This window comes from Nicotiana sylvestris, chromosome 5 (genome assembly GCF_000393655.2).
Source record: "Nicotiana sylvestris chromosome 5, ASM39365v2, whole genome shotgun sequence".
Classification (NCBI taxonomy): Eukaryota; Viridiplantae; Streptophyta; class Magnoliopsida; order Solanales; family Solanaceae; genus Nicotiana; species Nicotiana sylvestris.
The window spans coordinates 54,842,649-54,914,737 of record NC_091061.1 but is presented as its reverse complement, the minus strand read 5'-3'; the positions used below and the strand labels follow the sequence as shown (position 1 = coordinate 54,914,737).

General features: G+C 36.6%; 3 protein-coding genes and 1 pseudogene across 3 annotated transcripts; 1 reads left to right on the top strand and 3 right to left on the bottom strand.

The window, feature by feature from the left end:
- Positions 1-33,927: 33,927 nt before the first annotated feature.
- LOC138868677 (uncharacterized) lies at positions 33,928-34,839 on the bottom strand. The gene is made up of 2 exons (XM_070146243.1): positions 34,585-34,839; positions 33,928-34,515 (listed from the first exon to the last, which is right to left on the bottom strand). Exons 1-2 carry the CDS (start codon positions 34,837-34,839, stop codon positions 33,928-33,930), a joined length of 843 nt encoding a protein of 280 aa, XP_070002344.1.
- Positions 34,840-38,957: 4,118 nt separating this feature from the next.
- LOC104235931 (choline-phosphate cytidylyltransferase 2-like) lies at positions 38,958-43,302 on the top strand. Its single transcript, XM_009789765.2, has 8 exons — positions 38,958-39,222; positions 39,930-40,043; positions 40,712-40,807; positions 41,353-41,395; positions 41,502-41,657; positions 41,780-41,860; positions 42,570-42,680; positions 42,765-43,302. The coding sequence occupies exons 1-8, from the start codon at positions 39,059-39,061 to the stop codon at positions 42,963-42,965; spliced, it is 966 nt and encodes a 321-aa protein (XP_009788067.1). The 5' UTR covers positions 38,958-39,058; the 3' UTR covers positions 42,966-43,302.
- A 73-nt stretch (positions 43,303-43,375) lies between these two features.
- Positions 43,376-45,273, bottom strand: LOC104235932 (putative UDP-glucose flavonoid 3-O-glucosyltransferase 3). The gene has a single exon (XM_009789766.2). It carries the CDS (start codon positions 45,163-45,165, stop codon positions 43,756-43,758), a length of 1,410 nt encoding a protein of 469 aa, XP_009788068.1. The 5' UTR covers positions 45,166-45,273; the 3' UTR covers positions 43,376-43,755.
- Positions 45,274-59,102: 13,829 nt separating this feature from the next.
- Positions 59,103-63,753, bottom strand: LOC104231027 (putative UDP-glucose flavonoid 3-O-glucosyltransferase 3; annotated as a pseudogene).
- Between the last annotated feature and the right edge of the window lie 8,336 nt (positions 63,754-72,089).

Sequence of the window (72,089 nt, the reverse complement as noted above, 5' to 3'; positions counted from 1 at the left end):
ACATTACAAGCCATACTCCTATTTAGTTCTTAATTTGAGATAGCACATTTACCTCCTAAGGCACTTAGTCGCTAAAAGAAGTAAGGTTAGAGATTGGGGAGTAGCTTTTGAGTGGAACCATGGAAGGGCACGTTGGTGCACTAAGGTTGAAATTAAAAGTCATGAGCCGATGAACTTTAATGTATGGAGTGTGTGAAGAAAAGAAAAAAAAGAGAAAGGAAAAGAAAAATTGCAAGAAAAGAGAAAAAATATGATAGTTCAAATATTGTAGAAAAAATACACACCTCCAATTCTTAATAATTTGTGCTAGTGAAATTATAGAAGTGCTTAATTGAAAAGAGGGCTATGATGTATATGGCAAGTGAATTGGTTGAGAAAAATATGTGCTTGAATCATGAATGTGTGCATTAAAGTGCTTAGGAGGGTTAGCCACTATTTCTAAATGTATCATACCCGTCCCTTAGCCTATATTACAACCTTAAAGTCCTAATTGATCATAGATTTGGCTAGCTTAAATTAGTAAAGATATACACTACGGGCAAGCTTATGGTACAACCACGAGATGCATATGAATTCTTTGTGAGAGTGAGCGAATTTTGTTCAATTGTGTGATGTCCTTAATCTATATTCAAAAGTATATTTGAATGTGTGGGCTAATCTATCTTCACTCTTTGTTTGTTGGTGAGGGCACATGATCTCATGAATAATTGGTAATGTTGTAAACTTTCTTGTTGGGTGAGTACATGAATTGAGGATGCTTAGTGGTTACAAGTCGGCTTTTGAGGTTGGGTGGTGACAAATAGGTTGTTGGAATTGATTGAATTGAAATGTTATACTTGGACATGCTTAAACGGGAAGAATGTGAAATTTTGTGTGTTCATGCTTTTGTGCCGGTATTGAAAATAGTCAAGGGTATAGTGTGTGGTTAAAATTTAAGGTGCTCCTCTGTAATTGATACTTGTATGTAGTTGGGGGTTTATTAGACTGTCCAATTGCTCGAGGACGAGCAAGAGTCTAAGTGTGGGGTGTTGATGTTTAGCTTAAAGCATATATATTTCTATGTATATCGCCTCATATTTTACTTTTGCTTCGTGAATTTGGGATGTTAAATGCTGTAATTTATGTTAATTTGAAGTGTTTTTATGTGTAGGATTGATTCGGAAGAAATTGGGGACGAAACACACAAGATTTAAGCCAAAAACGAACAAAACCGGACGAATTGAGCATTTGGGTGCCACAGGCAGCGCCTGGCACCACCTGTGGTGCTGGAGGTAGAATGGAAGTTTGAGGCAGCGCCCTAGTGGGTGCCTGGCACTACCCAGGGTGCCGATGACGTGATTTTGTTTAATTTCGCCCGGGACAAGGTTATTTCGGCTCTAAACCTACCCAACACATATAAAAGCAAGACTAAACCTATTTTTGGAGGGGAGGACGCCATTTTGGTGATATATAACATACTTTGAAAGAGAATTCACGTGGAAGAACACACACCACGCTTGGAGAAGGCTTCTAACTAGTTTTTCTTCTCTTTTCTTCCTTTAATTTTATAGTGTCTTAGTTCTAGAGTTTTGGGTACTACATGAACGTTGTAGTTTGAAGCTTGAATATTTCTTATTATTTTATCATATTGGTTTATTTATTCAATCTTGTGCTTAATTATTTGAGTGCTTGATCACCAATTGAATACTATCTATGAATCTAGGATTGAACTCGGGAGAGGGAATTCTAGATTGCATATAAGATTGAGTAGAGTGAGATCTTAACTCTGAGGGGGAGCGGATTTGCGGTTAGAATAGGAATATACCTAATCGCCTTGCTTGATTATTATACAGGAATTATAAATGCGTTTTTGTTAATCCTAATTGCATAGGAATATAGGTGTTGTACTTCGGGAGAAGGCTACGAGCAATATTAACCCTGTCAACCAATAAACTAGATAAATTAATTAGACGATTTAAGTGAAAAACTCAACGGGATTGTTAGCTAACCCATGGCTCTAAAATATTCACTCACATTGAATTCGTCTTTATAATTGGTCAACTTGTTTTCTTAAATCTCTTAATTTGTTACTCTAGATTAATTTTAGTTAAATATTCATACTTTAGAATTCGCTTGAATAGATTAATTGTTTGGGTTAAATTTAGTTGATAGTTAATCACAAGTCCCTGTGGGTACGATATCTAGACTTATAATCCTATATTACTTGTCGACCACGTATACTTGCGTGTGCGTTTGGGAGCAACAATGTGCCTCATTAAAACCTTACTAGAAAAAATCCTGTGGGAAAAAATCCAATGAAGGAAAAAGAGTACACATATTTAGTAATACGCATTGCTGGCTGCCTCATTAAAAACCTTATACGAAAAACCCTGTGGGAAAAACCTTAGTAAGGGAAAAAGAGTACACGCGCATTTTACTCCCCCTGAAGAAAACCTTATTTCAAATATTTGAGTCTCCGCATTCCAATCTTGTATACCATATTCTCAATAGTTGAAGTGGGTAAAGATAATCTGCTGGATTGTCACTTCAACTAATTTGATGCACATCAATGTCACAATTTTCCTGAAGATTATATGTGTAGAATAATTCTGGTGAAATGTTCTTCGTTCAATCTCCTTTTTTAAATCCTCCCTTTAATTGGGCTATGCATGCAACATTGTCTTCGTATAATATGGTGGGTCTTTTATCACATTCCAACCCACATGTTTCTCGAATGAATCACTGATCTCAATCATATGCACTCTCTGCTTGCCGGTTTGAGATCGAGCTTTATGGGGATCGGATAAATAACTTGCATCTGCATAACCAATACGATCTGCGCCACTTTTGTTAGCATTAGCAAGATAAATAAGTGCACCATCCACACCGAGATAGAGTATTTCAGGACCAAGGAGTTCCTCATCCTCTTCTAGAGGTTGGAACAGATCCTTATTCACTTCAAGTGATTGAATATCCATTGGTGTACTTAATGGGTACACTTTGTCCATGTAAAAGCATTTTTAAGGCCCTTTTGGAGCTCTACTAGAGTTCCAATAAGATTTATGTCATCAACATAAATAATAAGTATAATAAATTTTGATGACATTTTCTTTATAAAAATATATGTACAAATAATATCATTTATCTAACCTTCTTTCAGCAAATTTTCACTGAGGCGATTATACCACATGCGTCAAGATTGCTTTAAACCGTACAAAGATCTTTGTAATTTGATCGAGTATATTTTTCGAGACTTTGAATTATATGCTTCAAGCATTTTAAATCCTTCAGAGATCTTCATATAGACTTAATCAAATGAGTCATATAGGTTATTCCTTGCATTTAAATGGCATGACATCTCCAAGTGCCTGGACTACAGGTCTGATCCTCACAATCTTTTACAATATTGTACACTATATTGTATCAAATATATTGTCGATGTTGATACCCAATTTTTCCCTATGTATTTTTATATACAAAATACTTTCAAAATAGCATGTACATACATATATAAGCATGCCCAAGAGTTTTGGTATTTTTTTTCTAATTCATAAGATTTTAAAATCAATTTATTGTCTATTTTAGCAGTATAAAGACCAATAATTACTTCCAAAATCATCAATTTTGGTGAATAATTTATTTTATTCCCATATTTATACTAAAATATAGCTAAGGTGATTGTTGTATATTTTTTACAAATTTATTTGGTATTTAAAAGACTAAATTGCATATAATTGCAATTATAGCCTACTTTAAGATTAATAGCATTTTATAATTGTAAAATTGGGTCCAGTATTTTTAAATCAATATTTATATACTATTAATTGTTTCAGTACTTTTAATTTGCTTTTTAAAATCATCTTCACTTTTTTTTATAAAATAAAAAGGGAAATTGGCTATTTAATATTTAGCCCCATTTTTATTTCAATAACAACCCCATTACATTTCAATTGTAGCCCTTAATTTGACTCAATTAAACCAGCCCAATTCCATTTGGACCCAACCCACGACCCAATTCCAAATGACCCGCCCGGTTCCTACTATTGATCTAGGTCGTTGATCATTTTGATCAACGGCCATAAACCACCCTTACATTTTTTAACCCCAAACGAATACCCTAAACCCTCATTTCCCATCTATTAGCTGCCTTTGAAACCTCTCGTCTCTCAAACTCTCTGAAACCCTAGCATCCTTCTGCCCCTCTTCAACCACCACTCCACCGGAATCCATGGCTTCTCAGGCCATGGATGGTTGGTACTCACTCCCCTCCATCAGTAAACCATGGTTGTTCGAAGCTTCGAGACCTGACCTCGATGGTTCACCTTCAGATCCTTCTCAGATCTGTAGATCTATGGCTTTTCCAGCCATTACTCCGCCATATTCAAGCACTATTAGCCTTTTCGACTCAAGATCTGACTTTCCTCAAGACCTTTCTCATTTCTAGGTTTTGCTCTAAAACCCTAAGCTGTCCGAGGTTAGACTCTTCTTCTGAGTAACCTGACGATTCCTTTCGTTTGATTGGTATGCTTTATATATGTGAAATTTCTCTTTCAAAAGGTTTTTACCAACTGATTGATTGATTCTGAAATCCTTTTAATAAGGCTGACGAATTATCACTGATTTTTCTTTGATTGAACCTCCTTTACCTTTCTTGACTTGGTTCATTCGAATTGAACCTGTAATTTTGGTTTCATGGCTGTTTGATTGATTCCCTTGCCATTGGCACAAACCGTGTATCGTTGGTGGTTTTCCTTAAATAACTTCTATGTATTTACCCCTTTTGTGCTACTTTGAAAGGTTTTAATTAAAATTTATTTCCTTAACTGGCTTTTACCCGTTGGAATCAGAATCCCTTAACCAAAGGGAGATCAATTTCAATGATATTTTTTTCCTTTCTTACTTGTTTCTCTGCACTATAAAAGGGACTACCCTTCTGCACTTTTAAGAGCACTTCGAGTTCAATACCTCGAACTTTTAGATTAATACTTTCAACTTACTTACACACTTTATTGCTTTGAGTTCAATACTCTTACAACATTCTGCTCTTTTCTGGGATCTCTTGGAACTTTTGCTTGCAACCTGGCGTTTTTAAGACTACTTTTACTTGTTTGTTTTCTCTGAAACTGGTATGTTCTAATTTAGCTTTCCTGCCTCACCCCTATGTGTTTATTTACAGTTTTCTGCAATTCTGTTTACTTTGTTGTTCATGATTAATGTTAACTATGTGTGTTCTTTCCTTGCATCTATTTTCTGTTATGAATCCCTACCCCTATTCCCTTCTATGTGTTTGAGTTAAGGTTCATGGCCTGGAAGTATCCAAATTACTGCCCAGGTCCAAACCTAATCCTCAATGGATCCTAACTCCCAATTTTGGCTGACAGGCTGGTCGGGGGTGTTCCAGCACTCTTAAATTGCTGGGGCATGACCACCAGCCTGCCATGGCCTTCCCTAATCCCCCTCTATGCACATACACTTACTCTTAGATTCTAAGTTTTGTCCCCCTCTTATGAGCCATGCTTTGGGACCCTGAGCTCCCTCTGAATTTGGACATTTGAGGGCTAACTCTTCCACACTACACTATAATCTAATTCTGCAATGTGTTTGGGGTGTAAGCACTGCCCTGAGTCCCTTTGAGTCTCTCGAGAACTTTGACACATCCCAAATAAGAGAAAGACTTCTTGAAAAATGGATCCTGGAAGTTGGTTTATCTCATATTGTTAGACCATGAGTCCGAATTAGGCTGTTTGGTTGCAGTTGGAAGTTCTGATATACTTTTTTTTATTCATTCGGGTCTATAATAATTTGTAATAACTATGGGGTTCTAGTGAAAAAAGGGAGGGTCATTTATGTATGCATATGGGTAGACAACATGCTCATAGGGATTACTATTTACAAATTCTGCATTTATGCATATCATATAGTACTTCTGCCTATAAGTCGTCTCATTATTACATTAGAAACTATGTCTATAAGTTTCTGCATATAGAAATCATGTATAAGTTTCTGCACTTAGGCATTTAGAAATCATGCCTATAAGTTACGCATTACACGTAAAAATCTTGCCTATAAGTTGTTCCATTACTGCATTAGAAACCAGCCTATAAGTTTCTGCATATAGAAATCATGACTATAGTTTTGTTTTTGCATTTCTGCATATTCATCTGTCGTTAGGCAAACAATCATAGGTTTAATAATAATAAACTTCATTCTAGATACCATGCCTATAGGGCTCCTGCACTTACATAATCATTTTAAAATCAATAACGTTTAGAAATCATGCCTATAGGAGCAGCCGTCTGAATCTGATTCGTCTATTTTATCTATAAGTCTAAAATTAGTAGCAATGTTTGTTTAATATCTGCAGAATTTAATTGGTTCTAAAATCAGTAACCCTTCTTTAAAATCAGTATACTTCCACCTAGGTAAGCAGTAGGTAATTATTTAACTGTGTCAGTTTTAATAAATTGCAACCAGACAAGGCCTAATTCAGACTCCTCATCTGAGAAATATGTGATGAATCAGCATGTCCTAACACTTTAAATTTAATTCATACTATAACCAGTATTTGAAGTCATGCTAAATAATTTGCTCCTTTAAGTGAGGAGGCCTGTTTGAGCCCTTAAACTGCTATTTGTTTCCCCCTACTTGCTTATGTGTTTTGTTTGTCGCATTAGAATTTTGTCCTTTTAAAACTCTGAAAAGCCCCAACCTCCCTCCCTTTAGGACTAGTAGTTCCAAATGCCTCCGGGACTGATAGGATCGGTACGGGTAATAGCATGCAATAAGTAACGACACTATTCTGCGTTTAATACCTTAACGGCTGGGAAAGGGTAGATATGGACATGATGACCGGAGCACTAATACCATGTGCGACCCCTATTCTGAGGAGTGATTGCCCGGTATTGCATTGATGTGATCCATATTATTTGTAAACCTAGGACCCCTTCCCCTTTACTTGTTATCCCTTTTTTAACTGTCCAGACTATTTGCTTAAGATTTTTGTTTTATTTATCTTTCTTCAAAATTTCAATTCACTTGCAACATTATGTGTAAATCCCCTTCTATTTGAGACCTTTATTTGCTTACTTGTTAGTTAAAGTCACAATTGTAACATGGTCGGGAACCACACTAGTGGATCTTGGAGGGTGCCTAACACCTTCCCCTCGAGATAATTTTTAGCCCTTCCCCGAACTCTGGTTTTCCAACTTGAACTCTTCTTTAGTGTCCTAATGCACTTTAATCATTAGGTGGTGACTCTTCAACCCAAAAAACCCAATTCCCAAGAGAGAACGAGTTGTCCTCCCAAATGTCATGAACCCGATTTCGCTTTTAGAAAAAGGGGGCGCGACAGTCGACGATCATTTTGTGTCAGTTCCGAAGCGACATAACTTGTGGAGATCTCATCACTTTCTTTATTTTCAGGTACCTGAACTTTTTCGGGAGTTTCATGAAATGTTATGTCGTGGGCTCTTCTAGAGCTTATTTCCTCCTCATTATGATCATTTTGATCATTAGCTCCTACTATTTTTCAAGGATTGTTACCTTTGGAACCGATTGGTCTACCACGCTTCATGCGTACAGTAAACTCTATCCTTCAGGGACTTTAATTTTAATAGGAGCATTTGCAGCTGAAATATGATATTTAATTTTGGATCAGCAAATGCTTCTGGCATTCGACTTGAATTATCTTCTAAGTGAGGATCATGATAATTCGATTCATATAGCATATTTTTCAACTGTTTATTCCATCCCCCAAATGTTAGAAAAACTAACATATATCCCCAATCATCTTTGGGAAACATATCTTTGTGTATTATGGTAGAGAAATTAATCATATACCACGCAACAAAAGATAGTAAAAATATTTGGTTTCTGATCCTAAACCAATTGTGAAGGGAGGACTTATCATATATTGTTGATCTGATGCATACAAGTGCTGCTATATGCAATTTAGAAAATCTTAGACCAACACATGAAGCTTTGTTCTCATAAGCAATGGTTTAGCCATTAATAGGAGGTATTCAATGCTAAACCAGCTTGGATATAAACCAGCATTATCAAGATGAACTGTCTTGATTTCATAATCTGAAAATTATGCTCTTAATCGAGAAAAGCAATTCCAAATGCCAAACTGCAGGTTGACAATAATTACACATGTAACCATCTCATATATGCACCTATAAGTGGTTCACATGATAGGTGAACGAGCCCATATTCACCTTTTATATATTTCAGAATTCAGGGGCCTTAGTCCCAACTTTAGCCGGTATAATATTATGAGAACAAGCAGCACAAGAGAATTCTTGAAGAATTTCTAGTTCTTCAGTATATGTTTATTAGAATTCTCAAATATCTCATTTAAAAATGGCAAATGAAAACTTCAAGTCTATCATGGCATGTGCTATCTCTTAGTAAACTTCTAATTTACTATAGCATAACTTTTGCATTAGTAAACTTCTGATTTACTATGATACATGATGTAGTATAAATTGAAGAATAAGATGGGTAACTTCTCACATACATATTATTTTATCCCCTATGATTGTGGAAACATAAAGATTTTTAATCTTCCAATCATTTGTAGTATCAATATGATAGCCACATGTATTAGTAAACTTCAGGTTTACTACCACATATGTTTTGAGCATAATCATATAATATGAATGACATATTTTTATATAAACTCTTCAAGAGCCTTCATTTATTATCCACAATTTAATATTTATCGGACACTACTGGTGTCATGTGTCTTTTAGGAAAACAGTTAGCTCTTCAGGAGTTGTTGATATATTTTGTACTAACAAATATTGTTCAGACACTTTTGGTATCATGAGAGAATGTAAAACAATTGTTTAAGCACACGAAAACTCTTCTTCATAATATTTTTCCACTTCAGGAGGCAATTTCAACTGTGTTACTTCTTCAGGAGCAAATTTAAAATACGAAATATTGAGTATATATTCTCTCAATTATATTAACTCTTCTGGAGGTGAATTGTAATGTATTCACATCAAGAGCGCGTTCATATTTACCCGACTTATTAGTATTGTCACATTCACTTCAGGGAATGGATTAATATTATCAAAAGTTCTCATCCTTCAGGAAATCGAACATAATTATCTGAATGCGCATTAATCACATCAAATTGTGATGCCTCAACCTCTTTTAAAATATTTACTACTTCAGGAGCAAATCGAGGCGTGCATTTAATATAGAGAATATTTATGTAGCTTATCTTCAATTGTAACCATAGAAAGCCTAAATTATCACTTCTGGTGATCATAGGCATATACCACTTCTGGTAGTTAACAAAATATAATTACAATGAGATATACGAAATATAACCACTTCTTGTGGTTGTATATTTCTTGCAAACTCTGCTAGAGTTTAAGTTGATCTAATAATGTTATCCATATTCTTCAAAATGACATAAACAAGATATATTATAGTAAACATCATTATCAAATCATAATTTTTCTTTATGTACAACAATTACATAACCATACTATCTATTACAAATAACAAAAATTAAAATATTTACATTTCTACAGATTCACCACCGATTACATGACTTGTTTCTCCTTCTGGGAGTGCAAAGTAATCAGCTACATCCAAATGCATGAAGTCTAAATTATCTTCAGAAATAAAATTTGCTTCAGCATTTTTCTCTGTCTTCTTCAGGGAGGCTTGATAAAGCTCAACCAGGTGCTTTGGCGTACGACAAGTACGTGACCAGTGCCCTTTTCCTCCACATCTATAGCATGCATTTTCTGCATTTGGTGCTTGCACCGCTTCATGCTTTTGTTCCTTCCTTTTCCACTGCTGGTGGCGAGGAAGGTTCTTTGGTGCATTATTATTACCATGATTAGAGTTTCTTCCCCAACCACGGCCATGACCACGACTGGGGCCACGAACCCTTCCACATCTAGCTTGGTGGAAGTTCGTCTCATTCACTTTGGGGAATGGACAAGAACTAGTAGGCCGGCTTTCATGGTTTTTTATTAATAACCCATTATATTGCTCGGCTATAAGAAGATGTGAGATAAGTTCAGAATACTTTTTAAATCTCATCTCTCGATATTGCTGCTGCAAGAGCATAGTAGAGGCATGAAAAGTGGTGAAACTTTTCTCCAACATATCATGATCAGTAATATTATCACCACATAATTTCAATTGGGAAATAATTCTGAACATATAAGAATTATACTCACTGATAGATTTAAAATCTTGTAGCCTTAGATGAGTCCAATCATATCGTGCCTATGGAAGAACGACCATCTTCAGGTGGTCATATCTATCTTTCAAATTATTCCACAGTATGACTGGATCTTTAATAGTGAGATATTCCATTTTCAGGCCCTTATCAAGGTGATGGCATAGGAATATCATTCCTTTGGCACGGTCTTGGTTTGATGCCTGATTTTTATCCTTGATGGTGTCTGCCAGACCCATCGCATAAAGATGAATTTCAGCATCAAGCACCCAAGACATGTAGCTTTTGACCGATATATCCAGGACTACAAATTCAAGTTTAGAAAGATTTGACATTATATAGAAAAATAAAGTTCGCACCTAAGATACTTTCAAAGTATTTGCTCGAGATGGCAGAGTCTTGTGCTGATAACGTGTTATAAAATAAATACTGTAAAGTGTCACGACCCCGGTTCGCCCTCCGTGAACCATCATGACGGCACCTAGTCTTTACGACTAGGTAAGCCTAAAATGCGGAATATAAACCAAATTTGCGGAAGAAAAATAATTTAAAACAGAAATAGAGTAATAAAACAACATTTAAAAGTGTCGTTCGGTATGCACAATATTAACTCTTAAAACCAATACATTTTCCCAAAACCCGGAAACCCATGAATCACAAGCTAAGAGATACATAAGAAGCTCTAAATCCAGAAATGTCTAACCAAAAGGGAAATACTGAAGGGCTATACTATTACAGAAAGATAGAAAGGGACTCCTCGGTCTGCGGATGCGGCAGATACCTCGAAGTCTCTACAGAAGCGCCTCGCCTCAAGGATGATAAGACAAAGTGAAAGTACCTGGATCTGCACATGAATAACATGCGCAGAAGGGGCATGAGTACACCACAGCGGTACTCAGTAAGTGTCAAGCCTAACCTCGGTCGGGTAGTGACGAGGAAGGTCAGGGCCCTACTGAGGTTAAATATAATATAAGGTCTAACAATGTAGAATAAGACAGTATAGTTAAGTGCAACAGTAAGAAATAACATAGAATAGAAAGAACAACAACAACTAGAACAGAGACAAAATAATCACGGAAAGGAAATTCAACTCAACACAGAGATAACAACCGGGGTACCTTCCAGGATACCTGTTACAACCCATGTTTTTGTACCTGAAAGTACGTCGTGAGTCAATTTATGTAAGCTCAAAAAGAATGAAATCCTTTTACAAGGACAAGAAAAGTTTGCCGAAGTGTTAAGCAAGTTAAGATGAATATGAGACTTGTTAATCATAATTTAAATGAGTTTAAAGCCATGATATGACTATATATGATGTTTGTATATGAAGTATAAAGTTTGAGAAAACAAATCGGATTTAAGCAGCGGAAAAACCGACTAAGGGTTTACCTTGTAATGAAGCTCTTTGAGTAATACATTTCGTGTGCTATATGAGGTCTTTTTGGTACATATTATATACCAAATTGAAGGTCTTGGAATGTAGTTTCCAAATCTCTTAACCATTTACTCATATGACACCTGGATAAAAAGTTATAAGCATTGGAAGACGAGCTAATTATAAGGTGCCAAGTAGCACATTTTGACTTTTCAACAAAATGGAGATTATCTCCTTTATCTCATGTCTTTCTGCATATTTACAGAGAGCACGACCAAATAAGGCCCCTAACATCACCCTTAAGCTCTCTACAAGGGTTTCAAACAATACCATCATCGCGGGCACGAAATCAAGAAGCAATAACACTAGAACGATCCCCACAGTGTAAGTATTGCTATATTGCCTCTCTTTTTCTTTGTAGTTTGACTTTTGGAAGGTATTTTGAAGTTGATAAAAATGTCTAATTTCAGGTTTCAAGATCTTAAACATCAAGGAAGATTGATTAATTTATTTCATAATAGTTAGAACTCACGGGACGGTGATCGGAAGCCGTGAGTTCGAGTTATTTGATTTGTAATGGACTGTTTTGTGGGCTGTTTCGTGTAGCTTTTGGGCTGTATATTTTCTGCTATTTAATGGAGTTATTGGAAGATAAATTGTGTGGAGAAACACCACCTAACGGCTAAATGATGGATTAGTCATTCTTTGTAATATTTTCGGGGCGTTGGACACTACTATAGTCGTCGTTTTTTGTATGAATTGATTGGGGTGTGTTGGGCTGTTGTAATCTAAATATAACATGGATTTCGACTTGCATCTACTGTATCAGGTAATTATATTGTGTTCCTATAGGCGCTTACGGTTATCTTGGCATTGGTTAAGTTAAATGGATGAACTAGACATGAACTAGTGTATAAAGTTGCTAATTAAGAATAATTGGAGTTGTGGATCATTTTCTTTGTTATGGATATAAGGTATAAGGCTGAAATTATTGATGAATGACTTCATTATCATGTTAATGATACTATTAAGTTAAAATAAAAAGTCTATAAGGGATGATATGGGGTATACGAATTCCAATTGGAGCCTATCGCTCGTCGTAAAATAGTTATGACTTGTTGTTGTTTTATGGTGTCTTGTTATTGATAATTATGTATTGCTGGATTTCTTTGGTAATTTTTGTTGGTATATGGTATTGGAGGAGGCTCTTGTTTTAGGGGAGATTCTGCCCGAATATATATAAACGAACTACAAGTTTAAGTTGCAGACTTAGCCTTTATTCAACACTGATTTTGAATCTCCTTATGCAATGGTAGATTGAGTTGAGTTGTTTGAAGAGTAACTTGGGAGGTATTAAGGACTCACCATGGTTAAGGTATGTTAAGGTACTTCCCTATTTCTTTTGGCATGATCTAAAGTTAAAAGAATACTCTATTTCATAACAGATCTACTCCTAGAAACTAAGGTTGCCCATGTTGTTCTTTCCTTATAAAGTTATTCTAAGCAAGTATGTATGATCCTTGAATTCTATAGAAGCTCATATTGATGGTATGATGTCCATAATGTTAATCGAAGGTGCAACAACCTTAAGTCACTCCAAAAGGTTTAGAACGTGATTCCATGAGTCTAGCATGCATTATATATAGCATCTATTTTACTCTACCGAGCCACGCTATAGTAGGTCGGGTACGACACCTATTGTACAACCACTGATCAGTTGGATTTAGCGAGCTCCATATGGCCGGGTACGATTCTACCGAGCCTTATGATGGCCGAGTATGTTTTTACAGAGTCCTCTTTGAGGCCGGGTACGATGTGATGATGATGATGATGCCTACATAGGCGTATGTTTTTAAAAGTTTATGTATATATATGTATTATGCATTTCATTTCAGTAGCCCCCAGAGGCATGCAGATGTTACAAATTGTATCTCCTCTATCTCTCTTTATATTACTTTTCTTGTTTAAGCTTTCCTGCCTTACATACTCGGTACTTTATTTGTACTGACGTCCTTTTTGCCTGGGGACGCTGCGTTTCATGCCCGCAAGTCCCAATTAATAGGTTGACATTCCTCTGAGTAGGCTATCAGCTCAGTGGAGGTGTTGGTGCACTCCATTTGCTCCGGAGTTGCCTATTTGGTCAGTATGCTTTGGATATGTATTGATTGGTATGGCGGGGCCCTGTTCCGATCCTTTATAATTTTATGTACTCTTAGAGGCTTGTAGACAGATGTCAGGTTTATGGATACTTGTATGTCCTTGTTGGCCTATGTGTTGAGTTTACAAATGGTCATGTCAGCCTTATAGGCCCGTATGTCACATGTATAAGTTTGTATATCATGTTGGGTCGTCATATGTTGAGTATTCCCTTATGTTTTATTCTTGTTATCTCATGACGGGTTTCTGGCTCATTTACTCAAGTTAGTTAATAAGAAAGATATGTTATGTTGGTACTTGGTTGAGTAAGGCACCGGGTGCCCATCACGGCCCTTCAGTTTGGGTCGTGATAGAAGTGGTATCAGAGCCAGGTTCTGTCCTAGGGAGTCTACAAGTCGTGTCTAGTAGAGTCTTGTTTATGGGTGTATTGTGCACCACACTTATAAGCATGAGGCTACAGGGCATTTAGGACTGTCACTCTTTCGTCTTGCTCTAGATCGTATTGTAGATCTCAATTATAAGAATTCAAATTTCTAAATTCTATTATATTCGTAATACAACGATACCTCATCCAAATAAACAGTTGGTATGAGATTGAATGTGGTTGTGGAAGAATTGAGTCAGAGGAACCCGATTTTGCATCATGCTTATGATAAGCAAATGTGGGGTCTTCAGCAGATCATGTGTGTTCTAAGATGTGTAAGTTTCTTGATAAGGAGCCCTAAGGAAATGTGGGGTCTTCAGCAAATCATGTGTGTTCTAAGATGTGTAAGCTTCTTGATAAGGAGCCCTAAGGAAATGTGGGGTCTTCAGCAGATCATGTGTGTTCTAAGATGTGTAAGCTTCTTGATAAGGAGCCCTAAGGAAAGAATATCTATCCACTCGTATGGTAAAAAGGAATAAGTGAATCAGAAAGTAGACACAAGTTTCAGCAAGTAAAACAAGCAAGATGACGAAGGGTATGAGGTACCTAGTTAATGAAGATTATCAGTATTTACAATTCAGGTAGAGAAATGTAAGTATTGGTGTTACCTTCAATGTTAACGGTGATATATACAATTGACCACACCCATCTCAGTTGTGCCCTATGGGAGCTAACAAATATAGTTTAAAAGAAGAAAGTGATATCAAGATTCAATTCGGGTTAGAGTAACCAAAAATTATGGATGGATTGTTATCATTAACTAATGTATCTGAATGATAGTGCAAATGTGGTAATAGATGTCCTTGTGAGACACCTAGATGGTGAACTTTAGAATAGTACAATCAGATATGAATACTGGAATATTCAGAAATTTCAGAAGATAGGCAGTGGGATCCTAGAAGGGACAAATATTTACCTTAGTATGTCTCTAGCCCCGAGTAAAAAAAGGGAGAACGTTAGGCATTCCGAAGATCCAGTGAGATGAAGCAAGGGGAGCTAAAAGGGAAAGAATATTTTATCAGAGTTTTCAGAATAAAGTGATAGATAAAGATATTATCCGGAGAATAAGAAGAGAGTAAATGAAGCATCCTGAGTAAGATGTAATATATGGGTGATAACATTAAATCAAAATATGACACGATGACAGAGTCTATAGTCAAGTGAAGGAAAAATACAAGAGGTGACGGCCTTGAGGCAATAAAAAAGTATAAGCCATAAAGTCATATCCTTATTTCGAGAAATAAGTTGGTGTCTTCAACGTGATTACCAGGAGGAAAGGTTAGACCTCAGAGTAATAAAAATCAGTATGGGTTGGTGAACAAGATAAACTGAACATGAATTAGGGACTGAAGGATTTTATAATGGTTGATATCATGAGAATTTCAGAGATAACATTCCGACAATAATAGAATGGACAAAAAAAATAATAACCTTTAAGGTTCATTCAGGAAGATGCTTCCCTAAAGCAAGCACGTGGAGCAGAGTTAAGCTTAAGGGAGTAAGTGTTCCAGTTACACTAAGTGTCACCCTTGTGCTTAATAAATTCAATTATCCCCGGTATAGAGAGGTTACCGCAAGGCGAGTAAGATGTTAGTGAAGATGTGAAAAAAATGGCAAGATGAAGAGGTAACTATGGAATAGTAAAGGAGGAATGTCGTAAAAGGGTAAAAGGAATGAGATAGCATCTAGTCAGATCCTATAGATATGATATGACTCCAGAACATTATGCAAGCATGACACCGAAGAGAAGCAGTAAGGGTTGCGCACCCGATGATATTGATAAATAAGTGCAAATAAACACTTGATACATAAGGAGCCAATACGAGAGGTAACTTAAGACAAAGTAAATAACTAAAGAGAGATTACACAGAATATAGATATGGGAATGGACCAACGAGTAGTTTGTAGTTGATTCAAGAAGAGCCAAGTTATGGCTATATAAGAGGTTATAAGCAAATCAGCAGATCATGCAAGATAAACGTAGTGAATCCTAATCTAGTAAATTCAGTCTCACAGATATGATGTCATAACCTTGAGAAATATTCAGATAGGAGTTGGGTTACTAAAGGTACCATATAAGTGTTACGGAAATAATGGAGAGTTCCACTAAGGAGACAATCAAAAATCTGAGTTTAGAAGTAACCCTACGAGCATAAGGGCACGAAGGTATGTAACTAATAATGTTTGTAGGCGAGTAAGAACATCGAAAAATCCTTCGGGTATACAGTATAACAAGATCATAACTTTACAAGATCCAGAAGGTCTCCTTAAGTACTACAAAGAAAGACTAGCTGAGGAAATAAGGAAGAAGGCTTCAACTTAAGCATAACGATATAAAGAAGAAAAGGTCTTGTAACAACAGTCTCACTACAATATGGTATACACTCCATAAGAAAGTGGCACCTATCGTGACTAATGAACGGGAAGTCAAAAGTGATATTTGAGATCATATGAGTTATAGGAAATTCAAGTATTGGTGGGCAATAAGATAAGCCAAGTATTTATGCAACAAGTAGCATAACGACCAGGAAAAGTGATTGCTTACATTTAAAGAACGCTGAGAAGGCACGAAAGGCATTATTCAATCAATGATCCAGAGTTAATTACGTTGTGAATGCACTTAAGACTTCAGAGTTATATCCATGCAACATATATGTTGACATTCATACAGCTATAGGAGACTTTGGTATAAGTTAAAAGAAAAAATTAAGTCCACGCCACCTATAAAAGCTTGAATTGTTATAAGATTATATCATGGATACTACATAGAGTCCATGAAAGGCTAATGTAATAGCTAATACCCTAAGCTGGAGATTGGAAGATAGCCTAAGCTTAATTAAAGGTTGAGAAGCAAGAGGAAGCTCGAAAGTTACATCATGAGTCCATTTGTTAGACCCAGATGATTATAGAAATCATGACTCAAACCATATCAGGAGCACTTTTAATAGCAGAGGTATGAGAGATATAGTACAATAATCATATTCTATAAAATCTCTACGATAAAGCAATTAATAGAGTACCAGCCTCATAAGACGTTAATACAAAGCTCCCACCAGATTGTGTATGCACTAGGGTTGCAAGTATTATAGTAGAGCTTTAAGGTATGGATGTGAATTCCATCAATGTAGAAGGGAGGTTATGAAATCGATAGAAGATACGGTGCGAGATTTAAAGGTAAGTATGGTAAATGTGAGTGAGAAGGTGACAATAATAGTCAAGGTCTAATGATTAAACCCGTCAAAACAAGAGAGTTGATGCTTTCCATGAGCTATAGAAAGCTCGGTACACTCTGAATGAACTCAGAGGAGTCTAAGAACAGGAGCAATTAGAAGAGATGGAATACTGCCCTGGTAGTAGAATAAGAGTGTAATTGTGATAGTTAAGAGAATGACGTTTGGGCCTTCGATTGAGTAATGATTTAAAGAAAAGGGATTTCATAGATGGCACGGTATTAGAATGCCCCCGTAAGATGAATACGTTGGGATGTTATGAAAATGTAGTTATTAAAGTATAGTATCGTCCATAGGTGCATCAAGAAAATCACTTCAGATGTTCCCCGATGAGACGTGAGCCTTAGTGACAATGTATTACATCCAAGGCGATGGTTGGAGTTAGTGAAAGACTATGCTGTTTATATTTTATATCATCCAGGGAAGGCGAATGTAGTAGTCAACAACCTCAATCGTAGATCTATATATAGCCTATCATATTTACAGGCATAGAAGAGTGAGATAGCTTGTGAGATTCATCTGCTATCTAATCTTGGAATTCGATTACTAGATGCAGGTGGTACCAGAGTTACTACTTAGGACATGGAAGCCTCCTCTTTAGTAACTGAAGTGAAGGAATTCCAGTATGAAGATCATGTGCTAGATCATTATAGAGATACAACCCATCAAAAGGAGAAGACACTATTTGAGATTACAGGAGATGGATTCCTCAGATATCGAGGTCGATTATATGTTCCTAATGTGGCAGGGTGAGATGGAGTCCTCAAATATTAAGGTCGATTATATGTTCCTAATGTGGCAGGGTTGCGTCGGCAGGTTATGGGACAAGCAATGAGAAAGTAACCTAGAGTTGTGTAGCACACCTCGGTAACAATACCAAGGCTATAAAATGAAATATAGCAATAGTCATACATTCAGCAAAGTACCAAGCGAAGAGATTAAGTATACCTATATATGCCCAGAGGGACATCATGTCATAGTTCTATAAATGTATTCACAAAGTGAAGCTAAGAGATTGGCAAAAAGCTGGAAGAAAAAAAGGAGAGAAGAGTCGTGCATAAAAGGACATAGTCATATAGGGTACATCATAGAAGGTAATCGAAGTTACGAGATTAGAATAACTCCGGTCATAATTCGCGAGGTGAGAATAGGCCTAAAGGGGGGAATGCCCTGGTTTTTAAATTTATTCACAGAACAATTACATAGATGACAAAGGACAATATTAAACTATTCATAAGAGCCATATGGTATGAGAATGAGAAGCGCATCAGTCAACATTCGAGGATGAATGTTCCAAAGGGGGGAATAATGTTACAACCCATGTTTTTGTACCTGAAAGTACGTCGTGAGTCAATTGATGTAAGCTCAAAAAGGATGAAATCCTTCTACAAGGACAAAAAAGGTTTGCCGAAGTGTTAAGCAAGTAAAAATGAATATGAGACTTGTTAATCATGATTTAAATGAGTTTAAAACCATTATATGACTATATATGATGTTTATATATGAAGTATAAAGTTTGAGAAAAAAACGGATTTAAGTTGCGGAAAAACTGACTAAGGATTTGCCTTGTAATGAAGCTTTTTGAGTAATAAATTTTGTGTGTTATATGAGGTCTTTTTGGGAAATATTATATACCAAATTGAAGGTCTTGGAATGTAGTTTCCAACACTCTTAACCATTTGCTCATATGAAACAGATAAAAAGTTATAAGCGTTGGAAGATGAGCCAATTATAGGGTGTCAAGTAGCACCTTTTGACTTTTCAACAAAATGGAGATTATCTCATTTATCTCGTCTCTTTCTGCATATTTCCAGAGAGCACGACCAAATAAGACTCCTAATATCACCCTTAAGCTCTCTACAAGGGTTCAAACAATACCATCGCGGGCACGAAATCAAGACGCAATAACACTAGAACGATCCCCACAGCGTAAGTATTGCTATATTGCCTCACTTTTTCTTTGTAGTTTGAGTTTTGGAAGGTATTTTGAAGTTAATAAAAATGCCTAATTTCTGGTTTCAAGATCTTAAACATCAAGGAAGATTGATTAATTTATTTCATAATAGTTAGAACTCACGAGGCGGTGATCGGAAGCCGTGAGTTCGAGTTATTTGATTTGTAATGGACTGTTTTGTGGGCTGTTTCATGTAGCTTTTGGGCTGTATATTTTTCTGTTATTTAATGGAGTTTTTGGAAGATAAATTGTGCGGAGAAACACCACCTAACGGCGAAATGATGGATTAGTCATTCTTTGTAATATTTTCGGGGCGTTGGACACTACTATAGTCTTAATTTTTGGTATGAATTGATTGGGGTATGTTGGGTTGTTGTAATCTAAATATAACATGGATTTCGACTTGTATCTATTGTAGCAGATAATTATATTGTGTTCCAATAGGCGCTTACGGTTATCTTGGCATTGGTTAAGTTAAATGGATGAACTACACATGAACTAGTGTATAAAATTGCTAATTAAGAATAATTGGAGTTGTGGATCATTTTCTTTGTTATGGATATATGGTATAAGACTGAAATTATTGATGAATGACTTCATTATCATGTTAATGATACTATTAAGTTAAAATAAAAAGTCTATAAGGGATGATATGGGGTATACGAATTTCAATTGGAGCTTATCGCTCGTCGTAAAATAGTTATGACTTGTTGTTGTTTTATGGTGTCTTGTTATTGATAATTATGTGTTGCTGGATTTCTTTGGTAATTGTTGTTGGTATATGGTATTGGAGGAGGCTCTTGTTTTAGGGGAGATGCTGCCCGAATTTATATAAACGAACTACAAGTTTAAGTTGCAGACTTAGCCTTTATTCAACACTGATTTTGAATCTCCTTATGCAATGGTAGATTGAGTTGAGTTGTTTGAAGAGTAGCTTGGGAGGTATTAAGGACTCACCATGGTTAAGGTATGTTAAGGCACTTCCCTCTTTCTTTTGGGATGATCTAAAGTGAAATGAATACTCTATTTCATAACGGATCTACTCCTAGAAACTAAGGTTTCCCATATTGTTCTTTCCTTATAAAGTTATTCTAAGCAAGTATGTATGATCCTTGAATCCTATAGAAGCTCATATTGATGGTATGATGTCCATAATGTTAATCGAAGGTGCAACAACCTTAAGTCACTCCAAAAGGTTTAGAACGTGATTTCATGAGTCTAGCATGCATTATATATAGCATCTATTTTACTCTACCAAGCCGCGCTATAGTAGGCCTGGTACGACACCTATTGTGCAACCACTGATCAGTTGGATTTATCGAGCTCCATATGGCCAGGTATGATTCTACTGAGCCTTATGATGGCCTGGTATGTTTTTACCGAGTCCTCTTTGAGGTCGGGTACGATGTGATGATGATGATGATGCCTACAGAGGCGTATGTTTTTAAAAGTTTATGTATATATATGTATTATGCATTTCATTTCAGTAGCCCCCAGAGGCACGCAGATGTTACAGGTTGTATCTCCTCTATCTCTCTTTATATTACTGTTCTTGTTTATGTTTTCCTGCCTTACATACTCGGTACTTTATTTGTACTGACGTCCCTTTTGCCTGGGGACGCTGCATTTCATGCCCGCAGGTCCCAATTGATAGGTTGACATTCCTCCGATTAGGCTATCAGCTCAATGGAGGTGTTGGTGCACTCCACTTGCTCCGGAGTTGCCTATTTGGTCAGTATGCTTTGGATATGTATTGATTGGTATGGCGGGGCCCTGTTCCGACCCTTTATGATTTTATGTACTCTTAGAGGCTTGTAGACAGATGTCAGGTTTATGGATACTTGTGTGTCCTTGTTGGCCTATGTGTTGAGTTTACAAATGGTCATGTCGGCCTTATAGGCCCGTATGTCACATGTATAAGTTTGTATATCATGTTGGGCCGTCATATGTTGAGTATTCCCTTACATTTTATTCTTGTTATCTCATGACGGGTTTCTGGCTCATTTACTCAAGATAGTATAATAAGAAAGATATGTTATGTTGGTACTCGGTTGAGTAAGGCATCGGGTACCCGTCACGGCCCTTCAGTTTGGGTCGTGACAATACCGTCCTGTAGTCCCAATTACATCCATCCAGTGGATCTCCCGGGATACCGTCCCATAGTCCAACTATCAGTGCGCGGGGATCTACCGGAATCCTGATCCGTAGTCCCAAATATAAATACCTAGTACTGGGAGAATCTACTGGGTGCAGTCACGTAGTTCCATATGACTATGCAGGAGGGATCTACCGGAATCCCACATCCGTAGTCCCAAATAAACAGATAAGGGGGAGCTACCGGAATCCCACATCCGTAGTCCCAAATAAACAGACAAGTGGGAACTACCGGAATCCCACATCCGTAGTCCCAAATAAACAGACAAGGGGAGCTACCAGAATCCCACATCCGTAGTCCCAAATGTAATTACACAGCAGCATCAAGAAAAGATTCAGAAATGTCGATTTCATATCAAGGCAAACAAGTAATTCTAGCCTAGCATACTGCACGGAATTCAGGTAAAGTGGTTTGAGGAAATAAGGCAATTAGAATACTTAGACATGCTTTCCTAAGCTAACAACAGGCTTTAAATGCAGGTAATATAAACAGAAAAAGAAACATACTAGTAATTACTTAATAAAAATCGGATTTTCAACAATTAGCACAAGTACGCACTCGTCACCTCACGTACAAGGCATTTCAATTACCAAATATACCAAATCCTAAGGGGAAGGTCCCTCACACAAGGTTAGGCAAGCCACTTACCTCGAACCGGCTCAAAATCAACCCGAGACCACGTTCTTGCCACGAGTACTCGACTCCAAATGGCCCAAATCTATTCAATTCAATTGCATAATGTAAATCATACTTCTAATAACTGATTCTACTATTAAATTCTAAGCTAATACGTGAAATTAGGTAAAATGACCAAAATGCCGCTTGGGCTCACGTCTCGAAATCGGGTAAAATTTACATTTCTAGAATCCTCACACTCTCACGAGTCTAACCATACCAAAATTATCCCAATCCAATGTCAAATCTCCAATCAAAACTCAAATTCTTGATCTAAGAACTTTCCCCCAATTTTCATATAAATTTCGAAATTAAATGATGAATTCATGTTTAGATTAATGAGTTACAAGCAAAAAAGAGTAAGGAATCGTTACCCAATTGATATCTCTGAAAATCCCTCAAAATCTCACTCAAATCCGAGCTCCCAAACTCTAGTTTTGATAAAAATGGCCAAACCCTTGACTTTGAAATTTTATATCTGCCCAGGTAAATCCTTCTTCGCGAACGCGGAAGGACCCTCGCGTTCGCGAAGCACAACTTCGCTTGGCCCAGATTTCCTTCATCGCGAACGCGATGCCCTTGTCGCGAACGCGATAGCAAACTTCTTCCTCCTACGCGAACGCGGGACCCTCTTCACGAACGCGTAGGCATACGACCTCTCATCTTCGTGAATGCGGGACCCTCATCGCGAACGCGAAGCGTTAAGCTTCCACCAGCCCAAGCTCCTCTTCGCGAATGTGAAGAAGGAAACCAGAACTCGAGACCTGCTGCATTTTCTACAATCCTCTAAGTCCAAAAATGACCCGTTGAGCATCCGAAACACACCCGAGGCCCCGGGACCTCAACCAAACCTGCCAACCAATCCTAAAACATCATTCAAACGTGTTCCAACCTTCAGAATGCTCAAAACAACATCAAAACACCTATTTTTCATCGGATTCAAGCCTAAGAAATTTCAAAAACTCTAAAAATTCGCTTTTGATCAAAAAGTCTATCAAACCTCGTCCGAATGATCTGAAATTTTACACACACGTCATATTAAACACTATGAAACTACTCCAACTTCCGGAATTCCATTCCGACCCTCAGATCAAAATCTCACTATCGAACCAGAAACTTTAAAAATTCAACTTTCGGCATTTCAAGCCTAAATTAGCTACGGACATCCAAAATACAATCCGAACATGCCCCTAAGCCCAAAATCACCCAACGGAGCTAACGGAACCATCAGATTTTCATTCCGATGTCGTCTTCATATTGTTCCGACTACGGTCAACTTTCTAACACTTAAGCTCTCATTTAGGGACTAGGTGTCCCAAAACTCTCCGAAATTCAAAATCGAACATCCCGGCAAATCAAAATAGCAGAAATAAACTCGGGAAAAATAGTTAATAGGGGATCAGGGCGTTAATTCTTAAGACGACCGGTCGGGTCGTCACATAAAGTAAAAACAAGTATAGAGAGAAACTGATATACTATTCGAATTCAAACTGATGTACATAATGAACTGAAATCTCTTCTATTTATAGAAGAAAGGAAGCTGTTGTGTAAACTGCTACTATACTAGATATGGATAATCGTCTACTGAGAGTAATGTTTATCCATAACGGAGTACTGAAAGGATAAGCTCATTGTACCAAGTATAGATAATCTTCTACTGGAGGTAATGTTTATCCATAACGGAGTACTGAAAGGATAAGCTCATTGTACCCGGTATAGATAATCTTCTACTGGGGTAATGTTTATCCATAACGGACTACTGAAAGGATAAGCTCATTGTACCCGGTATGAGTAATCTTCTATCGGGGGTAATGTTTATCTATAACGGAGTATCGAAAGGATAAACTTTTTATATCAGGTATGGATAATCTTCTACTGGGAGTAATATTTATTCATAACAGAGTATCGAAAGGATAAGCTTATTATACCCGTTATGGATAATCTTCTACCAGAGATAATGTTTATCCATAACCGGGTACCGAAGTGATAAGCTTCTTCAGGAGGTTTATTTCCAATAGAGTACTAAATAGATAAACATATTTACAGCGGAGTCCCATATGGATAAGCTTCTTCAGGAAGCTTATTTACAACGGGGTACTAAAATGAACATCCATAATATAATATATTCATAACAATAAGCCTTTTTTAAAATATATAATCTGAAATAAATTATATATATATTTATATGACTATAAACCATTTAATTAAGACAAAAATATTTTAATAAATTATTATTAAATATAAAAAATATCGTTCTTTTTTAAATTCACTATAACAAAGAAAGTCCAATGAATGAAGAGAAAAATACCAACAAAAAAAGTTATCCTATTTAGCTTTTTAGGCACCCAGTCCGAGATTGCAAATTGGGTTGCACTTGCCACATGCGATTGTTGAGAATGAAAGAGCTTATGAGATGTCATTTTTCTTTTTGGTAAATGCTTATGAGATGTCATTGAGATTACTGAAAGTCCGTACAGTTCAAATAATTAATTAGTCTAAGTATAACAACTTGACAAGCAGTCACTAACCTTGGATTTACAAGATTATCTCATTCTCCTTTAGATTTTGAGTTAATTCTTGGGCGATCATTCAAATTATCAAAAAAATAAGTGAAGCTTTAAATAATTTTACTAATACAAGAGAAATGTAAAAAACTTTAGTGAATCATTTTTAAAACTTAGATGACCATCAAAGGAATTTACTCCTAAATTCTTAAATTTTAATATGAAATCATTCAAACCAATATATTTGAAGCAAAAGAAGAAGCAAAGAAAAAGCAATAAAGAATAAATATTTAGGAATAATAATTTTGATTTAACGTAAGAATTATTTAAAAATTAGTGATAATGTAGAGATCATTATGCACAAGTTGCGTACTGTAAAAGAGATTTGCCTTCAAACAGTCTTATACATTATGTTGCTAAAACACATTTTACATGTTGTGTGCAGATACTACACAATATGAAATTTAATACTGTCAAAACAATGGATTATTTGTGCATAGATATGTAATGTGACAAATCAAACTTACATTATAAAACGCTGTTTTATAGTTTAGTGTTATCGGAATATCAGTAGGATTTAGAAATCTAGTACATAATGTTGGATTGAACTTTTACTGAAGATGACAACAGATATCTTAATGCTTTTCCAAGCATTGAAGAGGTCAAAGATACCATTTTCAATGAGTCCAGATAGCACTGCTGGTCCAGATGGTTTTAATGACAAATTCTACCAAAATTGCTGGAACACAATAAAAAAGATGTGTTTGAATTTGTTATGACATTCTTCAAAGGGTCCAACTTGACCAAGTATTACTCTCGTACTTGCTTAGTGTTAATTCCCAAAGTTGAATCCCCCTCCACCTTCTCTGAGATGAGGCCGATCAGGTTGTCCAATTTTTCTAGTAAGATCACTAAGATCTTGTCTAGTAGATTAAATCCTTTATTTCCTAGACTAATCTCAGACAACCAGAGTGATTTTGTTACAGGCAGGCTGATAACTAAAAATGTCATGTTAGCCCAGGAGATAGTTCAAGGAGTGACAAAGGAGAACGAGGGAAGTAATATGATCATCAAATTAAACATGGCAAAAGCTTAAGATAGGATGTCTATCGCTGATGTTTTAGAAAAATTTGGCCTCTCACATGAGTGGATTGATTTGATTAAGAGACTGGTTTCAGGAGTATGGTACTCTGTTATTGTTAATGGCTGTTTTCTCTTCCTCTCAGGGTTTGAAACAAGGAGACCCCCTCTCTCCTTCTCTCTTCATATTGGGAGCAGAGGTACTATCCCGAATGCTTAACTCTCTATATCAGTGTCAGGATTTCACCCCTTTTACGATGAATTCAAGAGGCTCCCTAGTTAACCACTTGGCTTATGCTGATGACATCATGCATGATATTTACCGGTAGTAATAACAATTCAGTGAGATTAATCATGAAACAAATTAATAGATATAAAAAAGCTTCTTGCCAAAAGGTGAATAATGATAAGTTTTTTCATTACTGATCCAAAGGCGTCACCATCTAGGATCAATAGAATGAGATGTGTCAATGATTCATGGATAAGAATTTCCCTTTTATCTACTTGGGATGTCCTATATATCTATATAGGAAGAAAAAAGATTGAATATGTTGATAGTATGGTTGACAAGATTATTAAAAGATTAAATGGATGGCAAGGTAAAATGCTTTCTGTCGGAGGAAGAATGATTCTTATCAAACATGTCCTACAGTCCATGCCTATCTATATCATATCTGCTGTGAACCCTCCTAAAGGGACCCTTACTTCAATTGAAAAATATTTTGCAATTTTTTTCTGGGGCTCCTCTGGTGACAAAAGGAACTTTCACTAGAGGTCTTGGAAAAAGCTTTGTTACCCCAAGAAAGAAGGTGGTATTGGGATTAGAAGTATGATAGAAATCAGTGACGCCTTGGCAATGAAAAGGTTATGGAGGTTTAGGACTATTCCCTTACTATGGTCACGATTCCTTAAAGCCAAGTACTGTAGTAGATGTCACCGTGTGGGAAGAAAGAGTGCATCTAACATATCTCATATATGGAGATACAAGCTTCATATCAGGAATAAGACTGAAGTTAGTTATGCTTTGCAGAATCCATAATGGAGATTGCAGCTTCTGGTGGGATAAAGGGGCTTTGCCCAATCTTTCTTAACTAGGGAATAAATCTGGAAAGACCAAGGTTAGGGAGTACATGTGAAATGGAACCTGAGATTACACCAAACTAAACCAAGTGTAAGTGCCGACTGCAGCATATTAGCACAATGGAGATTGACAATCAATTATTATGCAATTTGGACTCCCAATGATGATGGTGTATTTTCCAACAAAACATCTTGGAATTCTATAAGAGCCTCTGCTCAGAGAAACAGTTTCAATAGCAAGGTTTGACATTCTAATCTTTCTTTTAAAATCTCCTTTTTGTCTTGGAGGAATTATTCTTGGAAAACTCCCCTTTGATGATGTTGTTATTAAAATCTGCTTTTCAAATGTAATTTTTGTAATATACCTCAATGTGAATCCATTCAGCATGTCTTTGTGAAAATCCAAACAACAGAGTATATTTGAAAGTATTACGGAGGTCCCCTAGGAATAAGACATAACAATGTGCATATTAGAGGGGTTCTGCATAATTGGTGGAGTGAAAATACTAGTAATATTGTGCACAAAACTCTTTTGCATATTGCTCCTATAATAATATGTTGGAAAATTTGGAAAGCTTGTTGTGCTTGCAAGTATAGAGATCAAAAGAATTTCAAGTTGTAAAAATTTGGAAAGCTTGTTAGCTTCCCTACATGCTGCTGGAATGACTCTTGGCTACACATCTGCGAAGTAGTACACAAACTAAGACCTATCCCTATCTACACTCAAGTATTCTGGAAAAAATTGAACTTGGCTGGGTCAAGTTAAGCACAGATGGAAGTTATTTTCTAGAGAACGGTAAGGTTGGTCGGGGAAGAGTTGTCAGGATTCAGGAATGACAATGGCGATCTTATCATAGCATTTTCTATAGCATCTAAATGCAGTAGTACCAACTTGAGTGAGGCATTAGCAGCTAGTTTTGGAGTCCAATGGTGTATTCATAAAGCTAATACCAATTTGGCTTTGGAACTAGACTCAAAGATAGTTACTAAAATGATTCAAGAGAAGCACACCAACAACGACAAGCTTAAAGGAGTGATTTAAGATATTGCACATAACATGAACCTTGCCAACACAACCATAACTCACTGTTTCAGGGAAGTTAATCAAGTTGCGGACTTCTTGGCAAAGTTGGCAGCTACTTCCGAGAAAGACTCCTTCTACTACACTTTTCAGGATCTTCCTAAATATGCTAAAGCTCCTTTTCAACTGGATAAGTGTCAACTTCCAAGCATTAGGACTAGATATGATAAGGCCAATTTCTTTGTAAGTTAAGAAGTGGTAGAGATGGAATAGGATCTGATATAATCTACCTACTCTATTCTTTTGAAGAATGGATTGGTTTCCCATTCTTGTGTTGTATTTTGAGGTAAGGTCTAGCCCCCTCTGTTCTCTTTTGCTTAATACAACGCCTACCCTACAGGGTAGTATTTTGTCACACCCCAACCTTGGGAGGTGTGGCTGCACCCGTTGCCCGAAGGCCCGAGCGAACCAACCATGAGATATGATCTGAAATATAATAACCTGCAGGAAGAAAAGCCCAACACGACATATATATATATATATATATATATATATATATATATATATATATATATATATATATATATATATAAACTAGGCCAACAAGGCTGTAACAACAGTATAACAGCTATCCAGAAGGCCGATAGGGCGATACGAAAAAAATATATATACAATGACCGCTAGTCTGCAAGCCTCTAGGAGTGTAAGACAATCTTAACAGGGCGGGACAAAGCCCCCGACATGCCCAAAACCACACATATACATCTGTAATAGTACCTATGGACTCAAAGTCAACAACTCCGAAGAAGTGGAGTGCGAAACCCAACGCTGATCCTGGGGGTCCTACTGAGGAGGCACGCCACTCTGTCTATTCGAACCTGTGGGCATGAACACAGCGCATAAAAATGCGTCAGTACGAAATATGTACTGAATATGTAGGGCGACAAGTGTAACATGAAAAATGTAATTAACAAGAGAAGAGACATAGAGATAATTTGAATTCTGAAACTATCCTCGGTAGGAAACTAAAATTCAACATGGATATAAATGTATGCTCATGGCATCGTCGTTCACTATCGCTACTTATAATATATCACATTATATAATAATAAATCCCTCTATGGGGCTATAATATCCATAACATACCCGGCCATAATAAAGGCTCGGTAGAATCGTACCCGGCCACGTGAAGCTCGGTAATCTCAACTGATCAGTGATTACACAATATGTGTCATACCCGGCCGTCTATAATGCGGCTCGGTAATGAAAGTAAATACATACATATACTAAATCATAAATTATATAGGTGCAATGCGAAACCAACCTTAAAAGACGTATTCTAAGAAGAGTCGAAGTGGCATATCATCATTATTCCCCGACTATCATGGTTGTGGCTAAAAATATTTAATTTTCAACTACGAGCCAACAAGTACTAAGAACATGAGAGTTGTGTATTATGAGTACCTTTGAAGTAAATGTTACTTATTCATGATTTATATGAACGTCGAAAGGAGAACGAGTAAAAAGGCTCTAGTTCTTTTTAAGCAAGGAACAAGGAAATCCGAGAATTCATAGATATCCTCTAGAGTAAGCAATCTATGAGAAAAGATCAGGTCTAAGCATCTTTATAAGTTGAAGGTGAAATAACTCGAATCCGACGAGACAATTCGATAAACGTTTATTCGAATTCTAGTCATGCCGAAAAGTATAGCGAAAGCCCTACATACCTTGTCGATGGAGTTATATACTGTTTCCAAGACCTCAAAAGCCTTAGGAATGATTTCCTACATAATACAAACTATTCAAAATCAAATTCAAGCTCATAGCTTAAATAATTCTTCATTTAGACATTTACGCGAACAACTTGTGGCCATGAATTTGTAGACTCTTTTGTAGATTAATTTTCCCCCAACACACCACCAAATATTACTTTACTACATCTCCTCATTGACATGATTCCATACATGTCTTCACATATCCAAACAACACAATAAATTCATATAGAACAGCCCCAACAAAACAGTAGTAAGTAGTACATTCCAAGTATGAACATTTTAATAAGTAGTTCTTAGATGGGGAAAGTTTTATAATTTTATGAGCAAAAAGAAATATGTGGTTTACTAATTTATTAATCTGCACATGTAAACAAACATAGTTAATGAATGTTTCATGTCTTCAAAGGATGAGTTGTAATAAGACTAATCCTATTATTGGGACTGGAAAACGGATAGATTCAGTTGATAATCTGACGCAGATTAGGTCCCATGTTGCAAGAAACTTTGTTCTTATGGTAGAAGTTTACAAAGATCAAAGAGGAAGTTAAATCATACCTAATGTAACCAGAATTACTCAAAATTCGAAATTACTTCAAGGCGGAGTCTTGTTATGAAAAGTGAAACACCAAAGAATTCACGATTCCGAAGCTACCATGGTGTTCTCCATCTTGAGGATGACTAAATTGTTGTTATGCTTGGATAGATGGATGGGAGAAGTTTGAGAGGAAATCCCTAGGTTTTTGGTTCTATTTTGGAGAGGATAAAACGCAGGGGTTTTGTTTTAAAAATTGACTTAAATAAAGAAATTTTGACTAAACCCGACTAGGCACACTGTTCCCGTAACAGTGTGCATCCCTGTACGAAAATGTTAATATCTCTCTACTCCGAAGTCGTATTAACGAACGGTTTATTGAGTTGGAAACTAGACTCATAGACCTTCGATTAGGTAGGTAGAACACACTATAACTCCCAGTATATTGAGAGAAAATGTCATCAACATTTTATCCAAATTCCAATGAAATTTAAACCCGTAACTTGCGCGCGATTTTTGTCGAATTTTTAATCACAACTCAAATGACTTCCAATCTTAACGTATAACTATCGCATCATTTAAATATCTCATAGAAATTATCTTCCTATCGAATTATCCCATTTACAGCATGATAACGCCGAATACACAAGGTGTAACATTCTCCCCTCCTTAAGAACATTCGTCCTCGAATGTTAACGGTTAACCTAACTTCTAATTATTTTTAAAAAAAAAAAAATCGCCAGAGTTTCCCCTATAAATATGAATATCCAAAACCTGTCATCAGCCCAAACATACATATCTAAGGCCACACAGGGCTACACATCATAATAATAACATCAACTTGGCCTCACCCGACCATTTACTTATACAATAATGATAATAAGAAGGTTAGCCATAACTTAATTACCTTAACTGTCACTGGTTGATATATGTGCAACACCTGCCATGTTTGTCTCAGGCATATCACCTGAAGACTCAAATAAATGAGGGTATCTGGACTTCATGTCCTCCTCGGCCTCCCATGTCATTTCCTCTACATTATTGCTCCTCCAAAGTACTTTTACTAAGGCTACCTCTTTAGTCCGTAGCTTACGGATTTGACAGTAAAGAATGGCAGTAGGTATTTCTTCATATGACAAGTTCTCGGAAACTTCAATATCCTCGATAAGGCTGATGCAAGAAGGATCACCTAAGAATTTCCGAAGCATGGAAATGTGAAATACCGGATGGATTGCTTCTAATTCTGGTGGCAGGTCAAGTTTGTAGGCTACTCGCCCAATTCTCTGAACAATCTGATATGGCCCAACATATCTAGGGCTGAGTTTTCCTTTCTTACCAAATCTCATTACACCCTTCATAGGCGACACTTTCAAGAATACCCAGTCTCCTACAGAAAATTCCAAGTCTCGACGTCGGTTATCTGAATATGATTTCTGTCGACTTTGAGCTGTATGCAACCTTTCCTGGATCAACTTTACCTTTTCTACAGCTTGCTGTACCAATTCAGCTCCTAGCAACTTTGTCTCGCCAACATCGAACCAGCCAATAGGAGATCTGCATTTCCTCCCATATAGTGCCTCATAAGGTGCCATCTGAATACCTGCATGATAACTGTTATTGTAGGCAAACTCAATAAGCGGTAAATGATCTTCCCAACTTCCCTTGAAGTCTAAGACACAAGCTCGCAACATATCTTCGAGTGTCTGAATAGTGCGTTCGGCTTGTCCGTCGGTCTGCGGATGAAATGTTGTACTAAGGTTAACAAGAGTACCCAAACCTTCTTGAAAAGACCTCCAGAAATTAGCTGTAAATTGGGCACCTCTGTCAGATATAATAGAAAACGGAACTCCATGTAGCCGAACTATTTCCTTGATATACAGGCTCGCATAGTCTTCAGCTGAATAGGTGGTCCTAACTGGGAGAAAGTGAGCTGATTTCGTCAGCCTATCCACAATGACCCAAATAGAATTGAACTTACGGTGAGAATTGGGCAATCCTGTAATGAAATCCATATTAATCGATTCCCATTTCCAAGCTGGAATCTCAATATTTTGAAGTAGCCCTCCAGGTTTCTGGTGTTCAGCTTTAACCTGCTGGCAGTTGGGACACTGAGCCACAAATGTGGCTATATCTTTCTTCATGTCGTTCCACCAGTATAGCTGACGAAGATCATGATACATTTTGGTTGAACCAGGATGAACTGAGTACCGAGACTGGTGCATCTCTGTCATAATTTGCTTACGAAGCTCCCCAACATTAGGTACACACCATCGGCCTTTATATTTTAGAATTCCATCATCAGATTGCTCGAACAACTGCTTCTTCTGAAAAGGGATACTCTCTTTAATTTTGACTAACTCCGGATCCTCAAATTGGCGCATTTCTACCTCAGCTACCAGTGATGACCCCGCAATATTTTGGACTACTACACCCTGGTCACCTGTATCATGTAGTCGTACACTCAGGTTAGCCAATTGATATATCTTTTTAGTCATTTCTAATTTCCCAGCTTCTACATGCTTCAAGCTGCCCATGGATTTGCGACTCAATGCATCAGCTACCACATTCGCTTTGCCCGGATGGTACAAAATATCCACATCATAGTCCTTCAGCAATTCAAGCCATCTTCTTTGTCTCAAGTTCAAGTCTTTCTGCTTAAATATATATTGTAAACTTTTGTGATCTGTATAGATATCCACATGAACACCATAAAGATAATGATGCCATATTTTCAAGGCAAATATAACGGCTGCTAACTCAATATCGTGAGTCGGATAATTGTATTCGTGCTTTCGCAACTGCCTCGAAGCATATGCAATAACTTTTCCATGCTGCATTAGAACACATCCCAATCCAACCTTGGATGCATCACAATATACCACATAACCTTCAGATCCTTTCGGAAGTGCTAGAACAGGTGCTGATGTTAAGCGTTTCTTCAACTCATGAAAGCTCCTTTCACATGAATCAGACCATTGGAACTTAACGGCTTTGTGTGTCAATTTTGTCATGGGAGCAGCAATAGAAGAGAAGTTCTCAACAAATCTTCGATAATAACCAGCTAAGCCCAAGAAACTACGAACTTCCGTAGGAGTTGTAGGTCTAGGCCAGTTTTGTACTGCTTCAATTTTCTGGCCATCTACCTTAATACCTTTATCGGAAACGATATGCCCAAGGAAAGCCACTGAATTCAACCAAAATTCACATTTGGAGAATTTAGCATATAATTTCTGATTTTTCAAAGTCTGCAACACCACACGCAAATGATCCTCATGTTCTGCTTCTGATTGAGAATATACCAGAATATCATCAATGAAAACAATTACAAATATATCTAGAAATGGCTTGAAAACCCGATTCATTAAATCCATAAAAGCTGCTGGCGCATTAGTAAGACCTAAAGACATCACAAGAAATTCATAATGGCCATATCTAGTACGGAAAGCCGTTTTCGTAATATCTCTCTCCTTAACTCGCAATTGGTGATAGCCGGATCGAAGGTCAATCTTTGAGAAATATTTGGCACCTTGCAACTGATCAAACAAATCATCAATTCTGGGTAAAGGGTATTTGTTCTTGATAGTCACTTTGTTGAGCTGGCGATAGTCAATACACATTCTTAACGAACCATCCTTCTTACGAACAAACAACACTGGTGCACCCCAGGGAGATGTGTTGGGCCTGATAAAGCCCTTATTCAAAAGATCCTTCAACTGGGCTTTCAATTCTTTTAACTCAGCAGGAGCCATTCTGTATGGAGGAATAGATATTGGTTAAGTATCTGGAAGCATATCAATAGCAAAGTCGATTTCTCTTTCTGGAGGAAGACCAGGAAGTTCATCAGGAAATACATCAGGAAAATCATTCACAACGGGAACCGATTGAAGGGTTGGAGATTTCACCTCCATATCATGCACTCGTACCAAATGATAGATGTACCCTTTCAAAATCATCCTTCGAGTTTTAAGGTAAGAAATAAACTTTCCCTTAGGCGCTGCAGCATCACCTTTCCATTCAATAATAGGCTCACTTGGAAAATTAAAACGAACTATCTTTGTCCAGCAATCTACATTGGCATAACAAGAAGCCAACCAATCCATACCCATAATGATATCAAAATCAGCCATTTCTAGCTCATGCAAATCAGCTAACGTATGGCGGTCATGAATCTTCACGTCACAACTTCGATATACCCGTCTAACTACAACAGACTCACCCATTGGCATAGATACCTCAAAGGACTTTTGCAACAATTCAGGCTCTCTATCCCATTTACTAGCAACGAAGGGGGAGATATACGACAATGTAGAACCAGGATCTATCAAGGCATACAATATCGATAGAAAAGACGGATAGTATACCTGTAACCACATCCGGAGATGACTCTAAATCCTGACGACTCGATAAAGCATATATGCGATTCTACTGACCTCCTGAACCAAAGCTCCAAATCTTCCCCTACCCCTGCCAGCTGATGTCTGCATACTCTGTCTAGGAGGACGTACCGAAGAAGAAGAAGCCCCTGCAGATGCCGTCGGCTGAGCCATACCCCCTCCACCTATCATCGGACAATGTCTCATAATATGACCTGGCTGTCCACATGTATAACATGCATCAGAACCCTGGCGACATGGTCCAAAATGATTTCGGCCACATCGATCACATCTAGGAAACTGAGGCCTCATCTGACTGAACTCGCCTCTAAACTGTGGACCTGGGGTCCGTGAACTCTGACCTGGACCAGAATAAGTGGTCCGATCCTGGCGCTATCCCTGAAACTGTGGCGGTGCACTGGATGCCGGATAAGACTGACACCGGGGAAACTGTGGCCTAAATCCACCTCGAAACTCTCCTATGTTACCTGTGAACCGCGCCCTCTTCTGCTGCCCTCTATCATGCTCTCGATTGGCTCGTTGTTGCCTCTTGCGATCCTCTAGACCCTGTGCATATGCTTGAATACGGGCAATATCCATTCCTTGGTTTAGAGAAGCTGTAGTGCACTCATTTATCAAGTGTGCCCCCAAACCACTAACAAACTGGTGTACCCGATCACTCATATCAGCAACAATCGTAGGAGCATACCTAGCCAAAGAGTTGAACTGCATGCTATATTCCCGAACGCTCATATTACCCTGTTCTAAGTGTAAGAACCTATCTCGTCGGGCTCTTCGAAGCTCGATTGGCAAATATTGCTGTAAAAATGCCTCAGAGAACTCCTTCCATGTCACTGGTGGCACATTAGGCCCCCGAGTTTTCTTCCAAGTCTCATACCATGTCACAGCAACATCACGTAGTCTATAAGAAGTAAACTCCACTGACTCAACATCCGTGGCATGTATAATTTGTAAGGTCCATTGCATAAGATCCAGAAAATCCTGTGGGTCAGCATTAGGATCAACCCCTGTAAATACTGGAGGATCCAAGTTGATAAAGTCTCGAACTCTCGCACTCACGGACCTATCAGCAATACCGAAGGTCTGGTGTTGGGCTTGGGAGGCCACTATTCGAGTCAGTAATTGTACATCACTCCGCATGTCTAGGTCCTGATCAGGAACAACTGGGAGAGGGACTGGAGGTATGTTAGCTCCTCTACGCCCTTCCGGGGGTGGTAGGGGTACTGCCCCGGAAGCCTGAGAATCAGCCTCATTCTGTGGCTCATGTTGATCTACATTAACAGGTGGCACCTGACTTGTGCCCTCTCCCACCTCCTCATCCAACCTCTGAATAAATTTCATAGCCACTTGTCGTCTCCTAGTGTTAGGCATCACTGAGAAGGTAAACAAAAAGAGAATTAGGAATGAACACTTATGATTAGGCTCTATTGCACGATCTAGATCAAGAAGAAAGTAATAATCCTAAATGCCCAATAGCCTCATGTTTATAAGTGTGGTGCACAACACACCATAAACAAGACTCTACTAGACACGGCTTGTAGACTCCCTAGGACTGACCTGCTCTGATACCAAGTTTGTCACACCCCAACCTTGGGAGGTATGGCTGGCACCCGATGCCCGAAGGCCCGAGCGAACCAACCATGAGATATGATCTGAAATATAATAACCTGCAGGCAGAAGAGCCCAACACGACATATATATATATATATATATATATATATAAACTAGGCCAACAAGGCTGTAACAACAGTATAACAGCAATCCAGAAGGCCGATAGGGCGATACGAAAAAAATATATATATAATGACCGCTAGTCTGCAAGCCTCTAAGAGTGTAAGACAATCTCAACAGGGCGGGACAAAGCCCCCGACATGCCCAAAACCACACATATACATCTGTAATAGTACCTATGGACTCAAAGTCAGCAACTCCGAAGAAGTGGAGTGCGAAACCCAACGCTGATCCTGGGGGTCCTACTGAGGAGGCACACCACTCTGTCTATTCGAACCTGTGGGCATGAACACAGCGCATAAAAATGCGTCAGTACGAAATATGTACTGAATATGTAGGGCGACAAGTGTAACATGAAAAATGTAATTAACAAGAGAAGAGACATAGAGATAATTTAAATTCTGAAACTAGCCTCGGTAGGAAACTAAAATTCAACATGGATATAAATGTATGCTCGTGACACCGTCGTTCACTATCGCTACTTATAATATATCACATTATATAATAATAAATCCCTCTGTGGGGCTATAATATCCATAACATACCCGGCCATAATAAAGGCTCGGTAGAATCGTACCCGGCCACGTGAAGCTCGGTAATCCCAACTGATCAGTGATTACACAATATGTGTCATACCCCGACCGTCTATAATGCGGCTCGGTAATGAAAGTAAATACATACATATACTAAATCATAAATTATATAGGTGCAATGCGAAACCAACCTTAAAAGACGTATTCTAAGAAGAGTCGAAGTGGCCTATCATCATTATTCCCCGACTATCATGGTTGTGGCTAAAAATATTTAATTTTCAACTACGAGCCAACAAGTACTAAGAACATGAGAGTTATGTATTATGAGTACCTTTGAAGTAAATGTTACTTATTCATGATTTATATGAACGTCGAAAGGAGAACGAGTAAAAAGGCTCTAGTTCTTTTTAAGCAAGGAACAAGGAAATCCGAGAATTCATAGATATCCTCTAGAGTAAGCAATCTATGAGAAAAGATCAGGTCTAAGCATCTTTATAAGTTGAAGGTGAAATAACTCGAATCCGACGAGACAATTCGATAAACGTTTATTCGAATTCTAGTCATGCCGAAAAGTATAGCGAAAGCCCTACATACCTTGTCGATGGAGTTATATACTGTTTCCAAGACCTCAAAAGCCTTAGGAATGATTTCCTACATAATACAAACCATTCAAAATCAAATTCAAGCTCATAGCTTAAATAATTCTTCATTTAGACATTTACGCGAACAACTTGTGGCCATGAATTTGTAGACACTTTTGTAGATTAATTTTCCCCCAACACACTACCAAATATTGCTTTACTACATCTCCTCATTGACATGATTCCATACATGTCTTCACATATCCAAACAACACAATAAATCCATATAGAACAGCCCCAACAAAACAGTAGTAAGTAGTACATTCCAAGTATGAACATTTTAATAAGTAGTTCTTAGATGGGGAAAGTTTTATAATTTTATGAGCAAAAAGAAACATGTGGTTTACTAATTTATTAATCTGCACAAGTAAACAAACATAGTTAATGAACGTTTCATGTCTTCAAAGGATGAGTTGTAATAAGACTAATCCTATTATTGGGACTAGAAAACGGATAGATTCAGTTGATAATCTGACGCAGATTAGGTCCCATGTTGCAAGAAACTTTGTTCTTATGGTAGAAGTTTACAAAGATCAAAGAGGAAGTTAAATCATACCTTATGTGACCAGAATTACTCAAAATTCGAAATTACTTCAAGGCGGAGTCTTGCTATGAAAAGTGAAACACCGAAGAATTCACGATTCCGAAGCTACCATGGTGTTCTCCATCTTGAGGATGACTAAATTGTTGTTATGCTTGGCTAGATGGATGGGAGAAGTTTGAGAGGAAATCCCTAGGTTTTTGGTTCTGTTTTGGAGAGGATAAAACGCAGGGGTTCTGTTTTAAAAATTGACTTAAATAAAGAAATTTTGACTAAACCCGACTAGGCACACTGTTCCCGTAACAGTGTGCACCCCTGTACGAAAATGTTAATATTTCTCTACTCTGAAGTCGTATTAACGAACGGTTTGTTGCGTTGGAAACTAGACTCATAGACCTTCGATTCGGTAGGTAGAACACACCATAACTCCCAGTATATTGAGAGAAAAGGTCATCAACATTTTATCCAAATTCTAGTGAAATTTAAACCCGTAACTTGCGCGCGATCTTTGTCGAATTTTTAATCACAACTCAAATGACTTCCAATCTTAACGTATAACTATCGCATCATTTAAATATCTCATAGAAATTATCTTCCTATTGAATTATCCCATTTACAGCATGATAACGCCGAATACACAAGGTGTAACATATTTAACCCCAAAAACACTTTTACTCTTGTTCTTTCAAATTCTTGCAACTTGTAATTAAAATAATTGAAAAATAAGTTGGGAATCGAAGATAGAAACTTATTCGTACATGGTGTTTACACAAAATTATTTAAACTCTTATATCATTAATAATTAAATAATATATATTCTTATATTAATTTATGACTTTTAAGATTAAATTGATTAATTCCATGTAAACACCATATGAAAGCAAAAGTATTTTTTTTTTTTTTGAAAATAATTATTGGAGATTAGGTACTAGGTACGAACTTGGGAAGTGGCTTTGGCTCCGTAGATCGCGCCTTGGCATAATTTACATGCAAATGGACATATAAAAGGTGGGAACTATAACAGAAGGCATACCGGACGGGAGCGAAATTCGATTTGAGATACTATGAAAATGGGAGAGACCGGCGTTGCGACGGCGGAACATAACAACCAACACCATTGCGCCAATGATCTCCCACCGTCAGACCGCCCCGTCCGTGTCTACGCCGATGGGATCTACGATCTCTTCCATTTCGGCCACGCCCGCTCCCTCGAACAAGCCAAAAAATCGTATGTGCTCTCCTATTTCTGCTTCAGTCGTATTTTCACGTTATCTATGCATTTCTACCTACGTCAACTTTGATTTATTAAAGGAATAAAATTGACATTTGTGTAGGTTACGTTGTTGCTCAATATAAGATAATGAATCTTTTTAAACATGGAAATTATTGGAATGATATGGACACCAATAGAGTGAATGTCTGGAGGCATTGGATCTTACATATGCAGCCTTACTTTGCATTTCTACGAGAGTCTGTTTCCACGTCATGAAACAGCTTCAATGATATAGAGGATGCCCAATGTAAAAACGTTCAAAATTATAATGACTCCTCAATGATATGGGCCTGATGAGAATGGAATAGGTATAGAGGACTAATATAGCCGATCCCAAATTGTTTGGAATTGAGGTGTAGTTATTGATCGATTTATATTTTTCGCTATATGTGTGTAGGCAGATTTTGTGACCAGTCATAGTTAGCACAAATGGTGTAATTTGGGAGGAGTCACTTACATTAGCTGTTGGTTATAATGCTGTGATCTTTTTTTGTTCAGTTAGCATCTGTATGCTCCTTCTTCATTCTGCTGCTGCTTTCTCAATTTGTGGTTGATTTCGCGTATATGTATGTAGACTGTGTTCCATTGGCGAACTGCCGAATAACTCGGGTATAATGGCTTCACAATTTTCTTCTCTTAACAGTTATTTGGGATGGTCACAGGTTTCCCAACACATACTTGCTTGTTGGATGTTGCTCGGATGAGATGACGCACAAATACAAGGGTAGAACTGTTATGACAGAGGAAGAGCGTTATGAGTCCCTCCGCCATTGCAAGTAATGTTCTTCTTTTTTTCAATTATTTCCACTGCGAGTATGGTTATACAGTATTCATACAGCTGATCAAATTAATTTGGATTCAAAGCATTGTTGATTGATCGAGTATAGTTAATTTTGACATCATATCTAGTTCTGACATAAGCTTCATGAAATATTATAAAGAATGTTTATTTTCTGAATGGGATAAGTTGTCATCTTTGCAAAGTCATTACTCTTCCAAGGAACATTTATTATCTGGATTTGCCTTTTCTCCTTTTGACCTCTACATGGTGTAAATTGTCTCTTTGATACTGGAACATTCGAACAGCCAATGATGCATGTGGGTCTTTCATGTGATTCAGCCTCATTTAAGCAGCATCAATTGTGACCAATTGGAGTAATTACATATGTGCTTTTTTCCAGTTTCAAATGTGCCGATGCTGCTTGTTTTTCTTTTTGGGGAACCACCCAGGTACCGAACTCGGATATCTGGGTGGGAAATTTATTATAATACTCAAAGCTAGTACACAAGTAAGGCTGCTTGATTCTCATTGTGCATATATTGGTTAATGTTATTACTTGGGAAGGCTCTCCATTTCTTCATAATCCTTTTAGTTCTGTTGCCATTACTTTTCATTTATTATTTTTGGTAGCAAACTATTTGAGTAACCTTTTACTTTTGCTAGGTGGGTGGACGAAGTCATTCCTGATGCCCCATGGGTTATAAGTCAAGAGTTCCTTGACAATCATCATATTGACTATGTTGCTCATGATGCCCTTCCGTAAGATTTCTTAGCTTCAGAGTTGCTTTAGGATAAATGGGATTTCCTTCGGTGGAAGAATGAGTAATCAATATCTCCATGAACTAGTGTATGTGATTTTGTGAAAATGATCAATTGGATTCATACCCCCCACACTCTCATTTCATATTGAACATTTTGGTTTACTACTCTACTGTTTTTCAGATTTTGAAAGTTTAAAGTATATGCCCGAAAAGTTTGGGGGAAATATGATTTGAGAAAGCAATGGACTATGAATGATAAGCATCTTACTTGAGAAAGTGAATATTGTCACGAGTCACACCTAGAAAACATACGATCTCGAGTATACTAAGGAGCTTTAAAATGAAAAAAAAAACAGTGGATTTACCTGTAAAAAGGATTCATGTAGAGATTATATGAGTTGTATTACGTGTATTATGTAACTGTGTTTGATTATAGCTTATTGTGTACTTGCGGGAATCTTTTGACAAGTTAATTCAAAAGAATCTAGTATGGGGTTTTTCATCATCTTCTTCTTATTGTTTTTTTGCTTAAACAATTGATAGTTATGCCGATGCTAGTGGAGCGGGAAAAGATGTCTATGAATTTGTAAGTAATTATTTATAGATTCTGGAAATCATGCCTCATAGGCTCATAGCTCATTTATTGCTTGATTGATTTTGAAACATCCAATATTTAACTCTCTCCTTTGTAGGTCAAAGCTGTTGGAAGATTTAAAGAAACGAAACGAACTGATGGAATTTCAACTTCAGACGTTATAATGAGAATAATTAAAGACTATAACAAGTATGTGATGCGAAACTTGGATCGTGGATATTCAAGGAAGGAACTTGGTGTTAGCTATGTCAAGGCATGATCTTTACTCAAATATAATGTTCTGCTTTACTTATTTTCATCCTTTTGGTTGTGTCACAAGGTGTTCCTATGGTACGTGATATGGCCTTTTCATAAGATATTGTGTCATGTATTTAGGAAAAGCGATTGAGGGTCAACATGAGACTAATGAAGTTACAGGAGAAAGTCAAAGAACATCAAGAGAAAGTGGGAGAAAAGGTATAGTCAGATGTGAAGGCAATCTTTTGTGTGCGTTTATATGATACTTTGGTTATATGTGAGTAATATCTGGCATTTTTATGATTGATGGCAAGAGTTAAGATAGAATTCAATTCATATCCAACTGAAATCAAACAACTTATCAATTGGATGATACAACTACACAAATAGCTTAATTGTTCTTTTGCTTATAGCTTTTTCTTTACTTGATTGCAACTTGTCTTCTTTTATGCAAGGGATGATTTCACTTTGGTCCCCCAATATTCGCTAAATTTGGTTTTTAGTCCTTGTAATATCCCATCCAAGCATATTTAACTCGCGATCAGTTGAAATGTGTACTTTAGAGGAAATATGTTAAATTGAGACTACATATATTACACCAAATATGGAGTAAAAGTACAGCACTTAATACATGGGTAGTTATGTGGATTAGCAAATTGCCATCTTCGCAAGTGGAGGGACTACAATGTGCATTTCTGTTAGTTGAGGTTAAAGGTGTATAACTCAACACCAGGAGGACCAGAATCATAAACTGTCAATAACCATGTGATATAAATTGAAAATTTTCTCTCTGTCAATAACTTTGATTGATCTATTATGTTCAGTATCGGATCCATCTTGAGTAAGAATATGCTGCTTCTTCTCTTGTTCTTTGGTTGATCTATTATGCTCAGATGGATATGATTGTGCATGTGCCCTTGTATTTTAGATTCAAACTGTTGCAAAAACAGCTGGTATGCATCACAATGAGTGGATTGAAAATGCTGATCGTTGGGTTGCTGGATTTCTTCAGATGTTCGAAGAGAGTTGCTATAAAATGGTGAGCAAAATCAACTAATTGTTGTATCTATTCATGAATATGCCTTTCTTCAATGATTCTTATTTTATAAATTATGGCTACTAGGGAACAGCCATCAGGGATCGAATTCAAGAACGGTCAAGAGGCCAGAAATCAAGGGATTTGCTGGAAAATGGAAATACGATTGATACTGATGAAGAAGAAGATGATGAGTACTACTATGTCGAAGAGGAGGAAGAAGAGTATTTTGACAATGAAGAACAGCATAATGAGGATAAAAAGAATTCATCATCGTCTACAGAGTAACACTTGTGCCTAACAGCAGAACATCTGTTTCTTTGATTCTTGTTGTAGGTTGGTATGGAATTTTGTAGATAGCCGCTGCAGAAGATTGTCGTTGCTGCAGTGCTTGCACGGAGGTTGTGTATCTGAGCTGATTCTAGATTATAATGCATTTTTTAGTTCATTTTTTTTTATAGTTGTTCAAATTCGGTGTGCACAATCGATTACATACATGTATTTTACTGTTCTGTTGGAATTAATCTTGCTTCAATAGTAAATGGTTTTTTTTAGAAACCTGGTGTTAATGTGAAACTTTTATTTAAATGGAAAATATGAGTAGTGTACCATATGATTTAGTGAAGTAGTTACTTTTCTTCTCTGCAGCGCAAGTATAATTAATAATTTACAGAAACTATCTTGCAAAAGGAGTAGAATTAACAGAAATTTGGGTGGGAAGTATAGTTTGATGGGAGACAAATAAATGAAAACTCAACATTGTGCAGAGACAAGAGGGGAGGGGTCTGTTAAGACCTGTTATGATACATACTCGTACCAGGTGCACCAAACCACCGGTGTTTCTCCCTAAAGGATAACTTAAACATATTAAGGTTTAGTAAATGCATAAAATTCCCTAAGATACATGATTCCTAAGTAATCTTTGACAAAAACATTCATATGTAAAGCAGGGAATTGTAGTACGAGAGATCTCGGATAATGGTACATCTGCGCTGGTCAGGATGTTTGCAACTTGGTTGTTTTGTCCCTAAACATAGACTAGGTAAGAGACTAGTTCAAACAACATCAATTTTCATTGCTAGCCATCAAGAATGGTCTTGAGGAAATGTCTTAAAGAAACAAAGGAAGAACCACCTTCCATCAAGACCTCCCTGCTTTTGTCCCTCATTTCTTTCACTCTTTTCCTCACTGGATTTTCACTATCCATTATGCATCTTATAGCATTCTCAATCTCCTCTGCTCTCACTATTCCTCCATCACTGATCTTCCCCATCCTGTAATCCATTCTCAGCTCCACTGCCAGCTCAAGATCCTTCACCATCTGAAACGCGTTAATCTGCTGCTCTCCATGTAGAGGCCATGTTACCATAGGAACTCCATGCCATAAAGTCTCCAGTGTCGAGTTCCATCCACAATGAGATACAAAACCAGCAGTGGCTTTGTGAGTCAAAACATGCACTTGGGGCGCCCAACCACATACCATTCCTCTGTCTTTAGTCCTACTCAAGAATCCTTCTGGCAGTAGCTCATCAAACTTACCATATTCAGAACCAAGGGGCATTTTTATTGACCACAAGAACCTCACCCCGCTTTGTTCAAGGGCATTTGCCAACTCTTGTAGCTGTGGGACCTCTAAAGTTCCCATGCTACCAAAGCACAGAAATAGCACAGATGATGGTGGCTGATCTTCTAGCCATTTCATAACTTCTTCCTTATTGTCCTCCCTACTCTTTTGACCTGCAAGGTCAAGATGCGGTCCTATTGTATATACTGGAGGTAGTTCAGGGTCAGATGCTAATGAATTCACAGCATGGGATTCAAGTTCAGCAAATGTATTGATGAGAATTCCTTTGGTTTCTTTGAACCTGGCACCATGGTTCATGAATGCTGCGTAACCTTCCTTATTGAAAGCAAAAGTTGGTAAGACATTTGAGGGTACTAAGTTGGCATAGGATGGCATATCTAAATCAGGATCTGTGAGGCTAAATTCCCTCCCATGTTGGCTATGCCAAACAGAGAGGTAAAGCACAAAACCAAGAAAACCTGAACCAGAAGTGAAGAAAATATAGGGAGGAATCCCAAGTTCATTTGCTACATCAATCATTGAACTGCAAAACATATCGATTACTAACCCAACTATTGTCGTGTTGGAATGTTTGTTGTTGATAATAGCATCTTTGACGAGGGGTTTATAGCTTGATATGAGAAGAGAGAAGAAATTCTCCATAGACTTTGTAAACTCTTCTAAGGGTGGTAGTTCAACTTGAGGAAGTTTGATGAATCTGATCCGATGATCAACAGCAGTATTTGAGGAGAATCTTTGAATGTATGCATCTATGCCAACATCAAATGGCGCCTGAGGCCTAATGATGATCATGGTTATGCATAGCTGTTCATCAAGATTGAGCAAGTTCACCGCAAACTGGCATGTGGGGACAAGGTGACCTATGCCTGGAGCAGGAACAAAAACCAACTCTGCTTTCTTCATACTTGGAAGTTGGAACCTAAACAAGATGAAGATGATGGATACTGGAAACTAGTGGTGTGTTGAATATGTTAAAGCTTATTAAAGTATATATATAGGAATTCAACAGTCATTTTTGCCATTGTCATAATTCATTTTCTTTTGTCTTTTCTGAGTTAATGGATGCAATGGGAAATAGAGAAGCTTTAATACATTTCATATTATATGGTTGTGTTTGACGGTGCAACAACTTTTAGAAAAGAAAGAAAGGGAAGCTTTTGGCGCATAACAAAAGTAAGCTCAACTTTTAGGGGTCATTTGGTTAGAAAGAAGCTATTCCAAAACTACTTATGAGACTAGTTATTTCATCTTTTTATAGGGATAAAAAAATATTACAATCCCGAGAAATTAATTATACTGTACTTTTTTACCAACCAAACATGGGATAAACTCTTCTCAAATTTAATCTCGAAATTAATTATTCCTTAACCCTCATACCAATCGAGCCCTTAGTCTTAAACACGTCATGTGTCCGACTATGAAAATATATCATTAAGGTAAAGTGAGAAAGAAGTTTAAAGTTAAAAAGTTTTCAAATGTATAAAGATGTATTCTTACTTGATCATATAAAAAAGGAAAGAACTTTATATAAAATGAAAGAAAGAAAGAAATATTCGTAAGTGTTATAAAATAAAGACTATAAAGTAAAGACAAGTATAGAGAGAAACTGATATATTATTTGAATTCAAACTGATGTACATAATGAACTGAAATATTTTCTATTTATAGAAGAAAGGAAGCTGCTCTGTAAGCTGCTACTACAAGTTGCTGTGTAAGCTGCTACTACAAGCTGCAGTGTAAGCTACTATAAGTTGTTGTGTAAGCTGCTACTACAAGTTGTTGTGTAAGCTGCTACAAGCTGCTGTGTAAGCTACTGCTGTACCAGATATGGATAATCTTCTACTGAGAGCAATATTTATCCATAACGGAGTACTGAATGGATAAGCTTATTATACCCGGTATGGATAATCTTCTACCGGGGTAATGTTTATCCATAACCGGGTACTGAAAAGATAAGCTCATTATACCCGGTATGGATAATCTTCTACCGGGGGTAATGTTTATCCATAACTGGGTACCGAAGTGATAAGCTTCTTCAGGAAGCTTATTTCCAATATAGTACTAAATAGATAAACATATTTACGGTGGAGTCCCATATGGATAAGCTTCTTCAGGAAGCTTATTTACAACGGAGTACTAAATGAACATCCATAATATAATATATTTATAACACTCCCCCTTGGATGTTCATTAAAAGATAATGTGCCTCATTAAAACCTTACTAGGAAAAACCACGTGGGAAAAAATCCTAGTGAAGGAAAAAGAGTACACATATTTAGTAATACGCATTGTTAGGTGCCTCATTAAAAACCTTATAAGGAAAACCCCATGGGAAAAAACCTTAGTAAGGGAAAAAGAGTGCATCGCGTATTTTACTCCCCCTGATGAAAACCTTGTTTCAAATATTTGAGTCTCCGCATTCCAATCTTGTATACCATCTTCTCAAAAGTTGAAGTTGGCAAAGATTTAGTGAATAAATCTGCTGGATTATTACTTGAACGGATTTGTTGCACATCAATGTCACCACTTTTCTGAAGATCGTGTGTGTAGAATAATTTTGGTGAAATGTGCTTCGTTCTATCTCCTTTTATCAATCTTCCCTTCAATTGGGCTATGCATGCAACATTGTTTTTGTATAAAATTGTGGGTCTTTTCTCACATTCCAACCCACATGTTTCTCGAATGAATCACTGATCTCAATCATATTCACTCCCTGCTTGCCGGTTTGAGATCGAACTTTATGGGTATCGGATAAATAACCTGCATCTGCATTATCAATACGATCTGCACCACTTTTGTTAGCATTAGCAAGATAAATAAGTGCAACATCTACACCGAGATAGAGTATTTCAGGACCAAGGAGCTCTTCATCCTCTTCTAGAGGTTGGAACAGATCCTTATTCACTTCAAGTGATTGAATATCCAATGGTGTACTTAATGGGTACACTTTGTCCATGTAAAAGCATTTTTAAGACCCTCTTGGAGCTCTTCTGGAGTTCCAATTTATGTCACCAACATAAACAGCAAGTGTAATAAAGTCTGATGACATTTTCTTTATAAAAATACATGGACAAATAACATAATTTATGTAACCTTCTTTCAGCAAATATTCACTAAGGCGATTATACCACATGCGCCCAGATTGCTTTAAACCGTACAAAGATCTTTATAATTTGATCGAGTACATTTCTCAAGACTTTGAATTATATGCTTCGGGCATTTTCAATCCTTCAAGGATCTTCATATAGATTTAGCCAAATAAGTCATATAGGTTAAGACTTGTATCTAAATGGTACGACATCTTCAAGTGTCTGGACTGCTAGTCCGATCCTCACAATCGTTTACAATATTGTGCACTATATTGTATTAAATGTATCGTCGACGATCATTTTGTGTCAGTTCCGAAGTGACATAACTTGTGGAGATCTCATCACTTTCTTTATTTTCAGGTACCTGAACTTTTCCGGGAGTTTCATGAAATGTTATGTCGTGGGCTCTTCTAGAGCATATTTCCTCCTCATTATGATCATTTTGATCATTAGCTCCTACTATTTTTCAAGGATTGTTACCTTTGGAACCGATTGGTCTACCACGCTTCATGCGTACAGTAAACTCTATCCTTCAGGGACTTTAATTTTAATAGGAGCATTTGCAGCTGAAATATGATATTTAATTTTGGATCAGCAAATGCTTCTGGCATTCGACTTGAATTATCTTCTAAGTGAGGATCATGATAATTCGATTCATATAGCATATTTTTCAACTGTTTATTCCATCCCCCAAATGTTAGAAAAACTAACATATATCCCCAATCATCTTTGGGAAACATATCTTTGTGTATTATGGTAGAGAAATTAATCATATACCACGAAACAAAAGATAGTAAAAATATTTGGTTTCTGATCCTAAACCAATTGTGAAGGGAGGACTTATCATATATTGTTGATATGATGCATACAAGTGCTGCTATATGCAATTTAGAAAATCTTAGACCAACACATGAAGCTTTGTTCTCATAAGCAATGGTTTAGACATTAATAGGAGGTATTCAATGCTAAACCAGCTTGGATATAAACCAGCATTATCAAGATGAACTGTCTTGATTTCATAATCTGAAAATTATGCTCTTAATCGAGAAAAGCAATTCCAAATGCCAAACTGCAGGTTGACAATAATTACACATGTAACCATCTCATATATGCACCTATAAGTGGTTCACATGATAGGTGAACGGGCCCATATTCACCTTTTATATATTTCAGAATCAGGGGTCTTAGTCCCAACTTTAGCTGGTATAATCAATTCATTATGAGAACAAGCAACACATGAGAATTCCTGAAGAATCTTCTAGTTCTTTAGTATATGCTTATCTGAATTCTCAAATAGCTCATTTAAAAATGGCAAATAAAAACTTCAAGTTTATCATGTCATGTGTTATCTCTTAGTAAACCAGAATGGCATAAACTTTTGCTTTAGTAAACTTCTGGTTTACTGTGATACATGATATAGTACAAATTAAAGAATAAGGCAGGTAACTTCTCACATACATATTATTTTACCCCCTATGGTTGTGGAAACATGAAGATAATCAATCTTCCAATCATTTGTAGTCTCAATATGATAGCCATTTGTATTAGTAAACTTCAGGTTTACTACAACATATGTTTTGACCATAATCATATAATATGAATGACATATTTGTATATAAGCTCTTCGAGAGCCTTAATTTATTATCCACAATCTAATATTTATCTGGCACTACTGGTGTCATGTATTCTTTAGGCAAACATTTAGCTCTTCAGGAGTTATTGATACATTTTGTACTATCAAATATTGCTCAGACACTGCTGGTGTCATGAGAGAAAATCACAATCAAATAAACAATGTAAAACAATTGTTTAAGCACACGAAAACTCTTCTTTATAATATTTTTCCACTTCAGGAGGCAATTTCAACTGTGTTACTTCTTCAGGAGCAAATTTAAAACACGAAATATTGAGTATATATTCTCTCAATTATATTAACTCTTCTGGAGGTGAATTGTAATGTATTCACATCAAGAGCGCGTTCATATTTACCCGACTTATTAGTATTGTCACATTCACTTCAGGGAATGGATTAATATTATCAAAAGTTCTCATCCTTCAGGAAATCGAACATAATTATCTGAATGCGCATTAATCACATCAAATTGTGATGCCTCAACCTCTTTTAAAATATTTACTACTTCAGGAGCAAATCGAGGCGTGCATTTAATATAGAGAATATTTATGTAGCTTATCTTCAATTGTAACTATAGAAAGCCTAAATTATCACTTCTGGTGATCATAGACATATACCACTTCTGGTGGTTAACAAAATATAATTACAATGAGATATATGAAATATAACTACTTCTGGTGGTTGTATATTTCTTGCAAACTCTGCTAGAGTTTAAGTTGATCTAATAATATTATCCATATTCTTTAAAATGACATAAATAAGATATATTATAGTAAACATCATTATCAAATCATAATTTTTCTTTATGTACAACAATTACATAACCATACTATCTATTACAAATAACAAAAATTAAAATATTTATATTTCTACAGATTCACCACCGATTACATTTCTCCTTTTGGGAGTGCAAAGTAATCAGCTACATCCAAATGCATGAAGTCTAAATTATCTTCAGAAATAAAATTTGCTTCAGCATTTTTCTCTGTCTTCTTCAGGGAGGCTTAATAAAGCTCAACCAGGTGTTTTGGCGTACGACAAGTACGTGACCAGTGCCCTTTTCCTCCACATCTATAGCATGCATTTTCTACATTTGGCGCTTGCACCGCTTCATGCTTTTGTTCCTTCCTTTTCCACTGCTGGTGGTGAGGAGGCTTCTTTGGTGCATTATTATTACCATGATTGGGGTTTCTTCCCCGACCACGGTCATGACCACGTCTGGGGCCACGACCTCTTCCACGTTTAGCTTGGTGGAAGTTCGTCTCATTCACTTCAGGAAATGGACAAGAACCAATAGGTCGGCTTTCATGATTTTTCATTAATAGCCCATTATGTTGCTCTGCTATAAAAAGATGTGAGATAAGTTCAGAATACTTTTTAAATCCCATCTCTCGATATTGTTGTTGCAGGAGCATATTCGAGGCATGAAAAGTGGTGAAAGTTTTCTCCAACATATCATGATTAGTAATATTATCACCACATAACTTCAATTGGGAAATAATTCTGAACATAACAGAATTATACTCACTGATAGATTTAAAATCTTGTAGCCTTAAATGAGTCCAATCATATCGTGCCTGTGGAAGAACGACCATCTTCAGGTGGTCATATCTATCTTTCAAATTATTCCACAGTATGACTGGATCTTTAACAGTAAGATATTCCATTTTCAGGCTCTCACCAAGGTGATGGCGTAGGAATATCATTGCTTTGGCACGGTCTTGGTTTGATGCCTGATTTTTGTCTTTGATGGTGTCTGCCAGACCCATCGCATCAAGATGAATTTCAGCATCAAGCACCCAAGACATGTAGCTTTTGCCCGATATATCCAGGGCTACAAATTCAAGTTTAGAAAGATTTGACATTATTTAGGAAAAGAAAGTTCTTACCTCAGATACTTTCAAAATATTTGCTCGAGATGGTAGAGCTTCGTGCTGATAACGTGTTATAAAATAAAGACTATAAAGTAAAGACAAGTATAGAGAGAAACTGATATATTATTCGAATTCAAACTGATGTACATAATGAACTGAAATCTCTTCTATTTATAGAAGAAAGGAAGCTGCTCTGTAAGCTGCTACTACAAGCTGCTGTGTAAGCTGCTACTACAAGCTGCAGTGTAAGCTACTATAAGCTGCTGTGTAAGCTGCTACTACAAGCTGTTGTGTAAGCTGCTACAAGCTGCTGTGTAAGCTGCTGTTGTACCAGATATGGATAATCTTCTACTGAGAGCAATATTTATCCATAACGGAGTACTGAATGGATAAGCTTATTATACCCGGTATGGATAATCTTCTACCGGGGGTAATGTTTATCCATAACCGGGTACTGAAAAGATAAGCTCATTATACCCGGTATGGATAATCTTCTACCGGGGGTAATGTTTATCCATAACCGGGTACTGAAAAGATAAGCTCATTATATAATATATTTATAACAGTAAGTAACTATTTTTAGAAAGCATAGCTCAGTAACCTAGAAAAATGAAATACTCCTTCCGGTTTAAAATAAGTAATTTTTTAGTTGTTTTCACGCAGATTAAGAAATTCATCTTTTAATATTAATTAGTAATAAAATTGACCATATTAACCTTTATTATCTCTTCACGTAAATACTCCTAACACATACTCCAACACTATTTACTTCAAGGGCAATGTAGGAAACAAATAATTAATTCATTCTTGAAATCTGAAAAAATCACTTATTTTGGACCACAAAATAAATGTCAAAAAATCGCTTATTTTGGACCGGAGGGAGTAAGATTTATAAAACGATAATCTAACAATAAGCGATCTGCTAAAATTAGTGAAATTACAATTAACAAAAGTGAAATTTACTTAAGCACGTACTTCACCTACTAAAGAATAATTATGTGCAGAGTAAAATAATCATTTTTTGTTTTGAAAAAATGTAGCTGCAGCTGACGCACAAACAAGCTATCTAAAGTGCTTTTGTTACATGTGAATGTAAAACTTAAGCGTCAACGGGTCAAGAATAGACGTCAATTATTAATTATAATATATTTATACTCTTCAACTTTTCACATATATGTATATAGGTGATTCGAAAAATAATGGGTTAGGACCTGAACTTTTGAACCCGGTCTAAATCCGCCTATGCAATATCTGTCGATAGATGCGTCTCAATCTTTTACTTCCACATATAGGCCCATGTGATGCAACTTGTCGTTAGCCTCCAGCTTGTATTGGAACAGCCGAGATTTGGAGAAGGTCAGAGAATAGGATTTTCATTGGGTTTTATTTTTATTTTTTATAATAAAAAAATTTCGAAACTCACTCAATAATGAGCCACCTCTAAGAGTAGGATATTCATCGTATTCCTTCTATTTTATATTTCTTGACAATTTATAATTTAATGTTCCTTTAAAAACCTTTTCTAGAAATTAACATGTTGTATTAAATAAATGAGGTCGAAAGAACAACTAACTTTTGCATTATTGAAGCGCTAGAATAAAATCAAATCTTCCTTATATATAAACAGAGTACTCAAACTTTCAACCAAACATATCAAATTCAAAGAAGAAGTTAGAATAAACAACTTTTGCATTATTGAAACACGGGAATAGACTCTTTATTTTATATAAAGAGACTACTCAAACAAACCTATAAAATAAATTAAATCAAGTATATCACTAGAAGAACAGGTCAAAACATTAAAGAACAATGAGACTTGAATAAATGAAACAAATTGGCCATTTTTGTCGTCTTCGTCACAGGATTGAAGAGTGAGGGTATAACTCTATATGAACCAAAAAAGATAGTATTTATGCCTCCGGCTATGTGTCAAGTCCTCCAACCAACGGTAGTGCATTTTAGAAGATCCAACAATCATGCGGCAACATTTTGTTATGTCGAGGAAAAAGCAAATTCGAAAGTATTCCACATTAAAATTTGGTGTTCTTTATTTTTTTGTTTTCGTGTTAACTCTTCCTCGACATAACACATTTTTGAAAAGTTCGAGTAACATAGGTAGTAACAACTCTCGCTTCTTGTCAACAATCAGACACTTAATAGGGCCAAACGGGCCTAGGCTTAGCGGGCCTGGGCTCTGGCGGTCCCGGGCCTCACGGTCCCGGGCTTCGTGGGCTCAACGGGTGGAACCAGCCCGTGACGGGCCTAAGCCCATATGGTCCTGGGCTAAACGGGCCGGGCTCGTGGGCTTAGCGGGCCTAACGGGCTTTTTTATTTCCGGGCTTTTTTAAAAAAAAATTTGTTTAAGGCAATTTCTTGTAAACCATATCATTGCTATATAAAAAATATATATGTAGAAATCTAATTATTAAAGTGCTTGACGAAAAAGTAAAATAACAAAACAATAGTAAAACTAAATTGCTATGCATAATAAATTAATAAGAAAGTACAACATGAAAGCATAAATACGTCTAATAATTTTAAAATAACACAAATTGTTGAAAAATCTTAAAGACGAATTTGCGGATAAATACCATCAACACAATACGTTATATGCCTCCTTAAAATTCCTGTGGTACACCCTGAACGAAAATTTAAGACTCTTCCACAGTTCTTGCATTTTAATATTTGGCCTTCTTCATTTTCTTCAAGCACTTCATAGTAGTGCGAAACAAATAAGCGCACTCTTTCCGAACGAGACATGATGTAACTTGAAAATTAAGATTGAGACTTGAAGTCTTGAAAATTGGAGATTGAGAGATTGAGAGAAATTTAGATTGAGAAATGAGTATTGAGTATTGAAATGAAGAAGAGCGAGGGGGGTATGTATAGTGTTAGAGAAGGTTAATTTTGTAAATTGGAAAAAAATGGCTATTTGTGCAATATGGCCGTTGGTGGTCATTGGGTGGGGCCCTCATTTTGAATTTTGAAAAATCTTGTTTTGTAGTATATATAGTATACTAGTATAGTATACTATATATAGTATGTTATGTATATATATTTCCAAATATAATTTCTTATAATGTTTTGTAGTATATATATAGATTTTCTTGTAGTATATATTGTATGTTATGTATATATATTACCTTATATATTTTCTTGTAGTATATATTGTATGTTATGTATATATATTCCCTTATATATTTTCTTGTAGTATATATTGTATGTTATGTATATATATTCCCTTATATATTTTCTAATAGTATATATTGTATGTTATGTATATATATTACCTTATATATTTTCTTGTAGTATATATTGTATGTTATGTATATATATTCCCTTATATATTTTCTTGTAGTATATATTGTATGTTATGTATATATATTATAGCTTATAAATAATTGCAAGTTAAAGACAAAAAAATATTGCAAAAAGATATTCAAGGGAATGTCTTATAATTTTTATTACCAAAAATGGTATATCTTTCTTAGTCTTCCTCCCCCCAATGGAATGAGCACAACAAGGTACTAATACCACCATTAAAAGAGAAAAAAACTAAAAGAAGATATGCCAAAGTACAAGTTACACCATAATCTACATTGTATCTCTAACAAATTTCATAAATCCTTCAAGGTTCGGAGGAGGTTGCGTTGGTGGTGGTGAAAAAGAAGCTTGTTCATCACCACTTCCGGGCGAAGCAGCACCCTCCGCAAGTTCCGCCATCATTTCTTCATAAGCTTCATCTATCGCCGGTTGTGATTCCGCAATTCCAAAGTTTCTTCTTTCCGAGCGGATCCAATCTCTGAACAGTACAGATTTTTCCAAGCTCTCCCTCATTGACGCTCTATGATCACCTATTTGAAGTCTTGCTTGACTGAAAGCGCTCTCTCATGCAACAGTTGAAGCTTGAATAGATAAAATATCCCGAGCCATCCTTGCAAGAACTGGAAAATATTTTTCCCTTGTCTTCCACCATTCCAAAAGATCAAAAATGCCGTCTGGATTCTCCTTTTCAAGTCCCTGCGACAAATAAACTTGAAGCTCATTTAGATGTGAAGTTTCATCATAATTATCACCTTGAGAACCCCTGAACTCCGTCCAAGATTTAAGTGTTTTTAAGCCCGCAGCTCTTTTAGACGATTGTGAACTAGACGAAGTAGGGGTTGGAACATTTGGCCTAGCATGCTCTAAGGCAAGTTGATAATCATTATAAATTGTTTGAGCATTGATTTTAATTGAGGCTTTTGCATCTGCAAGTGTAGCAAATTCCTCATTTGAAAGATCTAAAGCCTTATAAATATTTGAGTACCAAAAATGAGGACCTCCTAATAGGAGGGATAGAGAAAAAATATTTTTAAACTTTTCTTTCATTTCATTTATAGCAAGTTGATAAATTTCCCCATCCTCCGAAAATTCAACAAACAAATCACATAGTGCTGCAATATAAACTAAACAGTTTGAAATAGTAGGATAATATTGCCCAGAAAATGCATTTGTAGCAATTTGAAAATGTTCTAAAAAATCTATAAGAATTTTAACATTCGTCCAATCTTGAGTAGTAAGCATTTCATCATCATCCTCACCACCTACCCGAGCATTAAACGTTGCATTAATTGGGTTTCTATATTCATATGCAACTACTAAACTTTCGTACATACAATTCCATCTAGTCGGGCAAGCTTTAGGAACCTTTCTTTCTCTAAGGCCATATTCATCACATTTTTTAAAATATTCTCTAAGTCTACTTCTACGGTTTGAATAAAAAAGCCAATTAAGAGCCATTCTAACCTTTTCAATTTCTAAATTTAAATTTCGCATACCATCATCGACAATTAAATGATAAATATGACAAATACATCTAACATGGAATATATTCCTAAATGCAGGATTTAGTGTTGTTGTAAGTATGCCTATAGCACTAGTGTTACTAGCAGCATTATTCATAGAAATTGCCATTATTTTATATCTAAAGCAAAAATATCTACAAATATCAGTAATAGTGTTAGCTATAAACTTACCTGTGTGACATGAATTAATTATTCTATACGCAATAATGCGTTTTTGCATTGTCCACTCCTCATCTATCCAATGACTTGTAACAGTTAGATAATCACAATCATTACCACTTCTACCAATATCAGTAGTAATAGAAATCCGATTAGTTATATGAGTAAATAAATACCGCAAATATTGTTCATATTCATGTTTATATTTATAAATATCGCTCTTAACTGTTGCGCGAGGCCAACCTTTATAAGTAGGATTAAAAACTCTTCTAATATAATGCACCCAATTAGGATTAGAAGGAAAAGAATAGGGTAAGCACATAACGGTAACCATCTTTGCTAATTCTTCACGATCTCTATTTGGATCGTAATATAAAATACCTCCGGTCACAGTGTTAATTCCTGGTTGAACTAGATTTGAACCTGTACTAGGGTTAACATCAGAATCTACATGTGTTCCCTCTAGCTGCCGCTTTCATTTGTAAATATCTAACTTTATCTCTAGGGTGTGTTTTTATGTGCCTAGTCAAACTACCCGTGCCGCTACGGTCTCCAGTATATTTATGCGCCAGTAATTTCCCACATGTTTTACACTTAGCCTTATTTTGTTCTCTTATTTGAGTAAAAAAATTCCAAACTAATGATGTTTCTAGGCGTTTAGGAGGTTGTCTATTAAAACTAGGGGTTTCTACAGGTGGGTCGGGCGGTACATCAGTTGGGTTATTAACAGGACTAGTAGGTGTATCATCTAAATCCGGTTGGGTTTCATCTTCATCCTCATTTTTCTCATCATTTTCAAAGATAGTTTGATTAGGATAAAGAGCATTCATAGTTTCATCATCTAAATTTTGACCTGGTGCAACATTATTGCAAAATTGACTATCGGAAAATTGAAAACAGGGGTTATCACTATCAAGAATAATAGGAGCAGCAGGACGTCTACCAGGTCTGGGTCGGGGAGCCGGGGGAAGGGTAGTAGGTTGGCCACTACTTTCACCAGTTTTAGCTTTACCCTTACCACCAAAAATATTTTTCAAAGAAAATGTCATATTAATTATAATTATACTAAATAAAACTAACAAAACTATAATATTAAAACTTAAGAGTTGGAACGGGTTTACCGAATTGCCGAACAACTTCTTGAAAATTAAAAATCGTTGAAGACTTGAATACTTCAATTCACCAACTTCACAATTTTTCACGAAATTTCAACAATAAAATAAGCAATTATAGTAGAGAGATTGAGAGATTGAGAGAGATTGATGAATTGGTGAGTAAAAATGAAAGAATGAGGGGGTATTTATAGTTGAGAATTGGGAAAAAGTGTAATTATATAAAGTTTGGGGTTAAAATAAAGTTTGGGGGCCTAATGGCTATTTTTGAAAGTTCCAAACGGTCAAAATTGCAGCCCAACGGCTACTTTTTTAATTTTTGACCGTTGCTATTTTTTTTTAATTTTTTTTTTTTAAAAATAGCCGTTAGGCCCGGTAAGACCAGCCTAGGCCCGCCAGCCGGTCCCGGGCTCGTGGGCTATTTTATCATACCCGGCCCGCCCCGGGCTTTTTGCACCATTAAGGATCGGTCCGCCAGGCCCGTTTAGCCCGTTAGGACCGCGGTCCCGGTCCGGTCCCGGTCCCAGCCCGACCCACCATACAACACTAAGCCTATAGAGGAAAAAAGGGAGGGGTGAATGAGCGGGGCATTTGCATCTATACCCGCTTTTTGTGTCACGTTTTAATTTGTGCTTGCTTTGTAAAAAAATTGCAAGCGTACCCGTTTTTCGCATAACTTCAGCATACGGAGCTGAAGTAGCAAAGGCAATCACGCAAAACTTCAGCATTCTAGTAGCCGGGCCTGAAGTTCAACTCTAAAGCTGAAGTTTTTGTTTTGTAACTGTCGAGCTGAAGTTTTTGTTTGTAACTGACGAACTTTTGTTTGTAAGCTTCAGCTCTAGAGCTGAAGTTTTTGTTTTGTAACTGTCGAACTTCAGCTCTAGAGCTGAAGTTTTTGTTTGTAACTGGCGACTAGAGCTGAAGTTTTTGTTTGTAAGCTTCAGCTCTAGAGCTGAAGTTTTTGTTTTGTAACTGGCGAAGAGCTGAAGTTTTTGTTTGTAAGCTTCAGCTCTAGAGCTGAAGTTTTTGTTTGTAACTAGCGAACTTCAGCTCTAGAGCTGAAGTTTTTATTTGTAACTGGCGAACTTCAGCTCTATAGCTGAAGTTTTTAAAACCATTGAGTATGTACTGCTGAAGTTTCTATTTTTGGGGGAGGAACCCATACCTTTTGCAGGGATATATACATGACCAGTACTGCAGAAAAATCATTGATTAACTATCCTTCATCCACATGATCTTTCTGGATGCGAGTGTTTGAGATCTGATGACTTTAAATAGCATTAAGTAGTACTACTTTAGCTGTTGGGGATATTATAGCTCCATAAATATCAAGAAAATTAGATTCTTTTGAGCTGCAACACTTTAAATTGGGATTCCGGTAACACAATTGTCTTTTCTTTTGACAAACATTGAAGAAGCAGATTGAAAATAAAGATTTTAATTATTTTAATTATGTATAGTAAGATCGCTTCTGAGGAATTGAGTGAAGCCACAGAAGGAGAGATATTGTTACATCAATGTTAAGTTCCGGAGAGATATGAAGATCACTGGGAGAAGGATAAGGAGAAAGGGGGCTGGAGTTTTTTAGAAAGTGGGTGCAAGTTAAAAGCTTAAAAAAAAAATAGGTATAGGTTAAATGGGGGCGACCAAATAGGGCGCCCCGTGCAATTTTTACTGAATGAGCTTTAGTTGAAGACAAGACAGAGTTCCTCTAGAGAGTTAGCCTCAATTAGGAGAAATTTTCATGTGAATAGAACTAATAGTCTACTACAACAAAGTCATAAAACTAAATTTGGTAAACCCCCAATCCCCCCCCCCCCCCCCCTCACCCAAAAAAAAAAAAATCAACTTTCCCTATATGTCGCAAGAAAATAGCAGGAAAGTCATCAACCTAGCTAGCGCCAAAATTTACGAATAAGCTACATAAAATTGTCAAATAAGCATGGGATCAATTCAAAACATAATAAATTCATCTCCATAAGTTTTGATGATAACAAACTTTCCTTTTAAATTTCAATCAAGTAAAATATTAGTAATTTGTGACTATTGTTAATTTGCAGAATTCAAAAAGGAAATCTGATTGAGCAAAATACTTAAAGATGTTACATATATAGTTGAGCCTGCCTTTACCGAGAAACTCAATGCCTCTATATATAGAGCAATACATCCTTTGGAAACTAGAGCAAATATGTGACAGTTAGCATATTGCTCATGACTACTCAAAGCCTTCATAATTTCTTTGTCAGTTTCTATCACAATGTGAGGAGATAACTTGAAATGAAAGGGGGAATATAATCCCTTACAGAAATGACTGACCAAGATTTTACTGTGGTTGAAACCATGAAAATAGCTTGTGTTCTCCCTAGGCTATTTAACAGTTTAAAATTCTTCCCCTTTATCACTGCATGGATGTGTCTATAATATTCATAAGGCTCATGATACAAAAATCTCAACAAGTTACAGACTGCGAGTTTCCTAAACACAATAACTCTACTAGTAATACTTAACTGGATAGATATTACCTGCAGATCTTAAGAGATCAGATTGTTACAGGGCTGATTTATTAAGCTTAATCTTTTACTAGCAATAATGACCGGATTTGCTATACCATGAATTAATCAAAGTACAACTTAGTGGACAAACACTAGTGCTTCGCCTCAAATATAATGCGGCAGCATATCTACTGATTAAAGTGGAAATTCCGGGCAGCAAATTACTAAATTTGCAATAGAATGTGCCTCCCCCTCCTAGCTGTTACAAACATTATATCGACAATGGATCAGTTAAACAGTTGGAAAGATTAAGACGACCTGTGGATTCTTTCTTCTTCTTCTTCTTCTTCTTCTTGAAGTGTTTAAAAGCTGCTTTCAGCACCTTAGCCCATCCCTAAGCTGCTTTCAGCACCTTAGCCCATCCCTGCAAAGCAATAACATATTGAAGAGTAGCAAGATTTGTGAAATCACAAATTGGCAAAGAGGATACAACAGCAAATTACTCTGCTTAAGTACTAAGACTTTTTTGATGATGCACACCTAATTAGGATGATATTCAGTTCATTTTCTAATGGAATTCAGTCCACTAGATTCATAAAATCAAGAAAACTATCCAAATACACATAGTATAAAACATCTAGATAAGGTGCCAATGAATGTAATATAACACCTACACTCATTATTTCTTTGTAATAATGAGTTCCCACTTATTGTAAAGATATATATTGAAAATTTACCTACGTCTTGTCAAAACATATCCAATCTAAACAGGTAAAAGCAACATAGAGAGTGATCAAAAGACCTCTATAAACCCTTTAAGATGTCTTCTTTTACCCGATTTGAAATGCTATATACCTCAACTAATATATATATAGCTCCACCTAAAAGCTATATTGCGCGGACTCTCCAAAATGCTGCCACACTTGTGTCGGATCCTCCAAAAATACACTACTTTGGAGGATTCGACATGCATCCGGCGACATTTTCGGAGAGTTCGAGCAAGTAGTTACTATCCCATGTCCATGTTGAAGCAGAAAATTGCAACACACAGAAGAAAACACCTAAAGGGGGAATGGCAAGTAAAATCAGCAGCCAAGGAAGGGAGAGCGTGGGTTGGTGTTACCTTTCTTGGAGTAAAATGAGTGTCCATACTTTCATCAGATATGAGCAAGTTGTAGTGACCAGTATTTCCTTTGCTGGAAGATAAAGAAGACAGAAAACAGCCATTGCAAGATAGGATGGCCCAACGAAGACCAGAGAGTTGTCACGATTTCACGGGTTACATCATTTTTATAGTTCCAGTTTTTCTTATACCGTCTTATGCTTGTTCATTATTCAGTTATTAATTATAATAAGTTCGGAGCTAACATTTCAAAGTTAAAACTAATTCAATGGTTTCACACACATACTATGAACTTGGCCATCTTGAAAACACAAAAAGCATACACCTAGATAATGCGCAAATCGCCATATGGTTAAAGATCATACATGTCTATCATAATTTTATAATGTACTTCATCTAGAACATTCAAAATTACATTTCCAATACTGCAATCATCGTGAAAACAACATTAGGTTCCATTTGTGAGATCTTCTCTTCCCCTTACTAGCCATCAAGAATGGTCTTGAGGAGAAGTCTTAAAGAAACAAAGGAAGAACCACCTTCCATCAAGACCTCTCTGCTTTTGTCCCTCATTTCTTTCACTCTTTTCCTCACTGGATTTTCACTATCCATTATGCATCTTATAGCACTCTCTATCTCCTTTGCTCTCACTATTCCTCCATCACTGTTGTTCCCAATCCTGTAATCCATTCTCAGCTCCACTGTCAGCTCAAGATCCTTCACTATCTGAAACGCATTGATCTGCTGCTCACCATATAAAGGCCATGTCACCATAGGAACTCCATGCCATAAACTCTCAAGCGTCGAGTTCCATCCACAATGAGATACAAAACCAGCAGTGGCTTTGTCTTGTGGTGCCCAACCACACACCATTCCCCTGTCTTTAGTACTAATCAAGAATCCTTCTGGCAGTAGCTCATCAAACTTGCCATACTCAGAACCAATGGGCATTTTTATTAACCACAAAAACCTCACCCCGGTTTGTTCATGGGCATTTGCCAACTCTTGTAGCTGTGGAACCTCTAAAGTTCCCATGCTACCAAAGCACAGAAATAACACAGATGATGGTGGCTGATCTTCTAGCCATTTCATGATTTCTTCCTTATTGTCCTCTCTACCCTTTTGACCTGCAAGGTCAAGATGAGGTCCTATTGTGTATACTGGAGGTAGTTCAGGGTCAGATGCTAACGAATTCACAGCATGGGGTTCAAGTTCCGCAAATGTGCTTATGAGAATTCCTTTGGTTTCTTTGAACCTTGCACCATAGTTCATGAATGCTGTGTAACCTTCCTTATTGAATGCAAATGTTGGTAAGACATTTGAAGGTACTAAGTTGGTATAGGCAGTTATATATAAATCAGGATCTGTGAGGTTAAATTCCCTCCCATTTTGGCTATGCCAAACAGAGAGGTAAAGCACAAAACCAAGAAAACCTGCATCAGAAGTGAAGAAAATATAGGGAGGAATCCCAAGTTCATTTGCTACATAAATCATTGAACTGCAAAATATATCGATGACTAGGCCAACGATTTTTGGGCTGAGTCTCTCCATTTGTTGTTGATAATTGCATCTTTGACGAGAGGTTAATAGCTTGATATCAGAAGAGAGAGGAAATTCTCTACAGATTTGGTAAACTCTTCTAAGGGCGGTGGTTCAACTTGAGGAAGAGTGATGAATCTTATTCTATCACCCTTAGAGGAGAAACTATCAACATATTCATCTATGCCTGCATCAAATGGTGGCTGATGCTTGATGATGATCATGGTTACACATAGTTGTTCATCAAGATTGAGCAAGTTCACTGCAAACTTGCATGTGGGAACAAGATGACCTAATCCCGGAGAAGGAACAAACACCAGCTCTGATCTTTTCATACTTGAAGCTAATTACAAGATGAAGACTAATTGAACTAATGGTTTGTTGAGTATATATAGGCTAAGGCTTTAAAGAGCTCATAGGAATTCCATTTGCATTTTTCTTTTCCCATCGACAATATTCTCTTTTTTTGGAGAAAAGGACGCGACAGGAACTGTTTATAGTAACACTTCATAACATGGAAAACATAGTAAGTCCGCTCATAAAACTGACTTATCAAATTACTTAAAAGCCAACTGCTAGTAACGGAACTAGCGGAATTGCATCAACTATTGAGAAGCTTCCACTTCTGATTGATAGGTCAACAGTTCGAGTTACTTAGTGAAGAATCACTACAACTAGGTCTTAGTCTCAAACAACTTGGGCTCGGCTATATGAATCCTTCACGTTACTCCATTTAAAACTCATCTCATACCAATATTATGCAATTGGCTAATATTACGCTGGCTGCCAGCCTAACACAGTTGTTGTTCAACATTTTTAGAGGTGCGGTGGGGTAAAGCAAAAAGAAAGAAGTAAAAGAAGATTTTTAAAAAAAAAACATGTAATTGGTTTGCCTCCATCTTGGATAGGAACAGTTGAGTTTTGGATGAGGTCAGAGAACAGGATGTCCATGTAACCAATTGTATTCCTTCTATTTTATCTTTCTTGATTAAAATGTCAACTTATAATTTAGAATTCCTTTTAGATACTAATTAAAACTTCAGTACAACAGGCATTATTAAATAAAAGAGTGTTTGAGATCCACCGCAGAATAAAAAGTTTACAAGCCTATAATAAACTATTCCAGCACTATTGAAGCACTAGAATAGAATCAAATCTTCATTTTATAACCACTTAGGAATGCAGAGATAACCAGACGTTTCGGGTTTGAACACGAAAATCCTATATCAGATGGTTAAAACAAAAAAGGAATCTACATTTTTATATAAACAGACTAGTCACACAAATATATAAAACAAAAAGAAGAAGAAGTTTGAATAAACGACTATTGCATTATTGAAACAATGGAATAGAATCTTTACATACTAGTCCAACAATTATTAATGAGGTAGAGTTAACGACTAAGTTTTGAATTATTGAAGAAATAATGTAGAATCTCCAGTATATATAAACAGACCAGTCAAACAAACCTGTAAAATCAATTAAATCAACTTTATCGCTAGAAGAGCGGATCAAAGCGTTGAGGAACTATAGGTTCTTTATTGCAGTAGAAAAAATCATACTATTTGACTATGAACGACTTTAATTGGTGGAACGTCTAACAGGAAAAACGAAAAAGGGGATTTTTTTTTTGGGGGGGGGGGGGGGGGCAGAAAGAACGGGGGTGAGTGAGCTCTGTTCAAGGGTAATTTTACAAAGGAAACATTTATGTTGGTGGGTGGGTGCTCAAGCACCTATTGCGCAGACATTTTTTTCCATTAAATTCAGATTGGTATAGCTGGAAATTTTTATCGGAAAAGTCTTCACTTTTTACCCATTGAGCCCAAACTATTTATATTTTAATATTCAAGTTTAAATTATTTACTTTTCGGACCTTCCTATAGTATATATTAAACTTTATTATCCTACTTAATTAAGTTTTAACTTAATTACATGGGCATATACAATTTATCAATTATATACAAATTAATTTTAAATGAATATCATTTTATATTTGGATTGAACAGGGAATCCCCCTCCCTCCACTCTCTCTTTCTCTCTCTTCGTCTCTCTCTTTTTTCTTCTTTCCCCAATTTTCTTCCTTCATTTTTCTCTGCTTCTCATCCTTTTTTTCCCCTGACAACTCATCAATGAATTTCAATTGTTATAATATAGAGTTTTAACATAGCAATTTCCTTTCATATTGCACAATCGGTGTTTAAATTGAAATTGTCAATCAATAAATTTTGAAGGTATTTGATTCTTTTCCATTGTCAATCATTAAAAAGTCCTGAAGAAGCTTTGAACTCGAATTTGGGTTTTCAAAAACTATTGTTTGTTTGGATTGGTCGTTGTTGCAAAGAATTGAAAATATCATTTGGAGTTTATATCTCAATTTTGAGGGTGTTTGGTGAAGATTAGACTTGATTTTGGCTGAATTTCAGATTGAAACTCGAATAAGAAGAAGAAGACATTACATACAATATACTTACGAAATTGTACTAAAGTTGTACTATAGTTGTTGGTAAATTATATTTAAATTGTATTATGTTGTAGTTACATATTTTTTATTTGAATATTATATAAAAATTGAAAAATAGTTGAATAATGTATGAAATTCGTATATAAGTTATAAATACTATCTTTTTACATGAAGTTGTTGATATGTATCAAAATTATATTAAGAAATGAATTTTTGATTGAAATATCCGAGAAGAGGAAGAACACACCACATACAAAATATATACAAATCATATGCAAAATACATACAAAAGACATATTATATAAATTTGTATGAAAATTATATTTAAGTTGTATAATGTTATAGTTGTATTTAACCGGGTAAAAATAATATATGAAAGTTGTAGATAAGTTATAAAAAAGTTGTATACTATATAATTAGTCGTATAAAATCTATTTTTAGTTTATATATTGTTATAGAATGTATTAAATTTGTATCAAAATTAAATATTTCAACGTACAACTTGTCTGGTTTAGGTTCCAAATAAAGCCATCGGTAGTTCACTGAAAACTCCTTGTATAGTTTTGAAGGCATATATACCCTCCAAATACAAATACATAGACGATAATCACAATAATTACTGTGGGTGAAAATTATTATGAACATGAGTTATAATCATACCCTTGCATTAAATCATGGGAATAGTTTAGGATCCAAGAATATTTTTGAGCATTTAAAACAAATTCTTTCGACTTTTCTTCTGTTTCAGAAAAGCCAAACTTTATTTGTGATTCGTTCCTTTCATTATGGTCCATATATAGAGGAAGTGAACGTAGTGCCTTAACTATATAGAGGAAGTGATTCTTAAATAATACTCTTCTCCTTTTCATTTTACATAAATACTATAAATAAGGCACTACGGGAAAGTGAAGAGGAGAAAAAAGGAAAATGATATAACTGAATCCCCTAATTTAAGGCACTAATAATGGATTATATATAGAGAGAGGCGGCGGAGAATAGAGAAAGATGAGAGGAGAGAAAAAAGAAAAAAGGTGTAACTAAATCCCCTAATTTAAGACACTAATAATGGATTGTATATAATTTGTAAGTAATCATTGTTTAAGGAGGGTAATATACAAAATTAGGATAATTTTGGTAATAAGTTTCAAATATTGTATAGGAAGGAAAAACATTCCTTACTTTTCCTACCTATGAAGCCCAGACTATTTACCCGGCCTACCCATTAGCTATTTGCCTTCGCATTTGAAGTACAGAATGTTAAAACATCCAACTTCATTTTTGCAAGGTTACTTAGTAGCTATTACAATCTGATAACTAAATAATTTGGTCCTTTTTTAAAGTAGCACATACGATTAATTAACATATTAAGTTTACCAAATCTGATTTTTGTGTGTGTATGAAGACCCACCATTGTTGAGCTTGAAGCTCTTGAATTTGAAATTTTCTTTTGAAGATTTATTGTTCGATTCAATGTGGGTGCTATAAAATATTACTTATGGTACTTTCGAGTAAGCTTCCTGGATATGATGTTTTTTGTGTATTTGAATATCGACCATTGTTGGTCTTGAAGCTCTTGAATTTAAAACTTTTTTATTTTGAAGATTTCTTGTTTGATTCAAAGTGGATGTTATTAAATATTGCTTATAGTACCTTCTGGAAGTTCATACTAAAATTTGATCGCAGTTGGAGCTGACCTCAATTCGAGCTCTAAATCCCAAATTTACAAAAATTCCTAATTCTATCCAAATTCCTAGTTTCTACCATGAAAATCCTAGATTTGATGTTGAAATCTTATGAAATGCAATGGGTAATTAAAAGAAAGTAGATTAAAGTCACTTACCAATGAATTTAGGAAGAAAAGCTCTTGGAAAAATTGCCTCTAAGGTATTTAGGGTTGAGAGTTTGAAAGAAATGAGCTAATTTCTGTTCCTCCCCCTTCTTTTAACCATCTGCAGTTATCACAATTGCGACACAAAGTTCGCAATTGCGATCAATCCTTCGCAAAGGCAAAAGACCACTGAGCCTGTTGACATCGTAAATGAGACGAATTTCTTCGCAAATGCAAACCAAGGTTGCCGCAAATGCTAACAATCGACTCGCAAATGCGAGTCTGCCATAGTATGCCATTAGTCGCAAATGTGACACAAAGTTCGCAAATACGAACCTGCCCCCCTTCGCATCTACGGACTTCACTTCGCAAAAGCGAAGTTGACCCAACCCCACCATTTTCGCATATGCGAGCCTGAACTCGTGGTTGCTGCAAACCTGATGCACCAACACTCTTTTAAGTTCAAAAATCACTTTGTGGCTTATCCGAAACTTACCCGAGCCCTCAGGGTTCCAAACCAAATATGCACACAAGTCCAAATATATCATACGAATTTACTCACACGATCAAAATACCAAAATTACACCTAGAACTACGAATTAGACACCAAAACGAATGAAATTTTCAAAGAAATTTAAGAACATGCAATTTCTCAACCGGACGTCCGAATCACGTTAAATCAACTCTATTTTGCACCAAAATTTGCTGACAAGTCATAAATACTGAAATGAACATATACCAAGTTTCGAAACTGAAATCCAAACCCGGTAGCAACAAAGTCAAACTACGGTCAAACTTAGAATTTCTTTAAACCTTTAAACTTCTAGTTTTAAAAAAATTACGATAATTCAAGCTAGGGATTCTGAATTCGATTCCGGACATACGCCCAAGTTCTAAATCACAATACGGACCTACCGCGACCATCAAAACACTGATCCGGGTCCATTTACTCAAAACGTTGACCGAAGTTAACTCAAATGAGTTTTAAAGTACGATTTCACATTTTTATCAATTTTTTTCACATAAAAACCTTTTGAAAAAAGACATGGACTGCTCACGCAAATCGAGGACAAATAAACACAGCTATTCAAGGTTTTGAAACACAGAATTGAGGGTTAAAACTATAAATGACCTATCGGGTCATCACATTTTCCACCTGTAAAACAAACGTTCATCCTCGAACAAACATAGAAAAGTACCTGGACTGGTGAAAAGGTGTGGATATCTACTCCGTATGTCCGACTCGGACTCATACGTGGATGCCTCGATCGGCTATCCTCTCTACTGTACTCAAACTGAAGGATAACTCTTAGACCTCAACTTCCGGACCTGTCGGGCTGGGATAGCCATCGGCTCCTTCTCTTAAGTCAAATCTTTGTCCAATTGGACTCAGCTGAAATCTAACACATGGGACGGATCATCGTGATACTTCTGGAGCATGGACACATGGAACACCGGATGGACTGCTGATAAACTAGGTGGCAATGCGAGCTTGTAGGCCACCTCACCCACTATCTCAAGAATCTCAAAGGGTCCAATATACTTAGGGCTCAACTTGCCTTTTTTTTTCTGAACCTTATCACACCCTTCATGGGTGAAACCCAGAGTAGTACCCTCTCTCCAACCATGAATGCAACATCACGAACTCTACGATCAGAATAACTCTTCTACCTAGACTGAGCTCTACGAAGGCGATCCTGAATAATCTTGACCTTATCCAAGGCATCCTATACCAAATTTGTACCCAACAACCGAGCCTCCCCCGGGTCGAAGCATCCAACTGGAGAACGACAACGCCTCCTATATAATGCCTTATAGGGAGCCATCTGAATTCTCAACTGGTAGCTATTATTGTAGGAAAACTCCACAAGTAGTAAGAACTGATACCAAGAACCCTCGAAATCCATAACGCAAGCGCGAAACATATCCTCCAATATCTGAATAGTGCGCTCGGCTGTCCATCCATCTAGGGATGAAATGTTGTGCTCAACTCAGCATGCGTGCCCAACTCACGTTGTACTGCCCTCCAGAAGTGCAAGGTGAACTGCGTACCTCGATCAGAAATAATAGACACGGCACACCGTGGAGATGGATGATCTTGCAGATGTAGTTCTCAGCTAACCGCTCTGAGGAATATGTAACAGCCGCTAGAATGAAATGTGACGACTTGGTCAACTTGTCCGCAATGACCCACACTGCGTCAAACTTCTTCTGAGTCTGTGGGAGTCTAACAACAAAAACCATAGTGATATGCTGCCACTTCCACTTAGGAATCTCTAGCTTCTGAAGCAAACCACCAGGCCTCTGATGCTCATACTTTACTTGCTGATAATTTAGACACCGAGCAATATATGAAACTATATCATTCTTCATCCTTCTCCACCAATATGCTGGTGCAAGTCCTGATACATCTTGACGTCGCATGGATGAATAGAATACCAGAAATTATGGTCCTCCTCAAGAATCAACTCACGAATCCCAACCACATTGGGCATTGAAATACGACCCTACATCGTCAAAACCCTATCATCTCTAATAGTAACCTGCTTGGCACCACCATGCCACACTGTGTCCTTAAGGATAGGAAAATGAGTATCATCATACTGATGCTCTCTCATGTGCTCATACATGGAAGATCGAGCGACTGTGCAAGCTAGAACACGACTGGGCTCTGAAATATCTAACCTCACGAACTGATTAGCCAAATCCTGAACATCTGATGCAAGCGGTCTCTCACCAACTAGAATGTACGCAAGGCTGCCCATGCTCACTGCCATTCTACTCAAGGCATCAGCCACCATATTGGCCTTCCCGAGATGATACAAAATAGTGATATCATAGTCTTTAAACAGCTCCAACCACCTCCTCAACATCAAATTGATATCCTTTTGTTTGAATAAATACTATAGACTCTAATGATCCATGAATACCTAGAACGACACGCGGTAAAGATAGTGCCTCCAAATATTTAGCGCATGAACAATAACTGCCAACTCTAAGTCATGAACAGTCTTCATTTATTGTTTTTTCCTCTCCTCCTTTATTGAAAGTTGTTTGTAAGAGAGTTGAGTGTTGGGAAACACTTGTGTGATCCCCTTTCTTTGGAGTGATCTTGTGAGGTTATTCTCTCGGGGGTATTTGGAATAAATTAGAGTATTTACTCTAATTTGGTTGCAAATGGGTATTTAAGAAAAATGATGGCATTACAGGGGTTGAAGATGCGAGGTATAAGGTACGATTAGTTGTAAAGGGCTATAGTCAGGTACAAAGAGTTGATTTTAATGATATTTTCTCACATGTTGTTAAACATAGCTCTATCCATATCTTGCTTGCCTTAGTTGCCATGTATGATTTGAAATTAGAATAGCTTGATGTTAAGACAACTTTCTTACATGGCGAACTTGAGGAACAAATATACATGTATCAACCCAAATGATTTGAAATTGAAGGAAAAGAAGATCATGTTTGCTTGTTGAAGAAATCCTTATACGGATTAAAGCAGTCTCCAACACAATGGTACAAAAGGTTTGATTTCTTTATGTTGGGTCATGGTTATTCGAGGAGCATGTATGATAGTTGTGTTTACTTCTGAAAGTTAAATGGTGGTTCATTTTTGTACTTGTTACTATATATTGATGACATGCTCATTGCTGCTAAGGATTTGACAGAAATTCACAATTTGAAAAGTCAGCTTAAAAGTGAATTTGACATGAAAGATTTGAGAGCAGCGAAGAAAATCCTTGGCATGGAGATCAAAAGAGACCGAGGAGCCAACAGGCTATTCCTGACCTAGAAGAAGTAATTGGAGAAAGTTTTGAAGAGGTTTGGTATGAAAGATGCTAAACCAGTTAGTACCCCTCTTGCTGCTCATTTTAAGTTATCAACTACTCAGTCACCGCAGTCACAGAAAGAAGAGAGGTATATGGAACATGTACCTTATTCTAGTGCAGTCGACATTATTATGCATGCAGTGGTGTGCAGACATCCAGATATTTCCCAGGTAGTAAGTGTAGTGAGCCGATATATGGCTTGCCCTGGTAAAACACATTGGCAGACTGAGAAATGGATTCTCAAATACTTGCAAGGTACTTCAAATACATAGAACTTGGGAGAAATGCTAACTCTTTGGTTGGTTTAGTAGACTCAGATTATGCAGGTGATCTTAACAAAAAGAGATCACTAACAAGCTATGTATTTTGCATTGGTGGTTTTTCTTTCAACTGGAAAGCTACATTATAACATATTGTAGCTTTATCTACTATTGAAGCAGAATATATGACAGTGATCGAGGCTATCAATGAAGGGTCTATTTTGCTAAACTCAGTTTACACCAAGGTGGTATTACTATTTTTTGTGATAGTCAAAATGCCATTCACTTGACTAAAGACCAAATGTATCATGAGAGGATGAAGCATATTGACATCAAGTATCATTTTATTCGGGAAACCATTGCTGATGGAAAAGTCTCTATTCAGAAGATCAACACTGAGAGACAATCCTGCGGACATGTTCACAAAGCCTCTTCCAGTTGGCAAGTTATGAAGAATAATTTAGGCCATATGGGCTTTTGCGGAGAGGGTGGATCAAATTTACTATAGCAGCCAAAATTAGGCCAAGGTGAAGATTTGTAATATGACCAATATTTTGGCTAGTGGAGTCCATCTCACATAAGCATAAACCTATTTACAAAGTAGACTTTGTTGACAATATTCTTTGGGATCTAAAAATATTGCATTGTGTGGTGGATATAATTTGCACAAGTTATATCTTTTCTTTTACAGCTTGGAGGCCAAGGCTTTTTTGCCTATAAAAGGAAAGGCCATTAGTTCATTTTACATATACCAACAAGACTTGAGTCTTTATTTCTTGTTTCTTCCTCTTCTCTTTTATTGAGAGTTTTTTGTAAGAGAGTTGAGTGAGTGTTGGGAAACACTTATGTGAGCCCCTTTCTTTGGAGTGATCTTGTGAGGTTATTCTCTTGGGGATATTTGGGATAAATTAGAGTATTTACTCTAATTTTGTACGCTCGTTTGTACTCTTATTGCTATAGTAAAATTGCTCTTCTCCGCTAGTAGACGTAGGTCACACTGATCGAACCAAGATAAGTTGGTGTCTTCTTTATATACTTTAATTGCCGTTGTTATCAACTTACATTGTCTTTGTTATTTTCATTATAACGTTGTTTGGCTAAATTTTGCATTACCCGAGTTTCCGATCCTAACATAGACTATTATTTACGAGATGTCATATTCGATTTTCTTTTTATCATGTATTTGGGAGTAGTCATGGCATCTTGAATGTTTGACATAAAAGAAAATAAGTTATTTAATCATATAAGGTTAAGTGATTAAATAGTAATGATATTTATAAAGTCCAATTATATCATTAAGGTAGTAAACAGACCCATATGGAGGTCATTATTGTGATGAGATTAATTAAAATAAAATAGTAAACCTTCTAGTTTGAAAATTATCTTATGAAAACATGTACAAATTGTTTTTCGAGTTTTATTTTGATTTTCTAATTTTATAAAATTAAGTAGATTCTGTGTAAGGATTGCAACCTCTGCTAATAGGAATGTCTAGATTTTACTTAGAACTAGTATTTACGCGATTCTCTTTGATAGTTTTTATATCTTTGTTTTACAATTTTCACATCTTTACCCACTGC

Coding starts and splice junctions, on each gene's coding strand:
- LOC138868677 (XM_070146243.1), bottom strand. CDS start 34,839: ATGAGGCCTCAGTTTCCTAGATGTGATCGATGTGGCCGAAATCATTTT. Junction 34,516..34,584: donor TTGGAGCTTTGGTTCAGGAG/GTCAGTAGAATC, acceptor ATGTGGTTACAG/GTATACTATCCGTCTTTTCT.
- LOC104235931 (XM_009789765.2), top strand. CDS start 39,059: ATGAAAATGGGAGAGACCGGCGTTGCGACGGCGGAACATAACAACCAA. Junction 41,658..41,779: donor TTGGTGTTAGCTATGTCAAG/GCATGATCTTTA, acceptor TCATGTATTTAG/GAAAAGCGATTGAGGGTCAA. Junction 41,861..42,569: donor AAGAGAAAGTGGGAGAAAAG/GTATAGTCAGAT, acceptor CTTGTATTTTAG/ATTCAAACTGTTGCAAAAAC.
- LOC104235932 (XM_009789766.2), bottom strand. CDS start 45,165: ATGAAGAAAGCAGAGTTGGTTTTTGTTCCTGCTCCAGGCATAGGTCAC.